The sequence below is a fragment of the Hyperolius riggenbachi genome, chromosome 8, assembly GCF_040937935.1.
Source record: "Hyperolius riggenbachi isolate aHypRig1 chromosome 8, aHypRig1.pri, whole genome shotgun sequence".
In the NCBI taxonomy this organism is placed as follows: Eukaryota; Metazoa; Chordata; class Amphibia; order Anura; family Hyperoliidae; genus Hyperolius; species Hyperolius riggenbachi.
Window position 1 is genome coordinate 21,019,466 of NC_090653.1, and position 72,089 is coordinate 21,091,554.

The window sequence follows — 72,089 nt, forward strand, 5'->3', positions numbered from 1 at the left end:
ACTCTAATTACCACGTTATTTGATGTTCACATGCAATAAATCAGATTGGTATGGGCGGAAGGTGCACGCTCTTTTCTCACTTTCTGAAAAAGAGGTATCTTACCTTTGGTGATGACTGAAATCAAAACATTATTGGAAAAGGAATCTTTAATGTTCACAACATAGGTTGTTGACAACACGTTTCATGGGTACTAGTCCCCTTCTTCAGGTCAATACAATAAAAATATCTCAGTAGAGCTAAGTAGGGGTGGTGTCAAAAACGTATGTTATGAACATTAAATAAACCTTTTCCAATAACTTTTTACTTTCAGTCATCACCAGAGGTACATGTTTTTAATTGGTACAATCCCACTCCAACTATATCTCTCAGACACCTCTTCAGAGGTGTGGATCTACTCTAGTCATTGTTCTCCATAACTAGGAAAGAACACAGGTGGAGAGCAACCACCCTAAACTAGGAGGATGTTGTGTTTGCAGGACTGCAACCCACCTTTGTGAGTAGTATATAACCCATTTCTGTCACTCATTTCCCTGACCTAATGATTCCGCACCATTGGACTCCTTGTTTCCTTCATCCCATAGGTTCTGAAATTCTCTACCATTGGATAGAGGAATTGGCGAAGCTAACCCACAACTTAAAGGACAACTGAAGTGAGAGGGATATGGAGGCTGCCATATTTATTTCCTTTTAAACAATACCAGTTGCCTGGCAGCACTGCTGATCTCTATTTGTCTGTAGTAGTGTCTGAACAACGCCAGAACCAAGCATGCAGCTTATCTTGTCAATAATGTCAGAAACCTCTGATCTGTTCTATGCTTGTTCAGAGTCTATGGCTAAAAGTATTAGAGACAGAGGACCAGCAGGGCTGCCAGACAATTGGTATTGTATAGAAGGAAATAAATATGGCAGCCTACATATCACTCTTGTTACAGTTGTCTTTTAAGTAAATTAGGAACATCTTAGTTTGATTCTTTTAGTCATGTATTTTTTTGCTTGAAAAGTGCTAAAATATCATTGTATAAATAATTTTAGGAAATAAATGGCAAGGCAAGATAATTCATGTGAATACACCCCACAGTCCTGACCAGGATGTGCACACTAAGGTAACATTGTAGCCAATAAGTTTATCCCTAAGATTTTCAACATATAAAGATCCTTTTACTCTTCCAGCAGGTTTAGTAGGCCACTGTCAGCATTAAAAAATATCCATCCTTACAAAAGCATAAATATAAAATGTAAATATTTAAATAAATATTTGTAATGATTGGTGTCAGCGCACAGAGAGAATCTGATTGTTGGTAGAGATGAGCGTAATGATGTAATTACGATTTCGCGAAATTTCGCGTAATTACGATTATGGCCGTAAGTACATAATCGTAATGAAGAAGGATTTCGCGAAATTTCACGTAACCGATATTTTCACGTAATTTTCGCATTACATTGGGTATTACGAAATTAATGCGTATGGCCATGCTCCCAAGCGGAAAATTTGACGCATAGATCAATGTTAGGTAGCCGCCGACTTTAAGGGTTAATAGCAAAGCCCCCTTAAATGCTAAGAGCCTCAAATTTGGAGAATATATTAAGGAGATCAGGAGGAATAAGAGGAAAAATTTTTTTTTCAAAAGACCTTATAGTTTTTGAGAAAATCGATGTTAAAGTTTCAAAGTAAAAATGAATACATTTAAAAACCCGCCGACTTTAACGGTTAATAGCAAAGCCTGCTTAAAGTTTAGGAACACCTAGGGTATATTAAGGGGATCAGTGGGAGTAAGAGGAAAACATTTTTTTTCAAAAAGACCTTATAGTTTTTGAGAAAATTGATTTTTAAGTTTCAAGGGCAAAAATGTCTTTTAAATGCGGAAAATGTCAGTTTTTTTTTTGCACAGGTAACAATAGTGTATTATTTTCATAGATTCCCCCAAGTGGGAAGAGTTTTACTTACTTCGTTCTGAGTGTGGGAAATATAAAAAAAAAACGACGTGGGGTCCCCCCTCCCAGACCTCTTTAACCCCTTGTCCCCCATACTGGCTGGGATAGCCAGAATGCGGAGCACCGGCCGCGTGGGGCTCCGCACCCTGACTATACCAGCCCGCATGGTCCATGGATTGGGAGGTCTCGGAAGGGGAGGGGCAGCCAAGCTTTCCCCTCCCCCACCGAGCCCTTGTCCAATCCAAGGACAAGGGGCTCTTCTCCACCTCCGATGGGCGGTGGAGGTGGAGGCCGCGATTTCCTGGGGGGGGGGGGGGGTTCATGGTGGAATCTGGGAGACCCCTTTAAAAAGGGGTCCCCCAGATGCCCACCCCCCCTCCCAGGAGAAATGAGTATAGAGGTACTTGTACCCCTTACCCATTTCCTTTAAGAGTTAAAAGTAAATAAACACACAAATGCTTAGAAAAAGTATTTTAATTGAACAAAAAACATAACCACGAAAAAGTCCTTTAATATTCTTAATTAACCAATAATACTTACCTGTCCCTTTAAATAAATGATCCCACGCAATATCCTCGGAAATGTTCTATCAGTTACAATGTAACAAAGTTATTACAATGTAACAACTTTGTTACATTGTAACTATGCCGCACCCGACGTCACTCGCCGCTCAGCCGCCGCAAACGTGTCTGTGCAGGACGCTTAGTCCCCGCTGGCCCCCGCTGTCCACCCCGCCCACATCTGTCACCCACATGTCACCCACATGTGGGTGACATGTGGGTGACATGTGGGAGAGGCGGGGAGGGCAGCGGATCAGAAGGAACCCCATTGGTCTGCTAAGGACCAATGGGGCTCCTTGGAGCCCAAATACAAAGATGCTTAGAGAGCTCTGAGCTATATAGCTCAGAGCTCTGTCGGGTCCGTGCAGGACGCTAAGTCCCGCCGGCTCCGCTGCCCTCCCCGCCTCTCCCACATGTCACCCACATGTCACCCACATGTGGGTGACATGTGGGTGACAGATGTGGGCGGGGTGGACGCGTATGCGGCGGCTGAGCGGCGAGTGACGTCGGGTGCGGCGTAGTTACAATGTAACAAAGTTGTTACATTGTAATAACTTTGTTACATTGTAACTGATAGATGTAACGATTGTGGGATATCTTCGTGTTCAGCGCACAAAGATGTGCGCTGACACTGCGGAGGTCCTCCACAAGCGTGTCAAGATGCTAGAACCCAGCTTTTGGTGCAAGCACCAGTAGAGGGAAATTCCTGTCGGCAGAGGGCGCTGGGGAGCGCAGAGGAACTAATCCCCTGCACCTCCACAAATGCCAAACAGGAATTGCACGAAGCGCAGAACGCAATCGCAAGAGAAGCGATTGCGAATGAGAACGAGCAAAGGGACAGGTTGTATGTGTGTGCGCCAATCTAGTCGCCACCCCGCGACCGCGCACACACAACAGCAGGTGCGAAACAGAAACGCAACTGCCAAGAACGGCGATTGCCAGAAGTGACACAAGGCAGATCAGAACAGAATACGAGGATAGCAAAGGCACAGTAAATCATACAATGAGAAGATACAGAAAATAATAAACGCTAGCTAACCGCGAACACCGCACTCATTCGCAACAGTGCACGCGGTTATGCGCGGTCTCCACGTGATAAGCACAATAGAGACAAGCACGCCTAACTAACCCTCAACAGACAAACATGAAACAAAGAACGTGAACGCTTGCTTAACGGTTACCTCATCGAGCCTACAGCAAGCGCCCGTATCAGACAAGACAGACAAACGAGAAACAGGAACTAGGCAGAAAGGATCCACCGCTCTTCCGCCAGAGCAAGTGTGATCCAAGCAGGAACACAGATCAGAAAGATCCACAGCCGCTAACGCTAGCGGCTAGTGCGATCTAAACAAGACAGATCAGATGAGGTAGCTGGTAGCAACCGCTGCTCCAGCGTACACTCCAGGAACTAGATCAGAAGGATCCACAGCCGCTACCGCTAGAGGCTAGTGCGATCCAAACAAGACAGAGCGATTCGCTATCAACCGCCGCTGGTGACAGCGCAATCGCGACAGACAAGACAGGACAGAATAGGCAGTACAAATTATACACAAACTGACTGCACTAACTAGGAATGCAAGGAGCACTCCCCAAGAATTAACTATACTAAGATAGCAGTGGCTGACACTCCAGGTGAGTCCAGCAGGAACAAACCTCTATGAGCAGCGAAGCATTGTGGGACACACATACTACTTATAGTACACGCCTCCAATGAATGTGGCCAGGCAATTTGCATGACAACGTATGCAAATTCCTCAGCAAGCACAAGCTGCAAAACTGACAGAAGGTCTACTTTCCAGAGTCCTGCAGCATGCAGACCTGAATAATGATCAAAAGGCTGCTTGCCTGCGCAGGCAGCTGAGCGGATCGTTACAGTACCCCCCCCTCTAGGGACGAATTCCAGACGTCTTTCAAAACTGGCGTTACCAAAAAACTCTAACTGAAGACTCATGAAGGTCGGGGCAGCCCGACAAGGTCCAAATCCAGAGTCAGTCCACCTGAAACCGACCTCATCGGAAACAGAAGCCACCGAAACATGCCCATCAGTACTACCAGTCTTAGCGTAACACCCATCAGGACTGTGGATACCAGAGAAAAAGCCATCGACACCCTCCAGACAATACCCACCACCTTCCAAGGAGCGTCCGAAAATACCAAACCTGCCACAATACCTGTTCGAAGTGTCCCTTACAACACAAAAGCCACCATTGATCTTATCCAGGGGACCAAGCAAAATCTCTCCCGGAATCTCCCAGAACCTTTTGAAGCTCCACAGAGATCCCAAGAGGGCAGAACAATCACCAGGCTCACATGGAGAATTACCAAGAACCCCCATGGAACCAATGACAATTCCAGATTCAGAATTACGAGGACACCCATCAAGATCAAGACTTTCAGGGACCACTTCTGGGCATGCAAGCAGGCAGGCTAAATCAGAGCATGTCTCCACCGAGGAAGCATCTGAGTACGCTGGTAACCGAGGCACACTTGGGCTTTCTGGGTCACAGAGCACACTGGGGTACACCAGCACAGGAGAAACCTCAGTACATGTCGGGGAACTGCCAGCCTCAGAGTCCGGCACGACAAGACCAAAACCAGTACCGGACAGAGAATCATCATGAGTGGAGGTCACAGGCACTGGACTTTCACAAGAAGACTCGGATACAAATTCAGAAATTTCTGTGACGATAATATCATCATTGACTACATATGAGTGAAGCTCCATCAGAGCTGAAAAGGTAGCCAGCAAGGCAGCAATGCCTACGGAAGAGGGTAACACCTCAGAAGGACTTGGGGGGCAGGAGACATCTCCTACAAGTTCTGCACCCTTTGGGAGGAACTCGGAGACCTCCAGAACATCAAACAAGACCTCAGGAACATCTTTTTTCAAGTTTTCTCGGAAGGATTCTGAACTATCCATGTTACAGGGCAAAACTGGAACTTTATTTTGTGGACAGGGCAGATGTCCCAGGAATGGTTCCACCATAACCTGAGACTGGATCTCATCATCATGATGGGAATGTACAGGTATATTTACTGGAACACACACTGACTCCCTAACTTCATTCTCACTGTACCCAGAATTCTGTGTGGCAGTCAAACTAGCTTGTAACTCCAAAACTGCAGAAAAACAGGCGAGTATAGTGGCAATACCTAGACGAGCCTCTAGGGACACTGCAGGAGACTCTAAACAAGGCCATCTTAACTCATCCAGAGTACAGGGTGCAGAATCAGCACTTTCCTCAGAACAAGAAAGGGACTCACAAATGTCAGTGTGATTGGACATCATATTGTTATTCATGGTACAGGGCAGGCTCAGAGAAACTTTCTCTGGACCCAGCAGAGATGTTTCAGAGTCAGATTCGCAAAACCGAAGCGCTGTCTCACTCTTAGATTCGGCTAACAATGTCAAATCCGAGGAGCCAGAACGCAAAACCTGCGAATCCAAGATCGCTTTAGGTTGTGAAACTGACGCTTCCATAGCGCAAATCTCCGCGATCTGCGGAGCAGACTGCAAGGCATCTAGGGTCGAAACACTGGAGCAATTGTCCCCAGGCAACGGGCCCTTACAGGTGTGAACAGGGTGAGACAGAGACTCATCTGCAGAAGAAATAGCGACATCAACATAATAAACTTTATTAGGCATATTAATTTCACTTTTGATGCTGCATAGTTTAGGAATTTTTCCCATAGCAGGATCATAGATGGAAGATCTTAAAGATCTGTTCTTAGATGACAAGGGATCCCACATATCTTTGAGAAAACTGGCACATTCATGTTGATCACAATCTGCAGGAACATCTGAGAAACAGGCATTACATCGCATAGATTCAAACTTCACGCAATCAGGAGAGAATCTTTCAAGATTCGCACAGGAATCAACCACAGTAGTGCACCCATTCATGTCAGGTCGCACAATATCTAGACTCACATGCTTTACCCCAGAAAGGCAGGAACAATCATCCGATAACGATGTCTCTTTATTGAAGTCAATTGATTGGTGTGTGTGCAATTCATCCAAAATCGTCTGCCACACATAAGTCACCGGATTCACAAAACATTCGTCACACTCATCAGAGTCAATCAAAGCGTACACCGAATCAAGACAAGCATAAAGAATCTCTGCGCTTTTTGCGATGTAAAAATCGCAAAACGCCTTCCAATCAATCTCGAACTCCTCAATCAATGCTCCAATATCCCATGGAGCAAATGGGGGTTCAAACAACTCGGTTTCCAAGAAACCCTCATAAGGGTTGGGGTCAGGAACATGCAAAGACTTTCTCACTCCTTTAATATAGAAAATAATTCTGCCTATCAAAGGATCCACAAATGCCCTTTCTTGGGGTAATGAAACCTGAGACTGAGAAATTTCAGACTTTACAGAAACATTTTTTTTTATTTGTAGTTGCTATGGGCAACGGATTTTTCAGCTGAGAAGTCTTCCTTTTTTTCCTGCTTTTAGTCCTTGCTGCTTTAGGTGGCTGCTGTTTAGACACAGGGGAATAGTTACTGCATTCATTTTCAAACTGAATGGTTTTGCATGAAGTAGGTAGAGCAGCTGACTCATTAGCAACTACACACTCATACAGGGCAGGTGGCAAGCAAGGCAACTCAAACCAGTAGGAGAATGTAAATGTAAGAAACTGATATAGATTATCATTCCAAGAATTGTCTTGCAAGATTTCATGAGCCCATACAAACAGACCATCTTTCAAAAGCACATAAGCTAATTGGAGAGCAGACGTGGACGGATCAGTAATTTGAAAAGTAGGATTCAGACAAAATTTTACGCATTCAGAGAGAAAATCCTCTTTCGTCTCTGAATTTAATATTTTGAAACTCTTAAAGACACAGGAACCATACTCAGCAAAATCGTACAAATCAGAAATTCCCTCTACACTGGGGTTTTGGGTTGGGCTGCTCATAATGTAACGATTGTGGGATATCTCCGTGTTCAGCGCACAAAGATGTGCGCTGACACTGCGGAGGTCCTCCACAAGCGTGTCAAGATGCTAGAACCCAGCTTTTGGTGCAAGCACCAGTAGAGGGAAATTCCTGTCGGCAGAGGGCGCTGGGGAGCGCAGAGGAACTAATCCCCTGCACCTCCACAAATGCCAAACAGGAATTGCACGAAGCGCAGAACGCAATCGCAAGAGAAGCGATTGCGAATGAGAACGAGCAAAGGGACAGGTTGTATGTGTGTGCGCCAATCTAGTCGCCACCCCGCGACCGCGCACACACAACAGCAGGTGCGAAACAGAAACGCAACCGCCAAGAACGGCGATTGCCAGAAGTGACACAAGGCAGATCAGAACAGAATACGAGGATAGCAAAGGCACAGTAAATCATACAATGAGAAGATACAGAAAATAATAAACGCTAGCTAACCGCGAACACCGCACTCATTCGCAACAGTGCACGCGGTTATGCGCGGTCTCCACGTGATAAGCACAATAGAGATAAGCACGCCTAACTAACCATCAACAGACAAACATGAAACAAAGAACGTGAACGCTTGCTTAACGGTTACCTCATCGAGCCTACAGCAAGCGCCCGTATCAGACAAGACAGACAAACGAGAAACAGGAACTAGGCAGAAAGGATCCACCGCTCTTCCGCCAGAGCAAGTGTGATCCAAGCAGGAACACAGATCAGAAAGATCCACAGCCGCTAACGCTAGCGGCTAGTGCGATCTAAACAAGACAGATCAGATGAGGTAGCTGGTAGCAACCGCTGCTCCAGCTTACACTCCAGGAACTAGATCAGAAGGATCCACAGCCGCTACCGCTAGAGGCTAGTGCGATCCAAACAAGACAGAGCGATTCGCTATCAACCGCCGCTGGTGACAGCGCAATCGCGACAGACAAGACAGGACAGAATAGGCAGTACAAATTATACACAAACTGACTGCACTAACTAGGAATGCAAGGAGCACTCCCCAAGAATTAACTATACTAAGATAGCAGTGGCTGACACTCCAGGTGAGTCCAGCAGGAACAAACCTCTATGAGCAGCGAAGCATTGTGGGACACACATACTACTTATAGTACACGCCTCCAATGAATGTGGCCAGGCAATTTGCATGACAACGTATGCAAATTCCTCAGCAAGCACAAGCTGCAAAACTGACAGAAGGTCTACTTTCCAGAGTCCTGCAGCATGCAGACCTGAATAATGATCAAAAGGCTGCTTGCCTGCGCAGGCAGCTGAGCGGATCGTTACAATAGAACATTTCCGAGGATATTGCGTGGGATCATTTATTTAAAGGGACAGGTAAGTATTATTGGTTAATTAAGAATATTAAAGGACTTTTTTCGTGGTTATGTTTTTTGTTCAATTAAAATACTTTTTCTAAGTGTTTGTGTGTTTATTTACTTTTAACTCTTCAAGGAAATGGGTAAGGGGTACAAGTACCTCTATTATTCTACTATACTCATTTCTCCTGGGAGGGGGGTGGGCATCTGGGGGACCCCTTTTTAAAGGGGACTCCCAGATTCCACCATGAACCCCCCCCCCCCCCCCACACACAGGAAATCGTGGCCTCCACCTCCACCGCCCATCGGAGGTGGAGAAGAGCCCCTTGTCCTTGGATTGGACAAGGGCTCGGAGGGGGAGGGGAAAGCTTGGCTGCCCCTCCCCTTCTGAGACCCCCCAATCCATGGACCATGCGGGCTGGTATAGTCAGGGTGCGGAGCCCCACGCGGCCGGTGCTCCGCATTCTGGCTATCCCAGCCTGCATGGGGGACAAGGGGTTAAAGAGGTCTGGGAGGGGGGACCCCACGTCGTTTTTTTTATATTTCTCACACTCAGAACGAAGTAAGTAAAACTCTTCCCACTTGGGGGAATCTATGAAAATAATACACTACTGTTACCTGTGCAAAAAAAACCGACATTTTCCGCATTTAAAAGACATTTTTGCCCTTGAAACTTAAAAATCGATTTTCTCAAAAACTATAAGGTCTTTTTGAAAAAAAAATGTTCCTCTTATTCCCACTGATCCCCTTAATATACCCTAGGAATTTGGTGTTCCTAACCTTTAAGCAGGCTTTGCTATTAACCGTTAAAGTCGGCGGGTTTTTAAATGTATACATTTTTACTTTGAAACTTTAACATCGATTTTCTCAAAAACTATAAGGTCTTTTTGAAAAAAAAATTTTTTCCTCTTATTCCTCCTGATCTCCTTAATATATTCTCCAAATTTGAGGCTCTTAGCATTTAAGGGGGCTTTGCTATTAACCCTTAAAGTTGGCGGATTTTTTATATTATACGGAGCGTTACGGTTTAACGCGAAATTACGGTAGCGTTTAATGCGAAATTACGGCATGAACGAAACGCGAAATTACGCGTTGAAAATTACGCTTACGGTATTTTCAATTACGATTTTAATGGCAATTACGCTACCGTAATTTCGCATCGTAATCGCAAATTTCGCATGCGTAATTATAGTAATGCGAAATTACGAAAATTTCGGCTCAACTCTAATTGTTGGTGATCTGCAGTATCGCCAACAATACAGATGTCACTTTATTATTGAAGATCTGCAGAATCACCAATAATACAAGTGTAGCTAACCCCCGGACACCTAGTACAGTAATAACAATAACGGCAATCAATAGTATACACGATTGTGGAAAAATCCACCACACGGTGATTCCTCAGAAGTGTGGCTACCTCTGAATGGGAACCCCGTGTATGAGATCCTCAACCCGGGCAAAGAGTGGTATCTCGGCTCCTGGCAGTAATCGTCTGCTAGGGCAGGCGTCTCGGAGAGGCAAGCCTCAGAGATAACCCTCCAGTGGGAGACGTTCCACTGGAGAGAGAAAGGTCAGACAAGCAGAGGTTCGGCAACAGAGAAGGTGGCAGCAGTACAGAAACGGAAGGCTGATTCAGAGTCAAAACACAGGTAAATATACAATACAATGCTAATCTAAGGTGTGACGTCCTTGGTGTCAACACCTAGGCAACTGGACTAAGGTCTGAGCGCTAGCACGAATGTGTTCACGACAGCAGACAACTGGCTACTGACCAGCCCGCCCCATATGTAGCCAGAGAGCTACTCAGCGCCGCCCACGAGCCCCAGCCAATCCACAGAGCCACCGGAATCAGCTGACCAGCCTGGTCAGCTGACTCCTCGTCTGGTGGCATAAAGTTCCTGTCTCCTCGCGCGTGCGCACGTAATACGGAGACAGGCAGCCGGCGAGGGAGCGAGAGACCCCACAGGCAGCAAGTGAGCGGCGGAGCCTGCCAAGCATGCGGACTCCGCCGTCCATACAGGTCCACCCGGCGAGCCAGAGGTGAGAGGCTGAGAAGCGGAGCCCGCCGCCACCCACGCGCTGGCAGCGGGTCCGCTTACTATTACAATATTGTGATATTTAACCTGAATTTGATGTTGCCATCAGTACCCATCAAAAAAAGCATTAGCAGATATATTTACAATATATCACTACAACATTATCGTATCCAGTGTCACTGACTTGTATGAGGTCCATATTTTTGTATTTTTGTTTTATTTACTATAAAATACTCGATCCAATTTATTTCAGATTCCTAAGGAGGACCTAAGTAAAATGGTAAATTCTTTCCTTTGCAATGTAAGTATCTATTATTCTCTTTATTGGTGAATAAGTGCTAATTCATTGGAGGTCCTAAAGTTTATAAAAAGTATGTATGCTGCGCCTATAAAACATTCTGCTAAGGCTGCATCTGGAATATGGATTTCAGTCCTGGCCACCACATTACAAGAAGGATGTTGCGGTTTTAAAGCAGGTGCAGAGATGGGCAACAAAATTGAATAAAGGAGGGATGGAGTGTCTCAAAGGTTAGATAAACTGGGCTTATTTATTCTGGAAAAAAGTCACCTTAGAGGAGATCTAATCAACATGTATAAATACATCAGAGCGCAATATAAAAGCTTGGCAGATGAACTATTTGGAGGACTAAGGTATCCTTTAAGAGCAGTCTGGAGCTCTCAGTTAGTGATGAACAAACATTAAATTTTCACATTCACAAGCGGGTTTGTGACAAAGTTTACGAACTGACTCTTCCCAGCGAGCTCCATAGGCTTTAATAGCAGGCGAACTTTCTAAAACTTTCATGGAATCTCTGCAACCACAATTTCTTTAAAAAAGGAGTAAAAAGTGTACCAAAATTCAGACAGTGGCATGGTGGAGAAGGATCAGTGTGAAATAGTCACCAAGAAATTCGTATTTGCCGCAAACATTTTTTTTTTTATGGTTATTTTTAAGGTAATCTTAATGGCCACCAGTTAAGAGCAAAGCCCCCGTACAAGCTAAAATCCTCAAATTTGTAGGGTATGGAAAGGAGAAGAGTGGGTGCAAGAGAAAAAAATATTTTCAGAAAAACCTGGTAGTGTTGGAAAAAATCGACTTAAATGTTCATGTCAGTGTAGGAAAGTGGCTGAAACATATTTTAGGGGTTAACAGCAAAGTCCCATTACGTGCAAGAAATACCAAATCTTCAGGGTATGTTAAGGAGGACAGTGGAAACAAGAGGAAAAAAAGTTCTAAAAGACCTTGTAGTTTTTTGAAAATTGATGTAAAATAAAAGGGAAAAAAGTCTATATTTAAATGCTGTAAAATGATCGACAATGCATTAACATGTATATAAATATATTTATTTATTTTTAATATGTTTAGAGCATGGGGGAAAAATGAAGTGGGGTCCCCCTCCTGAGCCTTTTTAACCCCTTGTACCCCATGCAGGCTGGTATAGCCAGAATGTGTAGCCAAGGCCGCATGGGACTTCGCACCCTGAGCTATAGTCCACATAATCCATGGTATGGGGGGGCTCTGGAGAAGAGGCACAGCCAAGCCTCCCCCTCTCTCCCAGAGCCTTGTCCAATCCATGGAAGAATGGCTATTCCCCACCTCAGGTGCTCCAGGGGGAGGTGGGGGCTGACGATGCCAGGAGGTTCATGGTGGCATCTGGGAGTCCCCTTTAAGAAGGGGATCCTTAGATGCCAGCCCCCTCCCCAGGTGAAATGAGTATAGAGGGAAAAAGGTAAGTACCCCTTACCCATTTTCACAAAGGGGTTAAAAATAAAAAAAAATGAGAAACTTTTTTTAAAAGTACCCATGAATACTTACCTTTAAAAAAATGTTCCCACGCCAATATCCTCAGAAATGTCCCATGCCAATATTTCAGTTAGCTTTATTAAAGATCTCCCTGCACTTGCAGCGACAAATTCCACTCCCCACCACAGCTCTAGCTATACTACATATACAGTGGTGTGAAAAACTATTTGCCCCCTTCCTGATTTCTTATTCTTTTACATGTTTGTCACACTTAAATGTTTCTGCTCATCAAAAAACATTAACTATTAGTCAAAGATAACATAATTGAACACAAAATGCAGTTTTAAATGATGGTTTTTATTATTTAGTGAGAAAAAAAAACTTCCAAATCTACATGGCCCTGTGTGAAAAAGTTATTGCCCCCCTTGTTAAAAAATAACTTAACTGTGGTTTATCACACCTGAGTTAAATTTCTGTAGTCACCCCCAGGCCTGATTACTGCCACACCTGTTTCAATCAAGAAATCACTTAAATAGGAGCTATCTGACACAGACCAAAAGCACCTCAAAAGCTAGACATCATGCCAAGATCCAAAGAAATTCAGGAACAAATGAGAACAAAAGTACTGTAATTAAGATCTATCAGTCTGGTAAAGGTTATAAAGCCATTTCTAAAGCTTTGGGACTCCAGCGAACCACATTGAGAGCCATTATCCACAAATGGCAAAAACATGGAACAGTGATGAACCTTCCCAGGAGTGGCCGGCCGACCAATATTACCCCAATAGCGCAGAGAAAACTCATCCGAGAGGCCACAAAAGACCCCAGGACAACATCTAAAGAACTGCAGGCCTCACTTGCCTCAATTAAGGTCAGTGTTCACGACTCCACCATAAGAAAGAGACTGGGAAAAAACGGCCTGCATGGCAGATATCCAAGGCGCAAACCACTTTTAAGCAAAACGAACATTAAGGGTCTTCTCAATTTTGCTAAAAAACACCTCAATGATTGCCAAGACTTTTGGGAAAATACCTTATGGACCGACGAGACATAAGTTGAACTTTTTGGAAGGTGCGTGTCCCGTTACATCTGGAGTAGAAGTAACACAGCATTTCAGCAAAAGAACATCATACCAACAGTAAAATATGGTGGTGGTAGTGTGATGATCTGGGGTTGTTTTGCTGCTTCAGGACCTGGAAGGCTTGCTGTGATAGATGGAACCATGAATTCTACTGTCTACCAAAAAATCCTGAAGGAGAATGTCCGGCCATCTGTTCGTCAACTCAAGCTGAAGCGATCTTGGGTGCTGCAGCAGGACAATGACCCAAAACACAACAGCAAATCTACCTCTGAATGGCTGAAGAAAAACAAAATGAAGACTTTGGAGTGGCCTAGTCAAAGTCCTGACCTGAATCCTATTGAGATGTTGTGGCATGACCTTAAAAAGGCGGTTCATGCTAGAAAACCCTCAGATAAAGCTGAATTACAACAATTTTGCAAAGATGAGTGGGCCAAAATTCCTCCAGAGCACTGTAAAAGACTCCTTGCAAGTTATCGCAAACGCTTGATTGCAGTTATTGCTGCTAAGGGTGGCCCAACCAGTTATTAGGTTCAGGGGGCAATTTCTTTTTCACACAGGGCCATGTAGGTTTTGAGTTTTTTTTCTCACCATATAATAAAAACCATCATTTAAAACTGCATTTTGTGTTCAATTATGTTATCTTTGACTAATAGTTAATGTTTTTTGATGAGCAGAAACATTTAAGTGTGACAAACATGCAAAAGAATAAGAAATCAGGGAGGGGGCAAATAGTTTTTCACACCACTGTAACTATAACCCAAAGCATCTTTAAATTTCTCTCCAGGGCTCCGCATTGGTCTATTAACAAACCAATGGAAATCTAGCTGTTATCAAGGGCTGTGGGTGCTCCAGGGTGCCTGAGTGGGTGGGCATGATAGGTGCAGTCGGCGTGGTGTAAGTATACTACTCCAGAGTCCCCTCATACCATGAACCATGCAGACTTGTATAGCTCAGGGTGCGAAGCCCCATGCGACCAGGTCTCTGCGCTCTGGCTATCCCAGTCTGCATGGATGACAAGGGGTTAAAGAGGCTCGGGAGGGGGACCTCAAAAAATACAAAAACTAATGAGTGCACATACCAGTCCTGGTGGGCAATCAGTGGAGCGGTGGGTAGTGATGATCGTAATCAACAAATTACAATTTCGCTAAATTTCACATACATTTCCACAATTACGCTTATTCGTAATTACGATTTGCAAATTCAATTGATTTCATGTAGTCATTCGTAATTTTGCATAAAATTTAGCAAAATTTCGTACCGATTTAGCAGTGAATAGAAAAGCCCCCATACATGCTATTGGCATCAAAATTGCTGCATATGTTAAGGAGAATAGTGGGTATAAGTCTAAAAAAGAATTTTGAAAAAAGACCTTTTTAGTTTTTGAGAAATTCGATTTCAAAACTGCAAGTAAAAAATGTTTTTTAAACTTAGAAAAATTACAGTTTAAAAACCATTTTCTCTGCATTTTTAGAATCGATTTTCTCAAAAACTACTAGGTCTTTTTGAAAAATTATTTTTTGTGACTTATACCCACTATTCTGCTTAACATATGTAGCAATAACATGTATGGGGGCTTTGCTATTAATCTCTAAATTTGACACAAAATTAAGCAAAATTTCACGAAAATTAAGCGAAAAATTATGCGAAATTTTGAAATACTACTATTACATTCAAAATTCATTACGATTTTTTCTGAAATTTTGCATTACGATTACGATGCGTACTTGCAAATTTGGCGGTGGGTGCAGGGGGTTCCATAGAAGGGATATCCATGCGAAATGGTCATCATGCTAATTTTGCCCTGCACTCACCGCCCCACTGACTGCCCACCAGGACCGTTATGTGTACTCATTCTTTGATTGCCACACAGGCTTGTACTGCTGTATATTTATGCTGATGCATTACATTTTCACTGAATATATCCAGTTGTATGCAGTGTTGAACCTCATCTTCATTTTTCCTTGCCGACATTAAAAAAGTTAGGAAATGTGATGACTTTGAGTAATTTTGGTACAACTTATTTTGAGTACTTTTTTCCTTTCTGTTCTTTAAAAAAAAAAAAAAAAAGGACAAAAAGGATCATAAATTCAGAAATGTACTGTATGTGTGGAGTGATAGGTGTTATAGAAATATAAATGGATTTAATTACATTCTATACTGGGTGAATTGCTCTCTGCATTTTGCATAAGGGTCAGTTACAGTGATTTGGACCTGCTCTATTGGATTATGACCACCAAACTCTGCAAATCTACAACTCAATCATCAACTTGGGACCCACTTGTGATTGTAATTCGACCTGGCTGGCTTACAACATAAGGCAGGAACTGCCAATACAAAAGGTGACTACAGTAATCGGGAGGGCACACAAAGTTTGATAAAGGAATGGTCCAAATGGCTGGATGTTCAGGGAATAGACCTAGACTAGTAGAGGTATTGCTATCCCTTGATGTTGGTGACCTCAACTAGGTATAAGTACTAAACCTTGCTGGCTGGGGGTCAAGCTTCATTCTGCATCAATGTCGTAGTGTTCTCTGGTTTCTATATGCATTGTTGTCCTGGCCAGTTGGTTGGGGGCTGTTTTTGTCTTAACCACTTTACCCCCAGTGGTACGAATTTCTCCGCCCCTTTTTTCCCCCCTAAAAACCAGGGACGGAGAAATCCGTACCTTCCGCGCTACCGCCGCTGTCTGCGCTCCCGCCGCTCGTGCGCGTGCACCCGCCGCTCGTGCACGCTGCCGCCCGCTCGCCCGGAGATCAATGAACGGGAAAATCCATTCCCGTTCGTTGATCTAGCCCCCGCAATGATCTGCTGCTTCTTTCAGAAACAGCGAGATCATTGTGAGTCTCCCAGCCTCCTACTGCTTCCTGTAAGCGTCCTTCCGGACGCTTACAGGTCGCATGTAAACAAACACTCTGTGGCCATCTTGTGGCCAAATAGTAAACTACACCCTAAAAGCATTTTACATATTCAAACATTACATTTACACAATAAATTAACTCATTACCTCCCACACTCCCCAATTTTTTTTTTTTTTTTGTAATTAAAAAAAAACCAAAACATACAATTAAAAAAAAACCATAAATAGTTAACTTAGGGACTGAACTTTTTAAATATTTATGTCAAGAGGGTATAACACTGTTACTTTATAAACTGCGGGCTTGTAATTAGGGATGGATGCAAAACTGAAAAAAATGCACCTTTATTTCCAAATAAAATATTGTCGCCAAACATTGTGATAGGGACATAATTTAAATGGTTTTATAACCGGGACAAATGGGTTAATACATTTCATGGGTTTTAATTACAGTACCATGCTTTATTTAAAAACTATAATGGCCGAAAACTGAAAAATAATAATTTTTTTCCCACATTTTTTCCTATTTCCCCATTAAAACACATTTAGAATAAAATAATTCTTGGCATAATGTCCTACCTAAAGAAAGCCTAATTGGTGGCGAAAAAAACAAGATATAGTTCATTTCATTTATTTAAACGGTTTTATAACTGGAACAAATTGGCAAATACATTTCATGGGTTTTAATTACAGTAGCATGTATAATTGCCAAAAACTGAAAAATATTTTTTTCCCACATTTTTTCCTATTTTCCCATTAAAACACATTAAGGGCCCTTTTCCACCAGCGTGTTTGCGCTGGCTGAATCACAAAAACGCAAACCGCTAGCGATTTTACAATCGCTACGGTTTGCTTTTTAACATGGGAATCGCGGTAGGTCATTTCCACTACCGCGATTCGTTTTTTGCCGGGAACGCGAACGCGCGGCGGAGCGATAATTGCCGCGATTTTGCTATGCAGTGCATAGCATAGCAAAATCGCGGCCGCGAACGTCGGGGAATCGCCGGTAATTGCGATTTAGCAATCGCTAGCGTTCAGCGTGAACGCTAGCGATTGCTAGTGGAAAAGGGCCCTTAGAATAAAATAATTCTTGGCATAATGTCCCACCTAAAGAAAGCCTAATTGGTGGCGAAAAAAAAACAAGATATAGTTCATTTCATTGCGATAAGTAATAATAAAGTTATAGACGAATGAATGGAAGGAGCGCTGAAAGGTGAAAATTGCTCTGGTGGTCAGGGGGTAAAACCCCTCAGTGGTGAAGTGGTTAAATTTTGTCTTAAAAAATAGAAAGCTTAAAGGGAACCAGAGAGGAACGGGGGGTGGAAAAAGAAAAAGATTTTATACATACCTGGGGCTTCTTCCAGCCCCATAAGCCTGAATCGCTCCCACGCCGCCGTCCTCAGCTTCCTGGATCCGCCGGTACCGGGCCCGTCACTTCCGGCGGACGCGGCCAATTGTCCGCATCACAGGGGCTCCCTCCATACATGTACGCATGCGGCTGCGCAGTTAGCGGCCACATGCGTATCAGTATGGGGAGAGAACCCGGTGATGCGGAGAATTGGCCGCGTCCGCCGGCCGACTTGCCGACTCGCGGCAATGACGGGACCCGGTGGCGGCGGTTCCAGGCAGAGGAGGACTGCGGCGTGGGAGCGATCCGTGCGTATGGGGCTGGAGGAAGCCCCAGGTATGTATATTGCATCCTCTCTGGTTCCCTTTAAGGCCTCTTGCACACTGCAAGTGATTCCGATTCAGATTCCGCTTTTTAATCAGTTTTTACATCCGATTCTGATTTGCAGTTTGCTCCCTGCACACTGCAAATCGGAATCGGAATCGGAATCACTTGCAGTGTGCAAGAGGCCTAAAACATTATTTTTTTTCCAACAAATTTAACAATTCTGTTAATTTTCAGCGTGTGATCTGCTAAACTCATACTTCTGTAGGTGAAAAAGGAATTTGCCTTTGGGTAAAATCTGGCTTATCTGTGATTCTCAATGTAGATGTTGATTTTTCCTACAGTCTATGAATTACATGATTATCTAAGTCTTTATTTTACAGGCTATAGACCTTGATGCTCAAGTAAAAAAACTTCTGGTAAGAAAATGCTGCCATAAATCTGAAAAATGTTCCCAGTGTTTACTGCCTCTACTCTTGAGACCAAAGTGTTTTGTCTTTTGTTATGATCAATCCTTCAAGGGCTTTTGGACTCTACATTTTTTTTTCTGTCTATTTTTTTCCTGTATTTACTCCGAGGTGAGGACAGGGTAATTATTTTGGAAAATCTTTACTCCTGGGTTTTCTACTGCTACACTAAATTTTAGGAACACCTCTTCAGTATTCTTCCTGTGCTCTGAGGTCAGGAAAAACTGTTTGTTAGAAAGACTCATCTTCAACACACTCCTCTAACATAGCCTACTGCCTGTGTTAAAATAAGTGCTTTTTGGGAAGCAGACCAATGCACGGCCAATACCATTTGAGGCATTTACAGGAGAGGATGGTAACACTGCAAAGCAAATCCCTTTTTTGACTAAATTTCTTTAAAGATAGAGTCATACTTTTTTATTAGCACATAGAGGATTAAGGGAACCAACAGAGCTGGGAATGAAAGGATTTATGTCTGACCCGTGTTGCCCTTGAAGGCTCATCAAAATGGTCTCTCCACACCACCATGGATGTCCCCCCCCCCCCCCCCCCTCCCCGTGCCATTCTGTTGCATTTAGCTGGCATGGCTTCTGTCCATAGGCTAGCAAAGACCACTAGAATTATTTCATTTTATGCTCTTCTGCCAAAATGTCCTACAAGACAACTAAGGCAAATTAGAGCAGTCCTAATGCCTTTATACAGGACATCATTTAACCAAAGGATGTGTGGTTACACAATGACTACTACTACTACTAATACTACTACTACTTCTACAACTACTAGTCATACTAATACTACTTATACTAATACCAGTATTATATAGTAGTGACATCTTCTGCAGAAAAGTGCTTAGTCATGTCAGTGACTGTCCTCAAAAGAGCTCACAATCTAGTTAGGTGAATCTTTAGGAATATTCGTGTTGGATGACAAACATTTATTTGTCAGGCTATGCTAAAATTAATGCAAAAATATCTTGCGTTCTATACAGCTTCAGTTCCCACAGTATCCTCCCATGGTCTCAGCTACTTTGATCTTTGGGGTTATAGAAGAAACTAGAAGGAAATAAAGTGTTCCATAGCATAAAACCAAAGGTGTATGTTGTTTATTGCACACAAAAAAACATACTTACAAGCTTAAAATTTAAAGAGACACTGAAGCGAAAAAAAAAATTATGATATAATGATTTATATGTGTAGTACATCTAAGAAATAAAACCTTAGGGGAAGAGACATAAGTCTAATATTGTTTCTAGTACAAGAAGAGTTAAGAAACTTCAGTTGTTATCTATGCAAAAAAGTAATTGAGCTCCATGACTTTCAAAATCGCATAGAGCTCTGTCTTCTTAAGCTTGTTATCTGAACTGTCAGGTACTGTATTTTCTTTTTCTCTGCAGAGGACAGTTCAATAGTTCAATATGAGAATATTTTCTTTGCTACTAATGTTCTAGTAATTGTCCTTATTACACAATCAATTCATTATATCATTTTTTTTTACTTCAGTGTCTCTTTAAGAAACGTAACCATTTAAGCCTCCTGGACATAGAAGCTACGTCCAGAAGGCCATGTGCGCTCCCGCGGCCGTTCGCGCGCGTGCATGCGCATTCCTGGCCCCAGATCGTTAGCCAATGAATCAGTCCATGGTGCCCGATGATTGATTCCTCTTCCTGGCAGAATAAGCGACCGCTTCTCTCAGAAGCCTCGCTTTTTCTGCCTCTTGCGTCCCCCTACATGATCCCTCTAAGCGTACAAGTTACGCTTAGAGTGACGTCATGTAAACAAACTCATGGCTGCCATCTTGTGGCCAAAAAGTAAAACTATATCTACACGTAAAAAAAAATTAAAATAGACACATATTTACATTAAAAAATTACTATTTACATCCCACCCTCCCAAAAATAACCAAATAAAATGTTTAATAAAAAAAACAAAAAAACAAAAAATTACAATAAAAAAAAAATGTAAATATTTGCCTAAGGGTCTAAACTTTTTAAATATCAATGTAAAGATGAAATATTTCTATTTTTTTTTTTAATTATAAGCTTGTAAATAGTTATGGAAGCGAAACGGAAAAAATGCACTTCCAAATAAAATATTGTTGCCATACATTGTAATAAGGACATAATTTAAATGGTGTAATACCCGTGACTATTAGGCAAATACAATACGTGGGTTTTAATTATGAAGGCATGTATTATTTTAAAACTATAATGGCCGAAAACTGAGAAATAATGATTTTTTTACCGTTTTTTTCTTATTCTTCCTGTTAAAATGCATTTACAGTAAAGTGGCTCTTAGCAAAATGTACCACCCAAAGAAAGCCTAATTGGTGGCGGAAAAAACAAGATATAGATCCATTCATTGTGATAAGTAGTGATAAAGTTATAGCCTAATGAATGGGATGTGAACATTGCTCAGATGCATGAAGTGAAAACAAAGGCTAATAACAATAGAGCATGTAACAATAAAAGGACTGGATTCCCTCTCCTCAATCCAGCGGGTGTAGCTGGGCTGTTGCCAGCAGCGCGGTGTGCGGTGTTTGGGGCGATCAGCAGCAATGGTGTAGGCAGATCCCAAGCCCAGCATGCCCTCAGCATCAATAAGTGTTTCGGCATACATTGCCTTTGTCAAATCTGAAGTTTTAAGCTTCCATGTTTTTTTTGTGCAATAAACTACTCCTTTTGGTTTTACGTTACGGTGGAGCACTTTATTTCCTTCCAGTTTCCTATGCTAAAAGTAATCATAATAAATGATGATAATAATAATAATAATAATAATAATAATAAAAGTAATCATAATAAATGTAGATAATAATTATAATTATAATTATAATTATTATTATTATTATTATTATTATTATTATTATTATTATTGTGACTTATTCTCTTTTTATAGAAAAATATCAAGTGTGTGTTGTGTGGCATTGAGGATATTGGGGTAAGTCTTAACTAAATTATATAAAGAGTTCTGTTTAGTGTACTGATTTGTAGGAGGCCATACAAATAGCATCCTCATGCTTCCATTCATGAAATCAGCGGCATTTGGATTGATTAAAGGGACTCTGAGCAGTAAAAAGAAATGAAATTGGTACTTACCTGGGGCTTTCTCCAGCCCACCGTAGGTCGGGAGGTCCCTCGGCATCCTCCTGGCTCCTCTCCCGGTCCCTCTGGCTCCTCTCCCGGTACCTCTGCCGCATACCGCACCGGCGACACCCGGGCCGGTTGTCGGGCTGCAACGTCCTTAACGGTGATGCTCTTCGTCATCATGCCGGCCGCTGCGCGCCATCACGGCGGGCGGCGTGACAGTACTGCGCATGCACGGTTAAACCGCACATGCACAGTACTGTCACACCAACCGCCGTGATAACATGCAGCGTCCGGCGTGATGACGAAGAGCATCACTGTAAAGGAAGTGGGAGTCGCCGGTGCAGTATGTGGCGGAGGGACCGGGAGAGAAGCCAGGAGGATGCTGGGGACCTCCTGATCTGTGGTGGGCTGGAGAAAGCCCCAGGTAAGTACCAATTTTGTTTCTTTTTACTGCTCGGGGTCCCTTTAAATATGAGATATTGTTTGACAATAAATGAAATACACATCCTAAAAATAGATTATATTTCCCACCAGTGGGAAACATCAAGAGACCATTTCAATTTCATTTGAGGACTATCAAACCTGACTGATTCAGCCCAGCAAGACATTTCTGGTGGCCCACAAAGCTCTCTACAGTCGTTAATTCCATGTGACCTGCAGTCCGTAGCCGTGGAGCCGCATTCAGGGGCCAGAAACCACTGATTAGCAGCTGCCACTGTGCAAACTGCACATGCTGTATGGGTTATTTTCTGTGAAAATGTTTTATTTGACAAAGTGTCCCGGGCATAGCGTGCCTAATGGCAATCAGCAAAAGTGGTGTTTAAATTTGCTAGTTCAGTCCACTAGCACTCTAGAGAACGGCAATATGGCCCTTCGCCTAAAAAGTTTGGGCACTCCTGATTTAAGCCAAAGACTTAAATTGCTACAAATATGGACATATTTACAATGTTGTAGTAATATAACAACAACATGCATGCTCAGAATCATTTTTTACTATAAATCAATATAACTTAATCTGGAAACATAAAAAATAGAATGTTTTGGGGAACAAGGCTTCTGTATCCTGCCACACGTGTGTTTTTTTTTTGTTTTGTTTTGTTTTTGCTGTTTAGTACTAGTACATACGTTATACTTTTATTAACTATTAGTAGTATTACTAATAGTTGTTTATATTATTCATATTAATTATTAGAATATTGAAAGTGGTCTGAAACTGATATAATACTGATATGATATTCAATAAAAATGTGTTTTCCTACTGTTTATTACCCATACATTTACCATATTTGCTTTTGTGCACAAGTAATATTGTCAATTTACAAATTACAAGTTCCCAAAATACAGTTTATCTGCTTTGAAAAGGTGCCATTTCATTTTATTTAAGCTGCTTTTTGTTATTATATTAAAACCTTCTAGTGAGCTCTTCTGAACTGTGTACATGCTTGAAACCGAGAGAGCTCCTTCTGAGAACAGCTAAGCCGAAGCTAAGCTACATAGCCACAACGCACTGCGGGTGTCCTGGAACATGCACGGCAATGGAATAGTTTCCATTCCATGCATGTTGTGATGAGCGATCTGAGAATCTGCAGCATGCTGCATATTCTTGTCATGGCTGCCTGCGCCGGCACCCGCATCCCATCTCCTGGGAGATGCAGAAGTGACGCGGCCAGCAGCGGAAGTGATGCGAATCGGCGAGGTAGCCACATTCGCATCACTATCCAAGTGCAAATGGGCCCTAAATGCATTTTTGGCAAAATATTTTGTTTTTGTTTTTTTTCTATTAAAACTCATCCCCATGAGTAAGAAGTAAAGCTAGTATGAGAAAGAAGGGAATGTGTTGCCAGAGAGTGACTAAGATAGAAGGGAACCGTGGGACAGACCCGAAGGAATATATTAGTCTTATGTTTAGGTTAGTCTGGGCATTATTAATTATAATTATGCAATGTTATTGGGTGAACTTACTGTTATTACTTCATGTGACGTACAGCATTGTTTTCTTAGGTTAACACTTCAAACCCTTTTGTAAAATGAAAGCCTGCAAGCCATCATTCCAGGACAGTGGGCAGTACCTAGACCGGATTTACATCACTGGATCCTATAGGCACAGATGTCCTGGCACCTTAGACTCCGCCCCCCATGAGCCTACAAATACCCCACCAAGCCGCACCGTGAGTGTGCTGGCTGTCCCAGCTGTCACTTCTCCCTTACTTCCCTTGCCCATCATTGGTAGCTACAGGTGGCCCTTAGCTTTAGATAGCCAGAGGTACCCTCCCTCAGCATTAATTAGCTAGTGGTGCCCCCAACTAAAGGGAAATCTCGTCACTGGAATGCAGAGATCTGGATGAGTGACCTCTCATTTACAATCTGCTCGGGACTCTGCATAGGAAAGGAGGGAGGGAGGTGCTTAGAGGGGAGGGGGAGTGAGCCCCCTTTTTATCATCATGTGTTTGTTAGAATGTGCCTTCAGTGCCTTATGGTAAATCCAGCCCTGGCAGAACAACCATTCTGTTTTGCTCTCAGGCACACAGAATAATCGATGGTTTGGGTTCTATGTAACATCGCTGGGCCTGGGTACCATGTGTCATTGATCAGAATCAGTCCACATAGAGTTATACAGAGACAGGACAGGGGTAGTGTTAGGATCTCAGTTTGGGTTAGGACTGTACGAGGCAGGCATGGTTGCTGAAGGGTGAAGGTTAGTGTTATGCTGCGTACACACTGGCGACTACGGTCGTTTGAAACAGCTAATTAACGATCGTTCCGCGGACAATCGGGGAAAACACTTTACCCAACGATCATTAACACGAACGACAAAAGAACGACATCGGGAAGATGGAAATATCCAACCTGACGGATCGTATCTACCGACAATCGTTACAAAACTATAGTGTGTACAGACATCGTCCGAGAACGATCGTTACAAGGGCCAATGCGCCTGTGTTGAATTCTGCCCAACTTCAGTACTTCCTTTGTAGCGCAGCCGTAAAGATTGTTACATTGCTCATTTCAATTAAACTTTGTGTTCAAGTTAACAATCATATATTTGTATCTACTGTAACTCCATGTTAGTGGGTTTTTTAAATTTATATAAATATGTACGCAACATTTCCTTCTGATCGTTCTTTTCTGCGAGAACGATCGTTAAAATGTGTATGATGATCGCTGCATCCCATCGTTGCATTCCAATCTTTCCAATATCGTTCGTCTGGTAACTATCGTTCCTTGCAAACGATAGTTATCGCAAGTGTGTACGTAGCATTAGGCTTTGTTTGTAAATCCAATTCAATGGCAAATCTTTGATAAAGATACTTAATTCTCTTAATGTTGTGATATCATAGAGGAGGAAGGATCTGAGAAGTCAGTGTAGATTTTGAGATGAGGAAACAAAAAGAAAAGTAAGGCCCCCTGGCTAACAGACGGGGGTGCTCTGCTATGGAAATAAAATGGTATTCAACGCAGCCAGAGATTCAAGCAGCAGCAGGGGGAGATGTCATTTGGCTCAACCTGCGCCAGGCTCACCGGTGGCTCAATAACATGTATGCACCTAACACTAACCTCCCTACCTATGCCTCACACTAACCAACAGCTGATGTGGGGCTGATGTGGGGTATGTTCCCCCACTGCTGCCACCAGCATCCATAGTTTACAGGTGGTGCTGCCATAGCAACAATTCAAATTGTAGTCTATAGTAGGGCCCAAATTACCAGTAAGGCTACATGCCAAAATTAACCACTTGAGAACTGCGGTGTTAAACCCCCCTAGTAACCAGGACATTTTTTACTAAAATGGCCACTGCAGCTTTAAAGTGAACCTTAAGTCAGGAAAAAAATGAGTTTTACTCACCTGGGGCTTCCAATAGCCCCCTGCAGCTGTCCAGTGCCCTCGCAGTGTCCCTCCAATCTTCATGTCCCCGCCAGCAGCCACTTCCGGTTTCGCCGTCAGCACCCGACAGGCTGGGAACGCGAGTGATTCTTCGCGTTCCCAGCCACAATATCGCCCCCTATGCTGCTATTGCGGCAAGGAATGCCGCAATAGCAGCATAGAGGGAGCTATTGTGGCTGGGAATGCGAATAATCACTCGCGTTCCCAGCCTGTCGGGTGCTGACGGCGAAACCGGAAGTGGCTGCCGGCGGGGACAAGAGGATCGGAGGGACATGGCAAGGGCACCGGACAGCTGCAGGGGGCTATTGGAAGCCCCAGGTGAGTAAAACTCTTTTTTTTTGGGGGGGGGGGGGGGCTTAAGGATCGCTTTAAGGCCTCGCTGCAGGGCTGCACAATAAAGCACACAAGTGATTCCCCCCTCCCCTTTTCTCCCCACCAACAGAGCTCTCGGTTGGTGGGATCTGATCGCATCCCAGTTGTTTATTTTTTTAAATAAATACTTATTGTATTTATTTTTAAATAAAATATGTTCATTTATTATTTATTTTTTTATTCCCCCCCCCCTCCCTTCCCACTATCAGCGTGATCGGCTGTCATAGGCTTCAACCTTTGACAGCCGATCACTCCCCAGCCTATGGAGGGGACAGCCGTGTCACACTGCCTTAGATCGCAGCGCTGTACAGGGTAATTAGACGGTGGTTACTTTTGCTGTCTAACAGTCTCCAAGCAGCGATCGGGAGACTGAAGGCAGAGCTCTGCTCCGCCTTCCAAGTGGAGATGCGCGCGCTTCAGTGCCCGCGATCTCCTGCTAGCCCCATAGAAGGCCATTCACAGGAGTGGTCCTGGGGCTGCTGTCTCGTCCACGCCAATCGGCGTGGAGCGGTCGGCAAGAAGTTAACTGCTTCACTGCATTTTAGTCTCAATGTTTTCTGTTTTCATTATTAATTTGAAACTTAACTGATTTGTTTTTGAAGGACTTAGTGCTAGAACTCATTTCCAGGCTTCAGGTAAGCAATTGCATATAATGTTCTTCACGAAACAAGAGTCTAGTGAATTTCTTCACTAAAGCAGTTATAGTGTGAGAAAACGTGGAAAAGCTGCCGCTAGTATTCAGAGCAAGGCGGCTGATTCCGCGTTCAACATGACAGCTTGCGCGCATGGGCCTGCATCCACTAGTCTGACGGAGCGCGGAGAAACCGCCGCATGCCCAGTGAACAAGGCGGCGGATTCCGCGTCTGAAGCGGAGGTTTGCACGCAGGAGCTTGCCATTGGTGGTGTGGCCGAACGCGGGGAAACCGCCGCATGTTCTGACAGCGGTGCGGTTTGCCCCACGTTCAGGCCAGCAGATGCATTGCAACACATGTCTGGTGTGGCTGGGATGGATAGTCCACACAGGTTCAGAATGATGCGCGCGCGCGCTGAGAGGCAGAGCCTATATGGCAGTCAGAAGGGTGTCAGCTGATTTAGCAGGGTTCATTGGTCCAGCACTTAGGGGAGGCGCTGGAGAGCACTGGTGTATATATACTGGGTGCTGGTCATTTTTCTGGTGTCTGGCGTTGCGATCACTACGTGGTAGCACTCAGACCTTGTCAGTATCTGTGATATATCTGTGTTATAATCTAGACCAGTCCTGGGTGTTGATGATCAAGGTGTAACGATTGTGGAACTTTCTCCGTGATCAGCGCACAACGCGTGCGCTGACACGGTGGAAATCCTCCACAAGCGTGTAATTGCAGGCACCCAGCAAAAGGTGCTACGCACCTGTAGAGGGAAATTCCTGTCGGCAGATGGCGCTGGGGAGTGCAGAGGAACCAATCCTCTGTACCTCCACAAATGCCAGACAGGAATTGTACGAAGCGCAGAACGCAATCGCAAGAGAGGCGATTGCGAATGAGAACGAGCAAAGGGACAGGTTGTATGTGTGTGCGCCAATCCAGTCACCACCCCGCGACCGCGCACACACAACAGCAGATATGAAATAGGAATGCGATCGCGAGAGGTGCGATCGCCAGACGTGACACAAGGCAGATCAGAATAGAATACGAGGTTAGCAAAGGCACAGCAAATAATACAAAGAGGAGATACGGAAAATAACAAACGCTAGCTAACCGCGAACACCGCACTCATTCGCAACAGTGCACGCGGTTATGCGCGGTCTCCACGTGATAAGCACAATAGAGACAAGCACGCCTAACTAACCGACACAAGACAGACACCACACAAACGCGCTTGCTACACGGTTGCCTTACCGCAGGCACCAGCAAGCGCACGCAAACTGACAGACAACGAGAATCGATCAAACAGGAACCACTGCTCTTACCGTGAGAGCCAGTGCGAACCAGGTATCAGAAAGATCCACTGCTCTTGCTGGCAGAGCAGTGTGATCCAAGCACACGACAAACAGAAGAAGTAACCAGCAGCGACCGCAGCCAAGGTTAGGTCCAAGATCCAGACCAGAGGAATCCACTGCCACTAACGCTAGGGCAAGTGCGATTCAGACAGACAGAACAGAAAGATCCACAGCACTAGCGAAAGTGGCTAGCGTGATCCAGTGAGACAGAACAGAAGAGATAGCTGGTAGCAACCGCTGCACCAGCTATACTCCAAGAACAGAGATCAGAACCATTTCCTGTCGACCACCGTTGGGACAGGACAATGGCATCAGAACAAACAAACAGATAAACAATCCTAACTGCACTAGGGAAATCTGTCTAGCACAGTTTCCAGGAATTACTCTAAGCTGATCTTCAAACAGAGAGTAAGGCTGACACCCCACCAGAAGTGTTACATAGGACGAAATCCTTATGACCAGCAAAGCATTGTGGGAAAGACATAGTACTTATAGTACACGCCTCCAATGAATGTGGCCAGGCAATTTGCATGACAACGTATGCAAATTCCTATGCAAGCACAAGCTGCAAGACTGACAGAAGGACTCCTTTCCAGAGTCCTGCAGCATGCAAACCTACACAATGGTCAAAAGGCTGCCTGCCTGCACAGGCAGCTGAGCAAATCATCACACAAGGACCTCACACCTCAGTCTAGGGAAAACTGTATATTACCTGTGTTATTATTCAGACTAGTTCCAGGGTGTTGATGACTACGAAGATCACATCCAAGACTAGGATTTAGCTTATCAACCTGTTATTATTCAGACTAGTTCCAGGGTGTTGATGATCACGGAGCTCACACCTCAGACTAGGCATCAGTGGTGCTCAGCAGAGCTCGAATATTCGAGTAGCTCGAATATTCGAGCTCTTTTTCAGCTATTCGAGCTCGGTATTCGAGCTCCGAATAGCTGGAGCTATTCGAATGGGCTATCCGAGTACACTCCAATAGCCCATTCACTATTCGAGCTATTCGAGCAAACCGGCGCTATTCGAGCTCGGTGCCGAGCTCGAATAGCGTCATAGCCCAGATTGATGTCCTTAGAGCCAATCAGAGGGCTCCCAGGCCCTCTGACGGCAGCCAATCACAGAGGGGGACCCTGGCCAGCCCCTACCCTATAAATAGCGGCCGCCATGTTAGGTTTTTCCATGCTTGCCTGAGACTTGTACAGAGAGAGAGTTGCTCCTTTGTGCTTTGGCTTAGCAAGTGCTCTATTGTGGTCATTTACCTAGCGTTTTTGCTCACCTACACCTGCCATATACACCTATATTGTTGTTAGTTAGATAGACATTGTATTTTAGTTAGTAGCTTGTGTGTTACATTAGAGAACTGCAGGCAGCTGCTGCAAGCTTACAGGTTTAGGCCTCAGGGGGGCCTTGCCTCTGTGGGCAGCTGTCCTCTGTTTATTTCTCTCATCTATACCAGTATTTCTGCTGTCCTTTACTAATAGTATTGTAGTTATACTGTACTAGGAGTAGGACACTCACTGACTGTCACTGTCTCACTGTCTGTGTGTACACACACTCTATTTCCTTCTGATTACTGATTGATTATTGTTAGTTGTACTTACTTACTACTTACTCTTACTGTACCCGTAGGGACACTCACTGTCACTGTTCATATAGGCTACTAGCTCCTGCGTGTGCGCACTCACTGTCTGAGTGTACACACACAACACACACTCTATTTCCTTCTGATCGCTGATTGATTATTGTAATTAGTTAGTTCTACTTACTGTTACTACTTACTCTTACTGTACTAGGAGTCTAGGACACTCAGTCACTGTGTTCATAGGCTACTAGCTCCTGCCTGCGTGCACTCACTGTCTGAGTGTACACACACCCACACTCCATTTCCTTCTGATCGCTGATTGATTATTGTAATTAGTTAGTTCTACTTACTGGTGTTACTACTTACTCTTACTGTACTAGGAGTCTAGGACACTCAGTCACTGTGTTCATAGGCTACTAGCTCCTGCCTGCGTGCACTCACTGTCTGAGTGTACACACACCCACACTCCATTTCCTTCTGATCGCTGATTGATTATTGTAATTAGTTAGTTCTACTTACTGGTGTTACTACTTACTCTTACTGTACTAGGAGTCTAGGACACTCAGTCACTGTGTTCATAGGCTACTAGCTCCTGCGTGCGTGCACTCACTGTCTGAGTGTACACACACCCACACTCCATTTCCTTCTGATCGCTGATTGATTATTGTAATTAGTTAGTTCTACTTACTGGTGTTACTACTTACTCTTACTGTACTAGGAGTCTAGGACACTCAGTCACTGTGTTCATAGGCTACTAGCTCCTGCCTGCGTGCACTCACTGTCTGAGTGTACACACACCCACACTCCATTTCCTTCTGATCGCTGATTGATTATTGTAATTAGTTAGTTCTACTTACTGGTGTTACTACTTACTCTTACTGTACTAGGAGTCTAGGACACTCAGTCACTGTGTTCATAGGCTACTAGCTCCTGCGTGCGTGCACTCACTGTCTGAGTGTACACACACCCACACTCCATTTCCTTCTGATCGCTGATTGATTATTGTAATTAGTTAGTTCTACTTACTGGTGTTACTACTTACTCTTACTGTACTAGGAGTCTAGGACACTCAGTCACTGTGTTCATAGGCTACTAGCTCCTGCCTGCGTGCACTCACTGTCTGAGTGTACACACACCCACACTCCATTTCCTTCTGATCGCTGATTGATTATTGTAATTAGTTAGTTCTACTTACTGGTGTTACTACTTACTCTTACTGTACTAGGAGTCTAGGACACTCAGTCACTGTGTTCATAGGCTACTAGCTCCTGCGTGCGTGCACTCACTGTCTGAGTGTACACACACCCACACTCCATTTCCTTCTGAGCGCTGATTGATTATTGTAATTAGTTAGTTCTACTTACTGGTGTTACTACTTACTCTTACTGTACTAGGAGTCTAGGACACTCAGTCACTGTGTTCATAGGCTACTAGCTCCTGCGTGCGTGCACTCACTGTCTGAGTGTACACACACCCACACTCCATTTCCTTCTGATCGCTGATTGATTATTGTAATTAGTTAGTTCTACTTACTGGTGTTACTTACTCTTACTGTACTAGGAGTCTAGGACACTCAGTCACTGTGTTCATAGGCTACTAGCTCCTGCCTGCGTGCACTCACTGTCTGAGTGTACACACACTAAATTTACTTGTGATTACTACTGATTATTGTAACTGCTAGTTTTACTTCCTGACTGTTACTACTTACTTATTGTACTAGGGGACACTCACTCAGTCACCTCACCAACCAACCCACTCCATTAAAGTACCCCACTTTTCACCCGCCCTTTTAAAAAACTTTTGTCTATACGCCCAAAACATTGAAGATGTCTGGAAGTGGCAGCCAGCGCGGTTTGGGCAAGGGGAAGGGCAGCAAGGGAATCAGGAGGAGAGGGAGCAGCATTGTGGCAAGCCGCGGCCGCGGGCGCGCCACCATGCACAGTTCCGCAGCAGCAGCAGCAGCGTCAGTGGCTAACATTCCTCCCATAGCCACTGGCCGTGGACGCCTTGGGCGCCGCCCAGCAGGAGCATCTGCAACTCACGCTGCAGAGACACAGCAGCAGCAGCGTGTAGCACCTGCTCCCATTTTCCTCCAGCCGGGTCGGAAACGTCCCATTGAGGAAAAGGATGCAGACACTGTGGTGCAACTCATGACGGAGGATGAGCAGCCCGCCATCAGCTCTGCATCCGAGGCCTCCACCCTCACCACCACCACCACCACCACCACCCCTGTTCGCAGCAGCCGCCCAGCAGGGTCTGGGGAGGAGGCCAGTTCACCGTCAGTCGCCGACCTGTCATTCAGCACTCTTTTGACCCCAGGCATGATGAGTCAATTGTCTGCTGTTGTTGGCGATTTTGAGGAGGAGATGCTGATGGGCACTTTGGGGGATGAGGGATTGGACAGCAAGACTGTGGCGACAGTCAAGCAGCCCATCCATGCATCAGGAGAGGAGTTTGGGGGGTCATCATCCCAGCAGGACATGTTTCAGGAGGGGGAGGATGATGGTGATGACCCGGTGACAGACAGAGACTGGGTGCCACCACCTCCAGGGGATGTCGTCCTCAGCAGCTCGGAGGAGGAGGAGGATGCGCTTGTGGGCCTTGCAAGGAGGCGCATCATTGCAAGCATTGGCAGCGTCCCACAGCCTGCTGGTGTCTCAGGCTCAGCAGCAGCAGCAGCAGCATCAGCCAGTACCACCACCAGCCGCACCCAAGCCCCCCCCCCAACCACCACAGGGAGACAGGCAGCAGCGCTTCCATGCCGTAGGGGGATGTTTCTGTCACCAATCTGGCGCTTTTTCACCATGCCCACTGTGTACAGCAAGTACGCCACTTGCAACCACTGTCAGCGGAAGTTGAGCAGAGGTGCAGACCCCTTAAAGTTCAGCACCAGCTCGCTCATCAACCACCTTGCGGCTAAACATTTCCACCAGCATGAGGAGTTCCAGAGGCTGAAGGCATCTGGTGCTGGCAGTGGCACCACACCCATCACTGCACAGCCTTCAGCAGCAGCAGCAGCAACAGCAGCCACCCGCCCTCCTGCTCCTCCAGCAGCACCAGCAGGAGTGCGGAAACGCACTGCTCCTCCCCCCTCTGCAACTCCTGCCGCTGACACTGAGGCCTGTTCTGGCAGCCAGTCCTCAGTGGCCTCCTCCGCTGTGTCTGCTGATTCCCGTGTCAGCAAAAGGCCACGCCAGAGCCTTTTGAGCGAGTCCTTCCAGGGGGTGGTTAGGGCTCTGCCTCCCAGCAGCCGTCGCGTGCGGCAGCTGAACGGCTTGCTGGCACGGGCCATGTGCTCCCAACTCCTGCCGTACACGCTCGTGCAGGAGGGGAGCGACATGCGGGCGCTGCTTGCTTGTGCAGCCCCAGACTGGCAGCTCCCCAGCAGACACTTCTTCGCCCGCAAGGCCATTCCTGCACTGCACCGCTTTGTGATGGCCAATGTGCAGCGAGGGCTGGAGCACGCGGTTGGTGAAAGGGTCCACGTCACCATGGACTCCTGGAGCAGCCGCTTCGGGACAGGCCGCTACCTGTCCTTCACTGTCCACTGGGTCAGCTTGGTGGAAGGGGGTGAGGATGGGAGAGCAGCAGCGGGCACAGCAGCAGCAGCAGCAACACAGTGGGTGGTGCCACCCCGCAGGGTCAGGGGAACTGCAGCGGGTTCCTCTGATCCTCTGCCATCCTCCGCCACACCTGGCCAAACCCCCCGCCTCAGCAGCAGCGTGCAGGCCCGCCACTGCCAAGCGCTGCTGCACTTGGTCAGCCTTGGCAAGACCAAGCTGACGGCAGCCCACGTGTTGGCCAAACTCCAGGAGCAGGAGAGGATTTGGCTGACCCCCAGAGGCCTCAGAGTCGGAGAGGTGGTGTCCGACAATGGGGCCAATCTGGTTGCTGCCATAGACAGGGGAAACCTGACCCACATCCCCTGTCTTGCCCACGTGCTGAACCTGGTGGTGCAGAAGTTCCTGCGCACCTACCAGGGGATGGGCGAACTGCTGGAAACGGCAAGGAATGTTGTGCGTCACTTCCGGCGCTCGGCTGCAGCCTGTGCGAGCCTGGAAGACGTGCAAAAGGAGCTGGATCTGCCACGCCATCGGCTGATCCTTGACGTTCCGACTCGCTGGAACGCCACCCTGGCGATGTTGGAGCGTCTGGTTGAACAGAGGCACGCTGTCAACCAGTACCTTGCCCTGGCCACTGTTTCCGCAGCTCAGAGAAGGGACAAGACCAGCAACATCCCGTCCATCGTCCCCGATGATGACTGGAGGCACATGCAGCAGGTGTGCTTTGTGCTGGCTCCCTTCCTGCAGGCCACAAACATGGTGAGCAGAGACCATGCTATGGTCTGCGAGTGGGTGCCCCTGGTTTCTCTGCTGAACAGGGCCCTCGATGCTTTGCTGGAACAGGGAGCGGCAGCCTTGGACCAGCAGGAGCGGCAACCAGCTGCGCAGTCCACCTCTGAGGGGGAGGAGGAGGAGGACTTGGTGGAGGTCCCTGACCTGGCTGCTGATGAGGGGGATCAGCACAGCGCAGCTGAGTTGGTGCGGGGGTGGAGAGAGGATGAGGCGGCAGAGGAGGAGGATGAGGACAGCACTGACGTCGATGTGCCAGCAGACGTGGCCCGCCTCTTCCCAATGGCAGCGCACATGCTGACGTGCCTGCGCAGGGACCCCAGGGTGATCCAGATGAAGCAGAGGGAGGACATCTGGATCAGCATGATGTTGGACCCACGCCTCAAGGGGAAGTTGAGCCAGTTCCTGCCGCCTGCAGGAGGAGACCCAGCGCAACAAATAAGGAGCTTGCAGCAGGCCCTTGTTGAGCGCTTGGAGGAAGCCTTCCCCCAGCCTTCCACCCCCACTGTCCAGCAGCCAGCACAGAGGCAGCAGCAGGTGCCTGCATCCAGCAGCAGCAAGCGCCCCACAGACCTGCTGTCTCTCAGCCACGAGCTCTACAGGACTGTAGAGGCTCCGGCAGCAGTGACTAGAGAGGAGATGCATGCAGCAGCATCCTCCTCCGGTCACAGCCAGCGCCTGACCCGCATGGTGGCTGACTACATGGGGTCGTACAGCGGGCTTGACAGCGATGCCCCTGTTGATCCCATGGAGTATTGGGTCAAGCGCATGGAGATCTGGAGCGAGCTAGCGCAGTATGCCCTGGAAGTGCTGTCCTGCCCCCCTTCCAGCGTGCTGTCCGAGCGCTGCTTCAGTGCAGCTGGTGGCGTGGTCACCGAGAAACGCTCACGTCTGTCTCACAAGTCTGTGGACAGACTGACGTTTCTGAAGATGAACCAGGCGTGGGTGGAAGGCGAGTTCCTGGCCCCTGTTGTCGGCGAGAGGGGGACATGAACTGGCTGCCGGAACCATCGTTAATGTGCCTTACCACCCTTTACCACCTCCTGGCTCCTGCTCACTAAGCCAGCCTGGTTCACTTTGACTATTACGTCGCCTGCAGCCACACATTTTACACCTACAGTGGGCTGCTGTGTACTGCCCTTCTGCTGTCTGTCTGTGTTTCCCACTGCCAGGGTACACAGAATTACCTTCTTCTGCTGCCACTCTGCCACCAGCTATTACGTCAAACAATAGCTATATTGGTTGCAAAACCAAAACCAAACAAACCATTAAAAAAAAAAAGGTTTAATTTTTCTGAGGTGCCCGGGTTGAAAACTGTGTTGTTCCAGTTGTGTATTGGACACAATGTGGGCTGCACGACCGCTGTCTGGGACCTCCTGTTGTGTTTATTTACAGCCCTGGTATCACCGCTAGGTACCAGGGCTATTATGTCACGCTGCCTACCTGCTGCCACACTCACACTACACCTCCATTCCTCCTGCTGCTGCTGTCTGTCTGTGTTTCCCACTGCCAGGGTACACAGAATTACCTTCTGCTGCCACACTGCCACCAGCTATTACGTCAAACAATAGCTGCTCACATAATTACTCCTCCATTCCTCCTCCTGCTGCTGCTGCTGTCTGTCTGTGTTTCCCACCGCCAGGGTACACAGATTTACCTTCTGCTGCCACTCTGCCACCAGCTATTACGTCAAACAATAGCTATATATCTGTGTAATTGGTTGTAAAACCAAAACTACAAAACCATTACAAAAAAAGGTTTAATTTTTCTGAGGTGCCCGGGTTGAAAACTGTGTTGTCCCAGTTGTGTATTGGACACAATGTGGGCTGCACGACCGCTGTCTGGGACCTCCTGTTGTGTTTATTTACAGCCCTGGTATCACCGCTAGGTACCAGGGCTATTATGTCACGCTGCCTACCTGCTGCCACACTCACACTACTCCTCCATTCCTCCTGCTGCTGCTGTCTGTCTGTGTTTCCCACTGCCAGGGTACACAGAATTACCTTCTGCTGCCACACTGCCACCAGCTATTACGTCAAACAATAGCTGCTCACATAATTACTCCTCCATTCCTCCTCCTGCTGCTGCTGCTGTCTGTCTGTGTTTCCCACCGCCAGGGTACACAGATTTACCTTCTGCTGCCACTCTGCCACCAGCTATTACGTCAAACAATAGCTATATATCTGTGTAATTGGTTGTAAAACCAAAACTACAAAACCATTACAAAAAAAGGTTTAATTTTTCTGAGGTGCCCGGGTTGAAAACTGTGTTGTCCCAGTTGTGTATTGGACACAATGTGGGCTGCACGACCGCTGTCTGGGACCTCCTGTTGTGTTTATTTACGGCCTGGTATCACCGCTAGGTACCAGGGCTATTATGTCACGCTGCCTACCTGCTGCCACACTCACACTACTCCTCCATTCCTCCTGCTGCTGCTGTCTGTCTGTGTTTCCCACTGCCAGGGTACACAGAATTACCTTCTGCTGCCACACTGCCACCAGCTATTACGTCAAACAATAGCTGCTCACATAATTACTCCTCCATTCCTCCTCCTGCTGCTGCTGCTGTCTGTCTGTGTTTCCCACCGCCAGGGTACACAGATTTACCTTCTGCTGCCACTCTGCCACCAGCTATTACGTCAAACAATAGCTATATATCTGTGTAATTGGTTGTAAAACCAAAACTACAAAACCATTACAAAAAAAGGTTTAATTTTTCTGAGGTGCCCGGGTTGAAAACTGTGTTGTCCCAGTTGTGTATTGGACACAATGTGGGCTGCACGACCGCTGTCTGGGACCTCCTGTTGTGTTTATTTACAGCCCTGGTATCACCGCTAGGTACCAGGGCTATTATGTCACGCTGCCTGCCTCATTGACTGCATGCTGCCACACACTCATCCTCCTCCTCCTGCTGCTGAATTTACCTCCTGCTGTCTGTGTGTTTCCACTGCCAGGGAGCACATACAATGGCGCTTCCAACATGCGTGCGCCACCAGCTATTTGTTGTTACGCTCAAAAATAGCTGCATTTCTTTAAAAAAAAAAAAATGAAAAGAGAAATAAGTGAAGAAGAAGACGATATAGAAGAAGATGATGAAGAAGAAGAAGATGAAGAAGAAGAAGAAGAAGATGAAGAAGATGAAGAAGAAGAAGAAGAAGATGAAGAAGATGAAGATGAAGAAGATGAAGAAGAAGATGAAGAAGATGAAGATGAAGAAGATGAAGAAGAAGATGAAGAAGATGAAGATGAAGAAGATGAAGAAGATGAAGAAGAAGATGAAGAAGATGAAGATGAAGAAGATGAAGAAGAAGATGAAGAAGATGAAGATGAAGAAGTTGAAGATGAAGAAGATGAAGAAGAAGAAGATGAAGAAGAAGAAGATGAAGAAGAAGATGAAGAAGAAGAAGAAGAAGAAGATATAGAAGATAAAGAAGAAGAAGAAGAAGAAGTATATACAGTACTGAACAAAATTCTGGACACAACTTCTCTTTTCACCTTTTTTTTTTTTTAAAGGAACATCCCCACATAATCACTTGCTGTTGTTACTTGGAAAAAAATATGTTTCTTGCATCATTCACCCTCAAAACAAGTGTTGGGAAGCTATTTAAGGCCAATTCGAATAGTCAGCTCGAATAATGAGCTCGAATACCGACTCGAATAGTGAGCTCGAAGTCCGAGGTCGAATCGAATAGTAAAATTTATTCGACTCGAATATTCGACTGACCTCGAATAATTTACTATTCGAATTCGACCAAACTCGAATTTTAAAAAGGGGTATTTGAGCACCACTACTAGGCATTGTTGATTATTTGTTATGACCTTCTGCTTTTCTGACTACTCTTCTGATCTCTGATTAGGTACCTCACTATATACTCTGTTACTGAACTCTGCTTGTCTTAGGATTTCGCATCTGTCTTCTGTTTCTGTCCCTGATCTGTCTGTCTGTTGCCGACCCGGCTTGTCCGACCTCGAGAGCTATCTCCTCAGTATAGAGATAGCTCACAGACCTGGGGGTGACACCCTTCCTTGGTGTCACTCGCACTCTGTCCTTCCTACTCTTAGCCTGACCCCTCCCTCGGGAGAGTCTCAGGCTTGTGGAAGGAACGTGTTACTGTGCAGTCCTCCTTACTGCTGGGCACCTGCTCCTCAGGTGCAATCCTCAAAGTATTCCTGTTGCACCAAACACTCGTATTACCCTGGTGTCCAGAGGTTAGTTATATATCTGATTATCGGTGATACTGCAGATCATCAATAATCGGGTATATATCTGTATTCTCGGTGATACTGCAGATCACCGGTAATCAGATCCTCTCTGTGTTACACCGATCGTTACATATAGTCACCACAATATACCACAGTTTGTGAATGGACTCCCATCCGTGAACAATCGAGGACCCACTGCACAGGACAGCCCGGGGCTGTTCAAACTTGGTGAAAAAAGCCCATCCTGAGCAGCTCCTTGGCACAGTGCAGGCACAAGCTGTCCTGTGACCAGGCAGTGTGGGAGCACTTGTTACAGATGGCATCACAGTCATAAACTTCCAGAGGGTCTTAATGATAGATTACAGGTGTGTCTTAAAATGTATAAAATGTGCATGCAGAACTTGGAACTCACTATATATTAAAGTTTACGGCAGTAAATTATTATTTTACTGAGTTTAACCACTTCCCAACCACATAAAAACAAGGAACACCAAGAGCCCCAATAGTGTAATATGTACTGGTAAATGGTTACTAGACAGAGTAAATATTAATACTTACAAACCCGGATTACCATTAGGCAACCACTGTAAAGGCAGGTGGGGAGATTTTCCTGACCCCAGTCAGGAATAAGAAGTCGCTCTATGTAGATGAGAAAAAGGGGGTTCAACCCTCCACCCAGGGTGGACTCAATATTATGCAGGAGAACAGAGGCGCCAAAAGGATAAAAAGAAGCTAAATGAGCTTAAAAAAAACAAATTCTTGGTAAATAAAGGAGGTAGTGGTGGACTTACCTCCATCAAGTAGACGCACAACGACTGTAGTAAAGACAGTCAATATATATTACTAGCCGACCCGCGGCGTAGCATACGCCGCATAAGAGGGTAGAGGGCAGGAAGGGGATATTGGGCACAGCGGTGGGGAGAGGGGTTGGACCCCCTCAACTGGGTCCCCCATGTGCACTCCCCCTCCAGCTTAAGCTCAGCAGGAACCCCCCCCCTCACCTGGGTCCCCCATGTGCGCTCCCCTCCAGCTTAAGCTCAGCAGGATACCCCCCCCCCCCTCACCTTGGTCCCCCATGTGCACTCCCCCTCCTACTTAAGCACAGTAGAAGCCACCACTATTAGTAAGAGGCAGCGGGCGGGGATGACTCACCTCTACCGTATTCCATCGTGCGTTCCACTGTCGTCACTTCCTGCAATGCCGCACACTGTATTGGTGTAATTTGCCTTTTTAAAACAGAAGGAAATCTGCACTAATTCAGCTATAAGTGAACATTTGTGGTTACCCACAATGCACTGCTACTAAATATGAAAATTACCCATTTTCCCCCTTGATAAGCCAAGCAAGCATCCAGAGCCGCTGGTGTATAGCAAGCATATAGCTTTAAATTTTACACAGTCATATCAAACCCACATGTAGACAGCCTGTTTCAGACTTTTGGTTCTCATCAGCACATGGCAGGGATTGATACGGCTGTATGAGATAGGGCTTGATACAGCTGTATGAGATAGGGCTTGGACCAGTACAACAGAGTAACCAAGCAGCTCAGGGTGACCCAAACCACTCAGAATGTATAGGGGGATAAAAGGGACCAAAAGACCTTCTACTAAAAAAATCAAAGCTTGGTGTAATTTGCCTTCCTAAAACAGAAAGAAATATGCAATTATTCAGCTATAAGTGAACATTTGTGGTTACCCACAATGCACTGCTATTAAATATGCAAATAATTCTTTTTTCCACTTAGTAAGCCAAGCAAGCATCCAGAACCACTGGTGTGTATAGCAAGCCTATAGCTTTAAATTTTACACAGCCATATCAAACCAACATGTGACAGCCTGTTTCAGACTTTTGGTCTTCATCAGTACATGGCAGAGATTGATACAGCTGTATGAGATAGGGCTTGGACCAGCACAACAGAGTAACCAAGCAGCTCAGGGTGACCCAAACCACTCGGAATATATAGGTGGACAAAAGGGACCAAAAAGACCTCCTACTAAAAAAATCAAAGCTTGGTGTAATTTGCCTTCTTAAAGGACTTCCGAGGCCAAAATCTGCCCCCAAAACGTAAAAAAGTTAACTACATGCATGACGTTGTAAGGCAAGGAGGACGCCGTCTGCGCCCTCCATGTCGTTCCGCCTGGTCCCCTCTGCTCAATAGCCCCCCGAAAGGCTGTGACCCCATGGTCCAGGTCGGTATCTGCAGCCTGCATAAAAATGGCAGCCGGAGCTGGCCACGGCTGCGCAGTCTGCATAGCCGCTACTGTGGCTGCGCAGCTCTAGGGCCAACCCCCGATCCACGTAACAGACAGCGTGGATCGGAGGGTTGGCCCTAGAGCTGCGCAGCCGCAGTAGCGGCTATACGGACTGCGCAGCCGTGGCCAGCTCCGGCGGCCATCTTTATGCAGGCTGCAGATACCGACCCGGACCGTGGGGTCGCAGTCTTTCGGGGGGCTATTGAGCAGAGGGGACCAGGCAGAACGGCACGGAGGGCGCGGACGGCGTCCTCCATGCCTTACAAAGTCATGCAGGTACTTAACTTTTTTTTACGTTTTGGGGGCAGATTTTGGCCTCGGAGGTCCTTTAAAACAGAAGAAAATCTGCAATAATTCAGCTATAAGTGAACATTTGTGATTACCCACAATGCACCGCTACTAAATATGCAAATTATTCCTTTTCACCCTTAGTAAGCCAAGCAAGCTAATAGCTTTAAGTTTAACACAGTCATATCAAACCCACATGTAACAGCCTTGTTTCAGACCTTTGATTCTCATCAGTACATAGCAGAGATTGATATGGCTGTATGAGATTGGGCTTGGACCAGTACAACAGAGTAACCAAGCAGCTCAGGGTGACCCAAACTACTAAGAATGTATAGGGGGATAAAATAGACCAAAAATCCCTCCTACTAAAAGAAGCAAAGCTTGGTGTAATTTTCCTACTTAAAACAGAAGCAAATCTGCAATAATTCCGCTATAAGTGAACATTTGTGGTTACTCACAATGCACTGCTACTGAATATGCAAATTATCCATCTTTGCCCTTGGTTTGATACGACACTACTTCTTCTTCTTACTTGGACCAGCCCCTTCTTCTTGCTTGGACCGGCCCTGGGGGCAGGGCGCTACTTCTTCTTCTTGTTTGAAGGTTGAGGCACTTACTCTATTATATATATAGATTTATGAACTCCAAATATGCAACGCGTTTCGCAGGTTTGATCCCGCTTCATCAGGCAATGTCAACGGAGCATATGTGGTCAGTAGAAGAGCCAGGCACCTCCCAACCACAGTTCTTTTTCCCCTTAAAAACCAAAGGGATTTTCACATCATGCTCCTCCCATTTATTCGCCAATAACTTTAACATTATTCCTCCCACTCATTCGCCAATAACTTTATCATTACTTAGCACATTGAAATTAACTATATCTTGTTTTATTCACCACAAATTAGGCTTTCTTTGATGGGTACTTTTTCCTAAAAATTATTTTATTTGTATGCATTTTCAAGGTAATAATAGGAAAATAATGGGGAAAAAAATCATTATTTTTCAGTTCTCAGCCAATATAGTTTTTAAATAAAATGTGCTTTGATACATAAAACCTCAGGCCCGGATTTATGTCAGGAGCCTATAGGCACAGATGTCCTGACACCCTAGACCTCGCCCTCCATTAACCCCCACCAGGTTGCAACACAAGTGTGCTGGCTGTCCCAGCAGTCACTTTTCCCTTACTTCCCTTGCCATCATGGGTAGCTACAGGTGCCCCTTAGTATTAGGTAGCCAGAGGTACCCTCAGTATTGAGTTGCATAGGGAAGGAGGGAGGAAGGCACTTGAGGAGCAGAGTGAGCCGCCTTTCTATCATCAGGTGCCTGTAGGCACGTGCCTAAAGTGCCTTATGGTAAATCCAGCCCTGTAAAACCCTCATGTTTTATTTGCCAATTTGTTCCAGTTACTACACCATTTCAATTGTGTCCTTAGTATATATATACTGCCATAATATTTATATCTGAAAATAAAGGTGTATTTTTTTCCATTTTGTGATTTTTTTTTTAATACTATAACAATAATTACAAGCCTTTATTTGCAAAATTAACAGTAGTATACCCCCATGACATACTTATTAAAAAGTTCATAAGGTAACTATGTATGTATGTTTTTTAAATGGTGTAAATGTTTTCTTTTTTTACAAGTATTTTATTTTGGTAACTATAGAGTAGGGGTGTAAGGGGTTAAAAAATTAATTAATAGAACACAGAAGTACTGTTTACATTTGAGTTTTGTGAATGAGAGGCTTTGTCTTGCTGCTTCAGCTTCTTATTCATTACAAGCACTGTGATCGGTTTTGAGAACAAGCTGTTCTCATTCCCTGATCACCAAATGGTGAAACAGTGGCTCTGCAACGTGGCGATGCGGAATGAAGGGGTAAACAAACAGGTACGTGTATCTACGCCCCCTGGCTGTTAAGTGAAGTATCCAGGGGCATCGATACACGCACAGAAGTGGTTAAAAAACATTTTTTCTTTGAGTTTTTTTAAAACTATTTTCTCAAACTACAAGGTCTTTTTTTGAAAAAAAATGTTTTTGACTTGTTTTCACAGAGTCCAATTTCGCATTTCACTTAAAGTGAACCCAACTTGAAAATAGACTGATGAGATAAAAACTGAGGCTAAGTCCACAGTAGGATGTTGCATACTGATGCAAAGTTAAAGTCACAATGCAGCTGATTTTAGTTAATAAACTAAATAATGTGCACAAGAGGTCCAAGTTATAAAAAAAAAAGGTAAATGGCTGGTGAAACGTAAATTTGTGAGTGACAGCATACATTGCTGCAGCTGGCAAAACTAAGAGACGAAGGTCAGAAGAGCTCACTAACCATGGGGGGAAGAGGACCAGAGCAACTGCCATTCTAGCTAGAAAGATCCTCTCCCTGTCATGAAGAGTTACATGTTGCTGGCAATGTGGTGTTTAATCTTTTGCAGTGTTTATGGCTCTCAGTGAGACTGCCCCCACTCCTTTCTCTCACACAGACTTTTTGCTGTGCATCTGTTTTTAGCACTGAAGGGGGCCTCAGAGACTAAGGTGGCTTCCTCCAGCCCCATAAGCACAATTGAGTCCCTCGTCGCCCTTTTGTGGTCTGCTGTTCAGCCGCAATCAGCACCAGTAACTGGTTCAGTCGTGTCAGTGGGGGTCTTCTGTGCATGCAGATGCCAACTGACATGACTGAGCCATTTACTGGTGCTGCTTGCGGCTGAATGGCAGACCGTGGGAGGACAGCGAGGGAATCACATGTGGTTATGGGGCTGGAGGAAGCCCCGGGTAAGTATTATTTTTTTTTCCTGCTGTCGCTGGTTTCCTTTAACCATTTCTGCCGCCCGGACATGACGCTCACGTCCGGGCGGCTGCTCTGCTGCGGTGCCGTGCTTCGGCGCACTCCCGTGCGCGATCGCGGGCGCGCCCCCGTGCCCCTGTGCTTTCCCCTGGTAGCCCTGGGATCAGTGAACGGGAACATGGTTCCCAATCACCGATCCATGTCCCCAGCAGAAAAACCGAAGCACTCTTACAAGAGGCTTCAGTCTTTCTGCACGTAAAATTTTCCGCGTCCCCCTTGTGCTTCTGCTTAGCGAGACGCACAAGGATGAAAAAAGAACTCATTGTGGCCAAATAGTAAAACTACATCTACATATTTTTTACATTACAATTTACACATATAATAACATTAAAAATTAACTGTTTATTCCCCACACCAAAATATTACCCAAATAAAATTTTTAATGGAAAAAAAAAATTACAATAAAAAAAAAAAAGACATAAATAGTTACCTAAGGGTCTGAACTTTTTAAATATGCATTTGAAGGGGGTATACTATGAACATTTTTTAAATTATAAGCTTGTAAATAGTGATGGACGCAAAACGGAAAAAAATGCACCTTTATTTCCAAATTAAATATTGGCGCCATACATTGTGATAGGGACAACATTTAAATGGTGTTATAACCGAGACAAACGGGAAAATAAAATACATTGGTTTTAATTATGGTAGCATGGATTATTTTAAAGCTATAATGGCCGAAAACTGAGAAATAATGAATTTTTTCCATTTTTTTCTTATTAACCCTGTTAAAATGCATTAATAAAAAAAATAATTCTTAGCAAAATATACCACCCGAAGAAAGCCTAATTAGTGACGGAAAAAACATGATATAGATCAATAAATTGTGATAAGTAGTGATAAAGTTATTAGCGAATGAATGGGAGGTGAAAAATCCCCGTGGGCTGAAAAGGTTAAAGGGGCACTACAGTGAAAAACTGTAAAATTTAAAATATGTGTAAACAAAGACAAACAAGAAGTACGTTTTTTTCAGAGTAAAATGAGCCATAAATTACTTTCCTCCTATGTTGCTGTCACTTACAGTAGGTAGTAGAAATCTGACAGAAGTGACAGGTTTTGGACTAGTCCATCTCAGCAAGGCCTTTATTCTTTATAAAGATATTCCTGAAAAAGGATTTAAACAACGATGCTGGCCAGCTTCCCTGCTCCCTACACAGTTTTTTGGCAGTTGGACAGAGCAACTGCCATTCACTAAGTGCTTTTGAAAATAAATATATCCCTGAGTGTAAGAATGGCTGCAGTTTACATTTTCCCATTAAAAATTAATGACTAAAATTTGATTGGCTGTTTTATTCTCCGCTTACTTTTCCTGGATTTGTAACCTCAGTCACTAAGTGACCAGCTGGGCCATGTGTGGGGACTCTGGCTTGATTACTGTGAGAATGGCAGCCTTTTACATTTTTTCTATTGACATGAATGGGTGGAATCTGATTGGCTGTTTGGAGCTCCGCCCAGGTGTGCAGGGGGGACGCGAGACCCCCAGAACATATCATCCCAGGTAGTAAGGGATCTGTGTACCAAGTTTCATTCAAATCAGTCAATGCGTTTTCGAGTGATTGCGGCACATACATACATACACACATTCATCCAATTTTATATATATGGATACAATGTAGAAATGAAAATGTTATTATGAAAATATATTTTATCATACAAATGTGTTTGCTTAACAGAGAGAACATTTCAATTGTTTGTACATGGCATTTTACACATAATTCTATGCAACTAAAGCTCACTAATTGCTTGACCATTGTCTTGCAGTCGGGTACGCTTGTTATTTCTGACTGTAATATGGTAAGTGAACACTCAGATAATAATAAAAAAAATAATAATAATAATAAACATTGGGAACACTGGACTTAGGGCTCATTCACACTACAGAATAGTGATTAGAGATGGGTCGAACGGTTCGCCGGCGAACGGTTCCACACGAACTTCGGTGGTTCGCGTTCGCGTCCCGCTGGCGAACCTTTGCGGAAGGGTCACCTGAGGGTCAACTTTGACCCTCTACATCACAGTCAGCAGGCCCAGTGTAGCCAATTAGGCTACACTAGCCCCCGGAGCCCCACCCCCCCCCCCCCCCTTATATAAGGCAGGCAGCGGCGGCCATTACGGTCACTCGTGTGCTGCCTGCTTTAGTGAGAGTAGGGCGAGCTGCTGCAGACTGTCTCTCAGGGAAAGATTAGTTAGGCTTAACTTGTTCCTGGCTGGCTGCATACCTGTTCTGTGAACCCACCACTGCATACCTGTTCAGTGAACCTGCCACTGCATACCTGTTCTGTGAACCCATCACTGCATACCTGTTCAGTGAACCTGCCACTGCATACCTGTGCTGTGAACTCACCACTGCATACCTGTTCTGTGAACCCACCACTGCATACCTGTGCTGTGAACCCATCACTGCATACCTGTTCAGTGAACCTGCCACTGCATACCTGTGCTGTGAACCCATCACTGCATACCTGTTCAGTGAACCTGCCACTGCATACCTGTGCTGTGAACCCACCACTGCATACCTGTTCTGTGAACCCACCACTGCATACCTGTGCTGTGAACCCACCACTGCATACCTGTTCTGTGAACCCACCACTGCATACCTGTTCTGTGAACCCACCACTGCATACCTGTTCTGTGAACCCACCACTGCATACCTGTTCAGTGAACCCACCACCGCATACCTGTTGTGTTCAGTGAACCCGCCACTGCATACCTGTTCTGTTCAGTGGACCCGCCACTGTATACCTGTTTAGTGAACCCGCCACTGCATACCTGTTGTGTTCAGTGAACCTGCCACTGCATACCTGTTCTGTGAACCCGCCACTGTATACCTGTTCTGTTCAGTGAACCCGCCACTGTATACCTGTTCAGTGAACCCGCCACTGCATACCTGTTGTGTTCAGTGAACCCGCCACTGTATACCTGTACTGTTCAGTGAACCCGCCACTGCATACCTGTTCAGTGAACCCGCCACTGCATACCTGTTGTGTTCAGTGAACCCGCCACTGCATACCTGTTGTGTTCAGTGAACCCGCCACTGCATACCTGTTGTGTTCAGTGAACCTGCTACTGTATACCTGTACTGTTCAGTGAACCCGCCACTGCATACCTGTTCTGTTCAGTGAACCTGCCACTGTATACCTGTACACTGCTGTGAACAGCGATGAGGAACCCTTGAACTACTGGGTGCGCAGGCTTGACCTGTGGCCAGAGCTGTCCCAATTTGCCATCCAACTTCTCTCCTGCCCTGCCGCAAGCGTCCTGTCAGAAAGGACCTTCAGCGCAGCTGGAGGCATTGTCACAGAGAAGAGAAGTCGCCTAAATCACAAAAGTGTTAAGTACCTCACCTTTATCAAAATGAATGAGGCATGGATCCCGGAGGGCTGCTGCCCGCCCCAAGACTAAGTCAGTCCCCGCACACACAGCAACTCTGCCTGCACGCCGTGTGACTGGCTGCCTGGGCTGCCCCAAGAAGACGAAGTCGCTCTCAGTCCCTCCACACAGCATGTCTGCCTGCAGGCCGCTTGACTACCTTCTCCGCCACCACCAACAGGGTCCGGGACTCCAGGCGGATTGCTGAATTTTTTAGGCCGCTGCTAGCAGCGGCCGCTGTAATAATTTTTCTGGTGCGTGTACATGACTGCCTAATTTTTCTGGCTGCACTGCGGGCAGCTGCAACAACAAAAGAAAAGGCATGTACATGCGCCCATTCCCCTTCGTGATCATTACCTTGCCGTGGTGAAGGGGCTTGCGTATCACAATGAAGCAATGACTGGCGCCTAGATGAGTGTCTCGGGGGGCACACAAAAGATAATAAGGTCGTTGCTTCATTGTGGTCAGACCAAATTTGATCAGCTGGACAGTCACTGTTCTGTCATTCAGCTACATCAGCCAGGCGACCATATGGGCTGTAAAGCCACCAAAACCTGCACTCTCGCCATGGTGCGCACCAGTCCAGCACGGCCATCACTACACAAACAGCTGTTTGCGGTGCGTTACACGGTGAGTTTGGTGTGTCAGTGTGAAGCAGTACCTTAATTACACTACCTGATTGATGTATACACATGCAAGATGTTTTAAAGCACTTTAGGCCTGTCATTTAGCATTCAATGTGATTTCTGCCCTTAAAACGCTGCTTTGCGTCAAATCCAGATTTTTCCCCGGGACTTTTGGCATGTATCCCACTCCGCCATGCCCCCCTCCAGGTGTTAGACCCCTTGAAACATCTTTTCCATCACTTTTGTGGCCAGCATAATTATTTTTTTTTTTTCAAAGTTCGCATCCCCATTGAAGTCTATTGCGGTTCGCGAACTTTTACGCGAACCGAACCTTCCGCGAAAGTTCGCGAACCCGGTTCGCGAACCTAAAATCGGAGGTTCGGCCCATCTCTAATAGTGATGAACGAACTTTATGAAAATCAGTTCACGGACGGTCCGCAAACAATTCTGTGTCTGTTAGTGAACCAGAGAACACGGCGAACTGTCATAGACTTCAATGGGCAGGCAGAGGTTAACACCTATATGGGCTATATGGGCTATTTCTGGCTACAAAACTGATGTTAAAGTTGCTTAACCCGTTCAGGATGATAGGCTTACACTCCCCTATTTTTTTTACAATTCAGTGCTCTGTAGCTTTAATAGCTCGCTGCAGAGCCATACAACTGAGCACACAAATGGATCCTTCCCCCCCCCCCCCCCCTTTTCTGACCACCAACAAAGCTTTATGTTGGTTGCCTCTGATCGCTGCTGCAGGGCGTTATTTATGCTGAGTCGTGTTATAATCTCTAAAGGTCAGAAATCACATTACATTTCTATATCTGTGGAATAAAGTGCTTTTAAACATCTGGCTTGTGTATGCCAATCAGGTAGTGTAAGGGTTAGCCCCAGCCCACACTCAGAGATGAAATGCAGCGTTGAGGGCTCATTTGTGCAGCGATTGCGTTCGCGTTTTTAAGAATAAATACATTGGGCTTGATTCACAAAGCGGTGCAAAGTGTTTGCACGCCTGTGAAAAGCCCTTTATCACGCCTAAACTCAGTTTAGGCGTGATAAGAAGAAACTCGCGCGATCTCCCGCGCGCAAAGTTTTGCGCGCGTAGCGCACCGCGCTGCGCGCGCAGTGTACCGTGCTTCGCACGCAGCGCCCATTGAGCCCTATGGGACTTTGCGCGCGTGCGCGTTTCGCGCGAAGAGCAGCAAAAATCGGTGATAACTCAGCTTTGCACGGCTTATCACGCCTAAAGTCTTTTAGGCGTGATAACTGAGTTATCACCGCTTTGTGAATCAAGCCCATTGTATTTATTCTTTTAAGGATTTAAGAGTTCACTTCCTCACTGACGCCAGGAAGTGAAAAAAACGCAATCGCTCTACAGAACCACTTAGAAAAGCGGTTCACAAAAAAAAAGTGTGAAAATAAATGCCAGAAATTGGATAGAAAAATTGTGTTAAACGCCAAACGCGGACGGCCATGCGAACGGAACACCATGTGAACAAGGCCTCACTGCACCATAAACAACCACAAATAGCTTTACTGGTAACATCAGGTGTTTGAATAATTGTTTTTACTAGTTGACACCTCCAGGACATAAATGTTAGTCCTTTCGCTGGTAATATTTGTGCAGTGGTGACGTTTGCCGTGCTTGTGTGCACGTTTGCGGGATTGCACATGATTACGGTTTTCCAGCCCCTGGCATATACATGTTTTGTTGCAGTTGCAGTAGCAGAGGTCAGATGAATTTGGCATATTTTTATATCACACTTTGCCCATAGGGCTCAGACCACATAGGTACAAAAAAGGGTGATTACAAAGGTAATTATAAAAATTCACACGTGGTGGGTGTCTGATTCTTATACCCCCACTTGTGAAAACACGTCTTAAAAAGCAAAACAATGAAGGCTCATATAGATTGACGCTTTTGCGCACTACCACATGTGATTCAACGGCAGTGTAGTCTTTGGGTCTTTGCTGATCCCCTCACCTATAATTAGATATATAAAACACAAACTAGGGGCCCATTTTCACTGCAGCCCCAGTCCAAACAACGTCACACACACGCGCCCCACATGGTATATACCATATAGTGACGTAAGGCGCAAATGCAGAAATACAGCAAGGATACTTGAAGGACAACATGACAGCCAGGTAAAGTATAAATGCACAGGCACCAGGGGGCACATAATGGCCTTGATTCACTAACCGGCGCTAAGCCGGTTAGTGAACCATAACACTTTGTGGGTGCAAACCAGGGCATTAGGTTGTTTGCGCCCACACATCGCGCACAGCACCGCGCACTTTGCGCGCAGTGTGGTGTGCCGATAATGGCACGTGGTGCGACGATAAAGTAGCACCTGCTGCTCTGAAAATGTCGCACCCGGTGAGCGGCGCAAGCGATGCACCGTTTTCAACGCACCGGGTGCAATGTTTCCAGCGCAGCGGGTGCATCGTTATTGACGCACCACGTGCCATTATCGGCGCACCGCACTGTGCGCGAAGAGTGCAGTGCTGTGCACGATGTAGCTTTGCTCAGCTATTAGTGTGCGCAAAGCTAGGGCACTAAGTGGCTTTTCACTCTGGCGCTAACACTTAGCGCCGGTTAGTGAATCAAGCCCAATATATTGTGAGGGACAACGGCCGGGGTTTCTGTCACGTTCATTGTTCATGATTATTGCACTTGATCGACCACATAGACCCGATATTTCCTAGCATCTCAGATCAATACATACAACTAATTTCCACCTGGAATCAGTCAAATCGTTGATTGGGCATGCTTGTGGCGGCACAGATTTTCATGTTATTCGATAATAAATACCGAAATGGTTGGTGGATCGGCCAGCCCTAAATGATTTAATCAGAGGCAGTCTGGGGGGAAAACTCTCCCCTTCCCCACTGGCCAGTCCTCCCCTGGCTGCACATGAGTCAAAGGATGACCTGTATTGATCATTTACTCATTGGTAAATGAGGAAAGAAATATAAGAGTGCATACAAATATATACAGTGGGTGCTACTCAGTAGCACCCACTGTATATATTTGTCTATGTGACTATGTGTTCTCTAGTTGATGCACTACAAGGAGCAGCACACCCCTCCAACAGCTACAGTGCACTGAACACACAGAACAGCACGCTTCCTACACTATTCCTAACTCAGCAGCAAAGCTCTCCCTAGTCTACCTAGCACAGCAGCTACAGGCAGAATGTAAAATGTCTGCTGTGCTTGCACTTTCATGGGGTGGGGGGATGCAGGAGGGAGGGATAACTCATTGGCTACCATGTGTCTGCTGACTCTGGGGTGAGCGGTCAATTTTTGGCCCCATGCAAATCTACAGTATGGGGTAAGACCGAACTTCACAATCTGTTTGCCGGCGGGCGAACTGGTGAACAGTCGATGATCCCCAGGAACCATCTGAGAGCGAACAGTTCGGTCCAGCGCTACTACAGAAGCATACCTCCCAACTTTTTGAGATGAGAAAACAGGACACTTAAGCCACACCCCCAACCACACCCCCTGACACACCCTTAGTCAAATAAATTTTATATATATACAGTGGTGTGAAAAACTATTTGCCCCCTTCCTGATTTCTTATTCTTTTGCATGTTTGTCACACTTAAATGTTTCTGCTCATCAAAAACCGTTAACTGTTAGTCAAAGACAACATAATTGAACACAAAATGCAGTTTTAAATGATGGTTTTTATTATTTAGAGAGAAAAAAAACTCCAAATCTACATGGCCCTGTGTGAAAAAGTGATTGCCCCACTTGTTAAAAAATAACTTAAACTGTGGTTTATCACACCTGAGTTCAATTTCTGTAGTCACCCCCAGGCCTGATTACTGCCACACCTGTTTCAATCAAGAAATCACTTAAATAGGAGCTATCTGACACAGAGAAGTAGACCAAAAGCACCTCAAAAGCTAGACACCATGCCAAGATCCAAAGAAATTCAGGAACAAATGAGAACAAAAGTAATTGAGATCTATCAGTCTGGTAAAGGTTATAAAGCTATTTCTAAAGCTTTGGGACTCCAGCAAACCACAGTGAGAGCCATTATCCACAAATGGCAAAAACATGGAACAGTGATGAACCTTCCCAGGAGTGGCCGGCTGACCAAAATTACTCCAAGAGCGCAGAGAAAACTCATCCGAGAGGTCACAAAAGACCCCAGGACAACATCTAAAGAACTGCAGGCCTCACTTGCCTCAATTGAGGTCAGTGTTCACGACTCCACCATAAGAGAGAGACTGGGCAAAAATGGCCTGCATGGCAGATATCCAAGGCGCAAACCACTTTTAAGCAAAAAGAACATTAAGGCTCGTCTCAATTTTGCTAAAAAAAACATCTCAATGATTGGCAAGACTTTTGGGAAAATACCTTGTGGACCGACGAGACAAAAGTTGAACTTTTTGGAAGGTCCGTGTCCCGTTACATCTGGCTTAGAAGTAACACAGCATTTCAGCAAAAGAACATCATACCAACAGTAAAATATGGTGGTGGTAGTGTGATGGTCTGGGGTTGTTTTGCTGCTTCAGGACCTGGAAGGCTTGCTGTGTTAGATGGAACCATGAATTCTACTGTCTACCAAAAAATCCTGAAGGAGAATGTCCTGCCATCTGTTCGTCAACTCAAGCTGAAGCGATCTTGGGTGCTGCAGCAGGACAATGACCCAAAACACACCAGCAAATCCACCTATGAATGGCTGAAGAAAAACAAAATGAAGACTTTGGAGTGGCCTAGTCAAAGTCCTGACCTGAATCCTATTGAGATGGTGTGGCATGACCTTAAAAAGGCAGTTCATGCTAGAAAACCTTCAAATAAAGCTGAATTACAACAATTCTGCAAAGTTGAGTGGGCCAAAATTCCTCCAGAGCGCTGTAAAAGACTTGTTGCAAGTTATTGCAAAGGCTTGATTGCAGTTATTGCTGCTAAGGGTGGCCCAAACAGTTATTAGGTTCAGGGGGCAATTTCTTTTTCACACAGCTCCATGTAGGTTTTGAGTTTTTTTTCTCACTAAATAATAAAAACCATCATTTAAAACTGCATTTTGTGTTCAGTTATGTTATCTTTGACTAATAGTTAACGGTTTTTGATGAGCAGAAACATTTAAGTGTGACAAACATGCAAAAGAATAAGAAATCAGGAAGGGGGCAAATAGTTTTTCACACCACTGTATATAAAGAGAGAGAGAGAGAGAGAAAGAAAGAGAGAGAGAGAGAGGTGAAAAAATGATCGAGGCACCAGCCGGCGGATGCGGTGTGTGGGGCGATGTGTAAGATAATACTGTCACTCCCTCCCTCGAATTGTGCCCCCCAGTGTCCCCCTGTATGTAGAGTATAAGAGCGCAGCATAGCGGGCAGTCTTACCATTCATCGTCGCGTATGGGCATCTCTGGCTCTTCGCTTCCTGCTTCCTGTGACGTCACAGGAAGTAGATGGAAGCCCAGAGCCAGCCCGGTACGCGACGAGGAATGGTAAGACTGCCCGCTATGCTGCGCTTTTATACTCTACATACAGGGGGACACTGGGGGGCACAATTCGAGGGAGGGAGTGACAGTATTATCTTACACATCGCTCCACACACCGCATCCGCCGGCTGGGGCCTCGATCATTTTTTTCACTTCCTCTGCCTGCTGGGACACAAGGGGGGGGGGGGGTATCCCGGGACAGCGGGACCCCTCCCCAACCGACGAAAACGGAGCAGTTGGGGCCCCTGCAGAAGTGAGCTCATGCAGCACGAAAGTGCATTCCAGATGCACATCATGAGTATCATGCAGAGATCTGTGGCTGGACCACAATAGAACCCGACCGGAAAATAAGTGCATAATGCGATAAAATGTTACCGACAAAGCTACATTGCAATGCAAGGGAAAGCACAGCTATAAGGTAAATGGTAGCATGGAAGTCTATGGTCTTTCATGCTATCATGTGGATCGCACTCTATGTGCATTTCACATTTCATCATAACTGACAGCAGAACACATAGGGCTTGATTCCCTAAGAAAAATAGCATGCCTTATCAAAGTTAACACGCCTCATCAGAGTAGCATAGCAAACGCTACAAACCCGCAGGGGCTCATGGCAGGATGAGTGGAGCTCTCGTCATTGCCAATTAGCAGGCATAAGTGTGTAGCCCTCGCTATGCTACTCTGATAAGGCACGTTAATTCAGATAAGGTGTGGTATCTCTAATAAGGCATGTTAACTCAGATAAGGCATGCTATTTGTCTTAGTGAATCAAGCCCATGGTGTGAATAAGCCCTAAGCAAAGCATATCTAGGCTGAAAATGATTTACAATTTCTGTATTACAGACAGCACTTATTGCACATCTACATCGAGAAGCTAAGATTTCTGAAGGTACAGTTGCTGGTGGTGGTGTTGCCCTTATTAGGCAGCATTGGGAGCAAATACTGAGGAAAAGAGACACAACGTCCAGGTGGTAAGTTAACCCTAAAGATAACAATTACCTCTTCGGAAAGGTTATAATAATTATATATATATATATATAAATATATATATATATATATATATATATATATATATATATATATATATATATATATATATATATATATATATATGTATATAATATTTATAAAATAACAACATCTTAACAACTTGCTGTTTTTCAGACAGTATATTTTTACAACCATTGAAACTTCATCTAAGGACTCAAGGACGTAAATATTCATCTTCTGCTACAAATAAGAGCATCATGTGTTCTTGGAAAAATAAATAGAGAATAAAGGGGGACACGTGGGGGAGACATGGGGGACTTGCATGTTTAGAATCCACCTCTGTATTTTAAGCTGTAAAACAAAGCAGAACTAATGACCCTTTGAACTTTCCTGCAGTAAAACCTTTTTCAAAAGCTGTCTTTCACTCTTTCTTGGCTGTTTATGTACTTCAGAACACAGGACAGAGTTCGACCCTAGTTGGTCAAATAGCTCAGAGAAGCTCTTTTGCATAGATAATAACTCCTTCTGTACTGGAAAACAATATGAGACTTTTTTCTTTACTACTAATGTTCTATTTATTATCCGTACTACACATACAAACCATTATTTCATATGTTTATATTCACTTCAGATTTGCTTTAACTACTTACTGCATCTTGTGCAGTATATTCACGGCCTGGCAAAACTTCACTTGAAGTACCAGGGACGTAATTATATAAGACTTCAAGTCCTGTTGTCGCCCGTTAGTGATGAATGAATAGAAACACCTCTATCCCCCCTGATCACCTGTCAATCACCTGTCAATCACCTGTCAATCACCCATCAATCACCCCCTGTCACTGCCACCCATCAATCAGCCCCAATCCTGCCCCTTGCGGGCAATCTGATCACCCACCCACACCAATAGATCGCCCGCAGATCCGACGTCAGATCACCTCCCAAATGCATTGTTTACATCTGTTATCTACCCTAAACACCCACTAATTACCCATCAATCACCCCCTATCACCACCTGTCACGGTTCCCCATCAGATCAGACTCTAATCTGCCCCTTGCGGGCACCCAATCACCCGCCTACACGCTCAGATTGCCCTCAGACCCACCCCTTATCAATTCGCCAGTGCATTATTTACATCTTTTCTTCCCTGTAATAACCCACTGATCACCTGTCAATCACCTGTCAATCACCCATCAATCACCCACTGTCACTGCCACCCATCAATCAGCCCCTAACCTGCCCCTTGCGGGCAATCTGATCACCCACCCACACCAATAGATCGCCCGCAGATCCGACGTCAGATCACCTCCCAAATGCATTGTTTACATCTGTTCTCTACCCTAAACACCCACTAATTACCCATCAATCACCCCCTGTCACTGCTACCTATCAGATTAGACCCCTATCTGCCCCTAGGGCACTCAATCACCCGCCCACACCCTCAGAATGCCCTCAGACTCCAGCCCTGATCACCTCGCCAGTGCATTGCTTGCATCTATTCCCCCCTCTTATCACACCTTGAGACACCCATCAATCACCTCCTGTCACCCCCTAGCACACCTACCCATCAGATCAGGCCCTAATTTGCCCCGTGTGGGCTCCTGATCACTCGGCCAAACCCTCAGATCCCCCTCAGACCCCCTTCCGATCACCTCCCCAGTGCATTGATTGCATCTATTTTGCCCTCTAACCACCCCCTGAGACACCCATCAATCACCTCCTGTCACCCCCTAGCACTCCTATCCATCAGATCAGGCCCAATACAACCTGTCATCTAAAAGGCCATCCTGCTTATGACCGGTTCCACAAAATTTGCCCCCTCATAGACCACCTGTCATCAAAATTTGCAGATGCTTATACCCCTGAACAGTCATTTTGAGACATTTGGTTTCCAGACTACTCACGGTTTTGGGCCCGTAAAATGCCAGGGCGGTATAGGAACCCCACAAGTGACCCCATTTTAGAAAAGACACCCCAAGGTATTCTGTTAGGTGTATGACGAGTTCATAGAAGATTTTATTTTTTGTCAAAAGTTAGCGGAAATTGATTTTTATTGTTTTTTTTTCACAAAGTGTCATTTTTCACTAACTTGTGACAAAAAATAAAATCTTCTATGAACTTGCCATACACCTAACGGAATACCTTGGGGTGTCTTCTTTCTAAAATGGGGTCACTTGTGGGGTTCCTATACTGCCCTGGCATTTTAGGGGCCCTAAACCGTGAGGAGTAGTCTAGAAACCAAATGCCTCAAAATGACCTGTGAACAGGATGTTGGGCCCCTTAGCGCACCTAGGCTGCAAAAAAGTGTCACACATGTGCTACCGCCATACTCAGGAGAAGTACAGGATCTTCTCAAAAAATTAGCATACTGTGATAAAGTTCATTATTTTCTGTAATGTACTGATAAACATTAGACTTTCATATATTTTAGATTCAAATACACACAACTGAAGTAGTTCAAGCCTTTTATTGTTTTAATATTGATGATTTTGGCATACAGCTCATGAAGACCCAAATTTCCTATCTCAAAAAATTAGCATATTTCATCCGACCAATAAAAGAAAGTGTTTTTAAAACAAAAAAAGTCAACCTTCAAATAATTATGTTCAGTTATGCACTGAATACTTGGTCGGGAATCCTTTTACAGAAATGATTGTTTTAATGCGGCGTGGCATGGAGGCAATCAGCCTGTGGCACTGCTCAGGTGTTATGGAGGCCCAGGATGCTTCGATAGCGGCCTTAAAGAAAATCTGAATTGTTAAAATCGCACAAAAGTAAACATACCAGTGCGTTAGGGGACATCTCCTATTACCCTCTGACACAATTTCGCCGCTCCCCGCCGCATTAAAAGTGGTTAAAAACAGTTTTAAAAAGTTTGTTTATAAACAAACAAAATGGCCACCAAAACAGGAAGTAGGTTGATGTACAGTATGTCCACACATAGAAAATACATCCATACACAAGCAGGCTGTATACAGCCTTCCTTTTGAATCTCAAGAGATCATTTGTGTGTTTCTTTCCCCCCTGAGGGGGGAGTGCATAGCAGAACCACAACACTGAAGAACTTGGCAGCCTTCCAGACACAGGCTGACAAGTCTGACAAGGGAAAGATACATTGATTTATTACAGAGACTGTGATAGTAGAACTTGCTGCAGTAAGCCAGAACACATTAGAATAGCTTTTGGAACTTGTAGGATGATAAAAAACAGGATGCAATTTTTGTTACTGAGTCTCTTTAAGCTCATCCAGAGTGTTGGGTCTTGCGTCTCCCAACTTTCTCTTCACAAAATCCCACAGATTCTCTATGAGGTTCAGGTCAGGAGTGTTGGCAGGCCAATTGAGCACAGTAATATCATGGTCAGTAAACCATTTACCAGTGAATTTGGCACTGTAAGCAGGTGCCAGGTCATGCTGAAAAATGAAATCTTCAACTCCATAAAGCTTTTCAGCAGATGGAAGCATGAACCCACTTTTGAACCAGAAACATCAGCAGAAGCGCCTGACCTGGGCTACAGAGAAGCAGCACTGGACTGTTGCTCAGTGGTCCAAAGTACTTTTTTCGGATGAAAACAACTTTTACATGTCATTCGGAAATCAAGGTGCCAGAGTCTGGAGGAAGACTGGGGAGAGGGAAATGCCAAAATGCCTGAAGTCCAGTGTCAAGTACCCACAGTCAGTGATGGTCTGGGGTGCCATGTCAGCTGCTGGTGTTAGTCCACTGTGTTTTATCAAGGGCAGGGTCAATGCAGCTAGCTATCAGGAGATTTTGGAGCACTTCATGCTTCCATCTGCTGAAAAGCTTTATGGAGATGAAGATTTCATTTTTCAGCACCACATGGCACCTGCTCACAGTGCCAAAACTACTGGTAAATGGTTTACTGACCATGGTATTACTGTTCTGAATTGGCCTGCCAACTCTCCTGACCTGAACCCCATAGAGAATCTGTGGGATATTGTGAAGAGAAAGTTGAGAGATGCAAGACCCAACACTCTGGATGAGCTTAAAGGACTTACGAGGTCATAAAGGCTAAAAAAGCCAAGTACCTTTAAGATGTTTAAATGCACGGAGGACGCCGTCCGCGCCCTCCGTGCAGTTCTGCCGGGTCCCCTTCCTGTGATCGCCCCCCGTGCCGAGCGTGACCCCACAGGCCGGGTCGGGCTCTCGTTCCGCTCCCAATATGGCCGCTTCCTCTGGCCGCGGCTGCGCAGTCCGCCTGGCCGCTAGTGCGGCTGCGCAGCTCTACGGCCAACCCCCCGAACCACGCACTGTAGCGTGGATCAGAGGGGTTGGCCGTAGAGCTGCGCAGCCGCACTAGCGGCCAGGCGGACTGCGCAGCCGCGGCCAGAGGAAGCGGTCATATTGGGAGCGGAACGAGAGCCCGACCCGGCCTGTGGGGTCGCGCTCGGCACGGGGGGCGATCACAGGAAGGGGACCCGGCGGAACTGCACGGAGGGCGCGGACGGCGTCCTCCGTGCATTTAAACATCTTAAAGAGACACTGTACCAAAAATTACAACGTTTTTTCTACCATCCTACAAGTTCCTAAAGCTATGCTAATGTGCTCTGCCTTACTGCAGCACTTTCTACTGGTACTGTCTCTGTAATAAATCAATGTATCTTTCCCCTGTCAGACTTGTCGGCCTGTGTCTGGAAGGCTGCCAACTCTTCTGTGCTGGTCTGTTTATGCACACCCTCCAGGTCCCTCTCTGCACACTCCAGTGTGTGTGTTATTTACATAAGCCAGCAGCATATCTGCTATCTTATCAGTGATAGAAGAGAGCTGGATAAAAATCCTCCTCTGTTAGGCTGTGAAAGTAGCTGGCTGACACATACTGAGGAATTAAAAACACAGGCAGAGCTGTCTGCAGGAAGCCTGTCACTTCAGTGCATGAGAGAAGAAGGGGACAGAAGGTAAACACACAAATGATCTTTTGAGATTCAAAAGGAAGGGTGTATACAGCCTGCTTGTGTATGGATGTATTTTCTATGTGTGGACATACTGTACATCAACCTACTTCCTGTTTTGGTGGCCATTTTGTTTGTTTATAAAAAAACTTTTTAAAACTGTTTTTGACTACTTTTAATGCGGCGGGGAGCGGCGAAATCGTGACAGAGGGTAATAGGAGATGTCCCCTAACGCACTGGTATGTTTACTTTTGTGCGATTTTATCAATCCAGATTCTCTTTAAAGGTACTTGGCTTTTTTTAGCCATTTTGGCCTCGTAAGTCCTTTAGGGCCACTATCGAAGCATCCTGGGCCTCCATAACACCTGAGCTGATTGCCACAGGCTGATTGCCTCCATGCCACGCCGCATTGAAGCAGTCATTTCTGCAAAAGGATTCCCGACCAAGTATTGAGTGCATAACTGAACATAATTATTTGAAGGTTGATTTTTTTTTGTTTTAAAAACACTTTATTTTATTGGTCGGATTAAATATGCTAATTTTTTGAGATATGAAATTTGGGTTTTCATGAGCTGTATGCCAAAATCATCAATATTAAAACAATAAAAGGCTTGAGCTACTTCAGTTGTGTGTATTTGAATCTAAAATATATGAAAGTCTAATGTTTATCAGTACATTACAGAAAATAATGAACTTTAACACAATATGCTAATTTCTTGAGAAGATCGTGTAGTATAATGTGTTTTGGGGTGTATTTTTACACATACCCATGCTGGGTGGGAGAAATATCTCTGTAAATGGACAATTGTGTGTAAAAAAAATCAAACAATTGTCATTTACAGAGATATTTCTCCCACCCAGCATAGGTATGTGTAAAAATACACCCCAAAACACATTATACTACTTCTCCTGAGTACGGCGGTACCACATGTGTGGCACTTTTTTACACCCTAAGTACACTAAGGGGCCCAAAGTCCAATGAGTACCTTTAGGATTTCACAGGTCATTTTGCGATATTTGGTTTCAGGACTACTCCTCACGGTTTAGGGCCCCTAAAATGCCAGGGCAGTATAGGAACCCCACAAATGACCCCATTCTAGAAAGAAGACACCCAAAGGTATTCCGTTAGGAGTATGGTGAGTTCATAGAAAATTTTATTTTTTGTCACAAGTTAGCGGAAAATGACACTTTGTGAAAAAAAACAATTAAAATCAATTTCCGCTAACTTGTGACAAAAAATAAAATCTTCTATGAACTCACCATACTCCTAACGGAATACCTTGGGGTGTCTTCTTTCTAGAATGGGGTCATTTGTGGGGTTCCTATACTGCCCTGGCATTTTAGGGGCCCTAAACCGTGAGGAGTAGTCTTGAAACAAAAATGACCTGTGAAATCCTAAAGGTACTCATTGGACTTTGGGCCCCTTAGCGCAGTTAGGGTGCAAAAAAGTGCCACGCATGTGGTATCGCCGTACTCAGGAGAAGTAGTATAATGTGTTTTGGGGTGTATTTTTACACATACCCATGCTGAGTGGGAGAAATATCTCTGTAAATGGACAATTGTGTGTAAAAAAAAATCAAACAATTGTCATTTACAGAGATATTTCTCCCACCCAGCATGGGTATGTGTAAAAATACACCCCAAAACACATTATACTACTTCTCCTGAGTACGGCAATACCACATGTGTGGCACTTTTTGCAGCCTAACTGCGCTAAGGGGCCCAAAGTCCAATGAGCACCTTTAGGCTTTACAGGGGTGCTTACAATTAGGCACCTCCCAAAATCCCAGGACAGTAAACACACCCAACAAATGACCCCGTTTTGGAAAGTAGACACTTCAAGGTATTCAGAGAGGAGCATAGTGAGTCCGTGGCAGATTTCATTTTTTTTTTGTCGCAAGTTAGCAGAAATGGAAACTTTTTTTTTTTCTTTTTTGACACAAAGTGTAATTTTCCGCTAACTTGTGACAAAAAATAAAATCTTCTATGAACTCACCATGCCTCTCAGTGAATACTTTGGGATGTCTTCTTTCCAAAATGGGGTCATTTGGGGGTATGTATACTATCCTGGAATTCTAGCCCCTCATGAAACATGACAGGTGGTCAGAAAAGTCATAGATGCTTAAAAATGGGAAAAATCACTTTTTGCACCATAGTTTGTAAACGCTATAACTTTTACCCAAACCAATCAATATAGGCTGAATGGGTTTTTTTTTTTTTTATTAAAAACATGTTTGTCCACATTTTTCGTGCTGCATGTATACAGAAATTTTACTTTATTTGAAAAATGTCAGCACAGAAAGTTAAAAAAATAATTTTTTGGACAAAATTCATGTCTTTTTTGATGAATATAATAAAAAGTAAAAATCGCAGTAGCAATCAAATAGCACCAAAAGAAAGATTTATTAGTGACAAGAAAAGGAGCCAAAATTCATTTAGGTGGTAGGTTGTATGAGCGAGCAATAAACCGTGAAAGCTGCAGTGGTCTGAATGGAAAAAAAGGCTCTGGTCCTTAAGGGGGGTAAAGCCCACAGTCCTCAAGTGGTTAATAAATACACAACAAATTCAGTATTTGTTTGCTAGACAGTCAGAAGAAAAATTGGGGGTTAGTGCAAGCGCAAAGTTTTCTTCATAAATTAGAGAATAAAAAAAAATAAGGATAAGATTGAATGTTCTTGAATATCATATTTTCCTACATAAACAAATGAAAAAAAAAACACTTTCTAGCTTCAATACTTTTTTTTAAATCTTACTGAGTATTAATCCCACCCTTTATCAGCATACTCTGTCAAATAGGAGAAAGAACTAAGCCAGTCCCCTGACTGGGCACACATTTGGGCTAATGATCTGGGAATTTACAACCTAAAACTTCAACAAATGCAGTTCAAGATACAGTAAATGCCAGATGGTACTTAACATCAGCATATAAAAAGTTGGCTCATAAGGGAGACAAATGCTGGAGATGTGGACAGGAGGGCGGAACTGCAACCCACATGTGGTGGTCATGCCCCTTGGTGAGCAACTTAATTGATTTTGCTACAAAACGGAGTCATGTGAATTTCAACCTATCTGCAGTAGAAGCCATTTTAGTATGTCAGACAGAACTGATGATGTAAACAGCACACTAATTAAAGAAATAGGCACTGTACTTGCAAAAAGCATGATAGCTGACAAATGGAAAAACATAAGATCTCCCACACTACAAGAATGGATAGAAAGAATGGACGTGTTATGTGAGGGAGAGGAAGACATTTTAGATAAAGTAGAAAACAACTATAAAATGTGTGGACATGGATGTCCAATCTTTATTAGAAATGCAAGGTGTTCACTGCTGATAGATAACGGTTGAGGTTCACTAATATAATGAACAGAGACATGTAAAATGTTAAGGAAAGAAATGGCATATCGCAGTGTTTCTCAAACCTGTCCTCATGACTCCCCAACAGTTCAGGTTTTGCAGGCAACCTCACTTGTGCACAGGTGGGGTAATTAGTGTCTCAGCTAGGTAAATTCCATGTAGCTGAGACACTAATTACCCCACCTGTGCATAGGGGAGGCTGCCTGCAAAACATGCACCATTGGGGAGTCACGAGGACAGGTTTGAGAAACACTGTCTTATCCACTAAATAAGAGGTGAGGGGCAGGAAGGTCAACTACAAGGTGGTAAAGTGTAGGTGGGGAAACGTTGGATGGGTGGATAGGATGGATGGAATTAGAGAAGGCGATGTTTGGTGTAGGATAGCAGAATGGTAGCTTGCAAGTGTTGAAGGTTGTGGAGACAAAGAATGAAAGGATATTGTAAGATGAATGGATGATATAGAGGATTTGTTAGGATGGACGCAGGTGTGTATGTATTGTATATAACAAATGCAGATTGACTCGTTGTTGTTTATTTTATGTATTTATTTATTTGGGGGGGGGGGTGGAAGAAAGATGAGGCATAGTGTTTTTGTTCAAGATAAGAGGGGGCCAAAATGTGCCTTCCCATACAGTCACTTACTTTTCAATATTCAGATTTCCTATATCCTGTTTTTTGGGGTTTTTTTGTGGTTTTTTTTTCTTTCTTCTATTTTTTCTTTCTTCTATTTCTTTTTTACCAAGGGCTTCCGCCGTCTTCCTCCATCAAGCAGTTTGCAAGCAAGAACCTAATGCATGGGTTCACTAAGGCTCGTGCATGCGCAGCAACATGGACCTGGACTAGGTTTCTGTTCGCCGGAGCAAGAGTGGGTCAATGCTACTGACATGCAGCTTTTCAGGGGTCCCAGCACCACAACGGGCTAGTGGAGGAATACTGGGAACCTCTGGAAGATCCTGAGGTGAGTACTGTGTAGGGCCCTTTTTTTCCCTACATGTACTCTTTAACATTTACTCCCCCCGGCAATGCAGAAACAATTAAATCAGGCAATCACCTAACTTTACCACTCACCAGAAACGAATGCTGCCAAATTTGGTAATTGCATGTGGCCCCTTGTTTCAACCGCTGACACATGTGGCTACAAACCCTGCCATTCAGTTGCATTACATTGCCTCGCAAATGCATAGTTCCTCCGCCCATGTGAGAGACACACTTGCAACTTACTGGACCTATTCTATATTGTACCAAAAAAGAGCCCCAGTGCAAAGCAAGAGTGAAATGTCAAAGGTAAAACAAGAGCATATGAGTTGGTCTATAGCAGGCATGGGCAAACTCGGCCCTCCAGCTGTTACGGAACTAAAAGTCCCACAATGCATTTGCCTTTACGAGTCATGACTGTGGCTGTCAGACTCCTGCAATGCATTGTGAGACTTGGAGTTTCTTAACAGCTGGAGGGCCAAGTTTGCCCATGCCTGGTCTATAGGGATGCAATGGGCATTAAATTGTCACTGACAGTGAAGCTACTTGGAACTATACCGGACATATTCTTGTGTTAAAAGAGGGCGGAATTAAATTACGACCTCTGCTTCTCATAATTTTATTTAGAACTTTTAACCAGTGTTGCATGTGAATTTGCGCTGCCGTAATTTTCACATCGAAAATGCTATTTTCACTTTCAAGAAAACGTTTGCATTTTGTATTTTCGCAGTATGGCAAAAAGTCACAGAAATGCGATAAATCAGTTTTTATTTTTACCATGAAAATTCTTGAACAGAGCAAAATCATTTATCTTTACCGAAAAACATTTGCGCCAAATGCGAAAAATCACAAACTTATTACACAATGATGTTCGCTGGCGTTTCCGCTCAAAAGTCGAATTTAACATTATTTTTGTGAAAATGAATAAAAATAGAATATTGTCATTTTCCCTAATCACTGCTTTTAAATAAGCAAAATGAATAATAGAGCATCTTGGGGAATATCACAAAGGAGAAGAGCTGGAGATATCTTGACATAATGTTCTGTAAGGAAAGCCAACAGTAATTAGCCAGTTAAAGTTCAATGAGGATTATTGAGTTTCCACACCAAGAACATCATGCAGGGAAGGTCTTGGGAAGGTTGACTGAATCTGTGGATATTTAATTACTAGCTGATGGCCCTGTGTTATCCGGGTATGTATATGGCTGGTTTTGTCTCCGACGACTTTTTCCAACCCTAACACACAATTACTCAATGACCAAGTTTGTGAGCTTTGCGGCCTTTGGCATCAATAATTTGCATTGAAATGAAACAAATCTGATTGGCTGTGGTTCCACCCCCTTTTCTGAATTTGAACCCCAGTTACCCAATGACCAATTGTACCAGGTTTGAGGCTTGTGCCATTAACAGTGCAAGAATGGCAGCAATTAAATATTTCCCTTGAAAATCAATAGGTGAATGTTGATTGGATTTTGTAGGCTCCACCCACTTTTCTGAATATCTATATATATAATAGAGTAAGTGCCTCAACCTTCAAACAAGAAGAAGAAGTAGCGCCCTGCCCCCAGGGCCGGTCCAAGCAAGAAGAAGGGGCTGGTCCAAGTAAGAAGAAGAAGTAGTGTCATATCAAACCAAGGGCAAAGAGGGATAATTTGCATATTCAGTAGCAGTGCATTGTGGGTAACCACAAATGTTCACTTATAGCGGAATTATTGCAGATTTGCTTCTGTTTTAAGTAGGAAAATTACACCAAGCTTTTCTTCTTTTAGTAGGAGGGATTTTTGGTCTATTTTATCCCCCTATACATTCTTAGTAGTTTGGGTCACCCTGAGCTGCTTGGTTACTCTGTTGTACTGGTCCAAGCCCAATCTCATACAGCCATATCAATCTCTGCTATGTACTGATGAGAATCAAAGGTTTGAAACAAGGCTGTTACATGTGGGTTTGATATGACTGTGTTAAACTTAAAGCTATTAGCTTGCTTGGCTTACTAAGGGTGAAAAGGAATAATTTGCATATTTAGTAGCGGTGCATTGTGGGTAATCACAAATGTTTACTTATAGCTGAATTATTGCAGTTTTTCTTCTGTTTTAAAGGACCTCCGAGGCCAAAATCTGCCCCCAAAACGTAAAAAAAAATAAAGTACCTGCATGACTTTGTAAGGCACGGAGGACGCCGTCCGCGCCCTCCGTGCCGTTCTGCCTGGTCCCCTCTGCTCAATAGCCCCCCGAAAGACTGCGACCCCACGGTCCGGGTCGGTATCTGCAGCCTGCATAAAGATGGCCGCCGGAGCTGGCCACGGCTGCGCAGTCCGTATAGCCGCTACTGCGGCTGCGCAGCTCTAGGGCCAACCCTCCGATCCACGCTGTCTGTTATGTGGATCGGGGGTTGGCCCTAGAGCTGCGCAGCCACAGTAGCGGCTATGCAGACTGCGCAGCCGTGGCCAGCTCCGGCTGCCATTTTTATGCAGGCTGCAGATACCGACCTGGACCATGGGGTCACAGCCTTTCGGGGGGCTATTGAGCAGAGGGGACCAGGCGGAAGGACATGGAGGGCGCAGACGGCGTCCTCCTTGCCTTACAACGTCATGCATGTAGTTAACTTTTTTTAAGTTTTGGGGGCAGATTTTGGCCTCGGAAGTCCTTTAAGAAGGCAAATTACACCAAGCTTTGATTTTTTTAGTAGGAGGTCTTTTTGGTCCCTTTTGTCCACCTATATATTCCGAGTGGTTTGAGTCACCCTGAGCTGCTTGGGTACTCTGTTGTGCTGGTCCAAGCCCTATCTCATACAGCTGTATCAATCTCTGCCATGTACTGATGAGGACTAAAAGTCTGAAACAGGCTGTCACATGTTGGTTTGATATGGCTGTGTAAAATTTAAAGCTATAGGCTTGCTATACACACCAGTGGTTCTGGATGCTTGCTTGGCTTACTAAGTGGAAAAAAGAATGATTTGCATATTTAGTAGCAGTGCATTGTGGGTAACCACGAATGTTCACTTATAGCTGAATAATTGCATATTTCTTTCTGTTTTAGGAAGGCAAATTACACCAAGCTTTGATTTTTTTAGTAGAAGGTCTTTTGGTCCCTTTTATCCCCCTATACATTCCGAGTGGTTTGGGTCACCCTGAGCTGCTTGGTTACTCTGTTGTACTGGTCCAAGCCCTATCTCATACAGCCGTATCAAGCCCTATCTCATACAGCCGTATCAATCCCTGCCATGTGCTGATGAGAACCAAAAGTCTGAAACAGGCTGTCTACATGTGGGTTTGATATGACTGTGTAAAATTTAAAGCTATATGCTTGCTATACACCAGCGGCTCTGGATGCTTGCTTGGCTTATCAAGGGGGAAAAGGGGTAATTTTCATATTTAGTAGCAGTGCATTGTGGGTAACCACAAATGTTCACTTATAGCTGAATTAGTGCAGATTTCCTTCTGTTTTAAAAAGGCAAATTACACCAATACAGTGTGCGGCATTGCAGGAAGTGGCGACAGTGGAACGCACGATGGAATACGGTAGAGGTGAGTCATCCCCGCCCGCTGCCTCTTACTAATAGTGGTGGCTTCTACTGTGCTTAAGTAGGAGGGGGAGTGCACATGGGGGACCAAGGTGAGGGGGGGGTATCCTGCTGAGCTTAAGCTGGAGGGGAGCGCACATGGGGGACCCAGGTGAGGGGGGGGTTCCTGCTGAGCTTAAGCTGGAGGGGGAGTGCACATGGGGGACCCAGTTGAGGGGGTCCAACCCCCCTCCCCACCGCTGTGCCCAATACCCCCTTCCTGCCCTCTACCCTATTATGCGGCGTATGCTACGCCGCGGGTCGGCTAGTTACTCCTAATCACCTAGCAAACAACTGTGCAAAGTTTGAGAACCCTGCCATTAACAGTGTAAGAATGGCTGCAGTTTACATTTTCCCAGTGAAATTTGTATTTGTCTCTACCCACTTTTTGGTTATGGGGATAAAAAGTATCCTATATGTTATTCCAGGTAATGTACTATGTGTGTGCCAAATTTCATTCAAATCCGTTCAGCCATTGCTGCGTGATTGAGTAACAAACACACAAACTTTTGCATTTATAATATTAGTGACAGATCTGGCTGACAATGCATGACTGTGGCAATGGCTATTACATCTTCTAAGTACTTTTAAGGGCCTTTGCCATAAGCAGTTGAAAAGCTTCTCAAACTTTCACAACTGCTTGCTGCTTCCTGGTAACTGTTCACTGCTGCCTGGTAACTGCTTGCTGAGCATACAGTTCAACAGCGTGTGGAAATGGGCCCTTAGAAAAACTAGACTACATTGCTTTAAAGTAGCCATGTACAGAAGCTGGGTTGTGTGCAGTGAAAGGAACTGTTATACATTCACTCTAAGGATATGATATTTTATTGGTTCATAAGCAAATCGCCCTGCAGGGTTTATATTGCAAAATGTACTGTACACAAGACGTTTCCTGGAAGAAAAATATTGGTAGCAGATCAAATTAGAAAAGCAAATAATTAACAGAGGCAAGTATGTTGAATACAATGAGATGAATATATGAATCTCAGCAATGGCTTAGCTATGATTACACCCACAGAAAACAGCTGTTGGGGGGCTGAGAAGCATACCATCTTTAATATCTCGGCATGGCCTGACTGCATAACAACTTAAATATTAACCAATCAAAATTATTCTCCTGGGCATGAACAGTGTATACATTTCTCTGGATATTTCAACAGAAGAGGATACTACAAAGGCTTTGACAACACATTTCAACCTCTTGTATCTCCATTGATATATTATGATACTGGTGTGGTGATCACCATTAGAAATACTGTGTTGTTTCCACTAATAATTTGAGATAGTAAGATACAAGAGTCAAAGTAAAATAATCTCCGACCGAAGACTTATGAAGCCCCCCCTCGCACACACACACACACGTAGCAGTAAGGAGCAGTCACTGACCAATTGGTTGGAAACGAAAAACGGGGGAGCCAGAGCCAGGGTGGGGCCAGGAGAGAAATGGGAAGGCTCTATAGGACCCAGAGCCTTCCCTCTCCTTAGGTCAGTATCTGTTTTTTATTTATCTGGCTTCCAACTCCCTTTCAGTACCAGTGTGGCCGGGACCCGGAAGGTCCGCTGTCATGCCCCCACAGGAGGGGGGGACATCATTGCACTACCAAGCGCATATGATGTCACTGTAAGCCACAGTCACATGTCTCATTGAGGGTGGCCATCGTCATGTAGTAGTTCATGGGTGGTGGCCATGTTTCTGGGGCCAGGAGGCTAATAAGACAGCCAGTAGAGAAAGAGTTGTATCCATGGGTAGAAATACATAGGTCCGGCACTGCATCATTGTTGTAAGAATAGCTTTATTTCGAATGGCTCTTTCAATAGGTAAAAGTACATTTACATTCATTTAGATGTTTAGCACATACCCGTAGTGGTCAGATGAGGTTGTGGGGCATGGTGGTGGTATTAACGGCCCACCTAACGTCCGTTTCGCTTTACAGCGTCTTCAGAGGCAGTGTGGCAAACGCGGCTATCCGTTTCCGGGTCTTATAGAGCAAGAGTTGTGCTCTGGCTGCTGGTGGCCATTTTATATGAGTGGTTGTTTCTTTGAGTATTGATCTCATTAAGATAAAAGTTACATACTGGTCCAGGCAGGAGGATTTGCCAATATAGCTGTCTTTTCCATGCTTTATATTTAACACATTTGATCCCTCTTAACACAGAATTTAACTAAAATGCAAGTACATGCCCTCCCCTTACCACTTGGCTACTGTAAAAATCCCTATATCATTATGATCTATAATATTGTGATCTATCAACCAGATGGGGCCATTTCCAGTCCGTACTGAACTCGGATCCTCCTGACGTTCATCTTATCCACCACCAGTGTTGCTTGTGAATTTTCGCATCAAGAATGGCATCTTCGATTTTGAAAAAAGTTCATTCGACGAAATACATTGTATTTTCACAATATGGCAAAAATTACTGAAAACACAAAAAGATTTACTTTCACTGGGAAAATGAAAAAAAACTCACAAACTTATTACAATATGATTTTTGATTTTTTGAAAATGAATGCAAAACGAATACCGACATTTTCACTTATCACTGTCCACCTCTCCTCTCGCTCCTCAAACCTTGTTTCTCTGTATTAGCCCCTCCACTGCTTGTCCATCAAACTAGGCTTCTTACTCCTGCCTTCAAAGCTTTCTTCAGTTTAGCTTCTCCACATTAGTGATCAACAGGTGAAATTTTCTAAATCAGTTTAGCAGTAAATCTGTTTATTGTTTTGCTTATCAAAAATGTAGCAACATTGCAACAAATTGCATCCAAAGGTCACAATTTTTTGCATTTGGATTGAAGACTACAGGAAAAAAATCAATTTTAAATATTTAGAGGGGTAAAACATTTTAAAGCAGTGCAGGGTCATATTTGAATGCACCAACAGGAAGAAAAAAGTGGTCAAGGCCTCCAGGGTAAAAAAAAAAAAAATCAAACAATGAGCTTAATTGAAAAATCAAATGCACAACAACAGGAATTGCTTCCACAAACAATAATAAAACTGATTAAAACCGCAGATATGCAGCTTAGGCTTTCAAAGTTCCAACAGTTGCACATAAAGCACATGGTTCTAGAAGGATGGGAGGGATAATGGCCTCAATTCACTAAGATCATGCTGGAGATAATAACAAGGCAAGAGAAAACTTACCTCCACACAGTAAGGCCCGGTTCACATTAGCGGTTGCTATCCGGAATCGCCGTGCCGGAGCCGTGCCGGAGCCGGACCGCATGCGGACCGGACGAAACGGACGCACGGCATAGCAATGAAAGTCTATACGACCGTTCACATGCGTCCGTTTCGTCCGGACCGGAGCCGGACCGGATCCGGACTCCGGCGTCCATTCCAACATGCGCTATTTTTTGGTCCGGCTGGTCCGGCTGACGTATCCGGACCGGAGCCGGAATGTTGCATCCGGCCAATGGAAACCAATGAGAACCGGAGAGCGCACAACACACTGGCTATAAAAACCGGATGTTATACCACACTTCCTATGCTGACTCTATGGTATGGTGGCCATTTTGGATGGGGACCACATGGCACCAGCATTCACAGAGTGGAGCAGCAGTGACTTCATGCTGGAGCTGTTTGGCAGCAACATGTCTGACGATATGTCTGATAACGAGGGGGTGAGGCCCTACACATCAGAAGACCTCATCCTACAGGTGCAGCAGGTACCAGCCCTGTGGGACAAGGGGGATGCGGACCACAGCAACATCAAAAAATGCAGAGGCCTGTGGAAAAAAATTGCCAAGCTGTATGTGGAGGACTTTGAGCACTTGAGCAAGAGACAGCAAGGCACAGAGGGTATGTTGACTAGAAGTTTTTGGGGGGGCTTGTGGTTAGCTTGTGATGTATTCCACTTTTGCTATGGATTTGTGTCACCCACGTGTTGCCCACCCACCCGTGGCCCACCCACCTGTTCCCCACCCACCTGTACCCCACCTGTGATGTATCCCACCCACCTGTGATGTATCCCACCCACCTGTACCCCACCTGTGATGTATCCCACCCACCTGTGATGTATCCCACCCACCTGTACCCCACCTGTGATGTATCCCACCCACCTGTACCCCACTTGTGATGTATCCCACCCACCTGTGATGTATCCCACCCACCTGTGATGTATCCCACCCACCTGTACCCCACCTGTGATGTATCCCACCCACCTGTGATGTATCCCACCCACCTGTGATGTATCCCACCCACCTGTGATGTATCCCACCCACCTGTACCCCACCTGTGATGTATCCCACCCACCTGCGATGTATCCCACCCACCTGTGATGTATCCCACCCACCTGTGATGTATCCCACCCACCTGTACCCCACCTGTGATGTATCCCACCCACCTGTACCCCACCTGTGATGTATCCCACCCACCTGCGATGTATCCCACCCACCTGTGATGTATCCCACCCACCTGTACCCCACCTGTGATGTATCCCACCCACCTGTACCCCACCTGTGATGTATCCCACCCACCTGTGATGTATCCCACCCACCTGTACCCCACCTGTGATGTATCCCACCCACCTGTGATGTATCCCACCCACCTGTACCCCACCTGTGATGTATCCCACCCACCTGTGATGTATCCCACCCACCTGTGATGTATCCCACCCACCTGTACCCCACCTGTGATGTATCCCACCCACCTGTGATGTATCCCACCCACCTGTACCCCACCTGTGATGTATCCCACCCACCTGTACCCCACCTGTGATGTATCCCACCCACCTGCGATGTATCCCACCCACCTGTGATGTATCCCACCCACCTGTACCCCACCTGTGATGTATCCCACCCACCTGTACCCCACCTGTGATGTATCCCACCCACCTGTGATGTATCCCACCCACCTGTACCCCACCTGTGATGTATCCCACCCACCTGTGATGTATCCCACCCACCTGTACCCCACCTGTGATGTATCCCACCCACCTGTGATGTATCCCACCCACCTGTGATGTATCCCACCCACCTGTACCCCACCTGTGATGTATCCCACCCACCTGTGATGTATCCCACCCACCTGTACCCCACCTGTGATGTATCCCACCCACCTGTGATGTATCCCACCCACCTGTACCCCACCTGTGATGTATCCCACCCACCTGTGATGTATCCCACCCACCTGTGATGTATCCCACCCACCTGTGATGTCTCCCACCCACCTGCGATGTACCCCACCTGTGCACATAAAACATACACAATGACCAATTATTAAACATCAATTTATTGTAAAAAATTAAGACATTTAAAATCACTTAAAAACTAGAAACTCCAAAATAAACACATTTCAACAAAACATATTAAAAACCAAACATTCACCCTCGTCCTGGTGGTGTGGTAAAATAAAGTCTCAGTTGGTCCCTGTTCCGCAGTGACACTACCCTTGGCCTGGTTGCATACCTCCG